Below are 64,866 nucleotides of genomic sequence, written 5' to 3'. Positions count from 1 at the left end.
CCCTGGCTCACATGCTTCCTTGATGCCCCCTCTCCCTTCCAGGTCCGGAGGGGCCTAAGTGCCGCCCACCTCCCTCCGAGCCTGGTGCCCACATCTCAGCCCTGAACCAGGAAGCTGCCCCCACCCAGCCATGGAGGGAGGCACCATGCAATGTCTTCCGGTCCCAAGCCTTTCAGCTCCCGGCCCCACAGGGGTTTGGGTGGCGGGCTGCGGCCCTGTCCTTCGCACCACCAGGGTGGACCAGGCCTGGGGCATTTCCCTCACGGCCCCCCACCCCACCTCATGCAGCTTTGGCCTTGCACACCAACTCTCCCTGTGTGAATGTAGCTTCCATCATCAGATTGCCACAGCTCGAGTGGTGAGGGAGGGCTGGAGGGATGCCCCCCATGGGCATGGCCTCGGGGGCCCTTCCGCAAAACCAGGCAGCTGGGACAGGGTTTTAGCTCTCTGGGACTTAGGGGGAGAGGGCTGAAATCTACTTTTTTAAAAAAACTGAATCTTAACCGATGAATGTAACTTGGGGGTGCTGGAGCTGGGGTAGTTGTGGGGGTGTTTTGATATTCACGGAGGGGACTGGAGGAACCGAGGCCTGGCCATCCCCCCGGGATGACCACACCCGGAGTCTCTGTACTGAACACTGATGTCCCCAAGCCAGGCAGGGGCCAGGCTTGCTCCCTCTTCTCACCCCTGCTGAGCTTGGAGAGAATGAGTGCTGATTCAAACCAAAGCTGCCTGTTCCGTGCCCAAGCCTCGGTTATGGGTACGGTGACCACATGTCCCAGATTGTCTTCAATTCTAAAATGACCACCCTGCTGTCCTTGCCAGGATGCATGTATTTGGGGGTCTAGAAAATACAGTCCCTGAAATAAAATGGCACCTTCCCCCTTTCAAGAGGGTGATTCTGGGGCTGACTCAGGGTTTAGGTGCCCCCTGGCGTGGCCTAAAGGTCCCGGGCTGGGCCTTCTTTTCCTGGAAGGGAAGGCCAGAGGTGGCCCAGTGCCTGGAGGGTTAGGGGTTCTGCCTGTGATGTGCATGAGGAGGCAGGAAAAGGCAGGTCTTACGTATGATTCTCAGCTTCTGGAAAAGTCCTCAAGGTCCTGTCAAACCCATCTCACTCCTTACCCCCGTTCCAGGGCTGAGTAGGAAGTTTACATTTGTTTCCCCCTTGTCCTCCGATGCCCACTGCAGTGGCGCCTGAGACACAGGTGGAGGCCAGGCAGAATTCCTCAGTTCTCCCACAGATCCAGTCCTGCCCGTGGCCTTCCCTCATGACCCTGGCTTGGGACAGAGGAGCTCTGGCTCCTTGACTCACAGGGCCAAGATGAGGGTCAAGCAACCTATGGATGAAAGCCACAAATGAATGGAGCCCCTCTCCCCAGGGATATCCACCCAGACTCAGCAAGGATTTCTGAACATCCCAGGGCCTTTGAGTTGCCTATTTCAGTCCCTGTGTTTCTGGGGCATCTTTGAAGAGGAATCATGGAGGAGAGGGCTTCTTGTTATCTGCACCACCCCTCAGGGCAAACTGGGGACTGAGACCCATTGATACCCTTTTGGGTGGCTGGATGTGGCTACAGTGGGGTCCTCAATATTGAGCTTCAGCTGGCACTGCCCAAGTGAGGGGGATGGGTGGAGTACCCCTCAGGCCAGTCCTCCTCCACCAGCAACCCCAAACTGGAGCAGGCGCAGAAAGGCGAGGGTTGGGTTTTGCATTATTGCTGCGATACCTTAAGGCACCCTCTGGTGGTGCACACGTACACACAAGCGGCGATGCATCTGGCACAAGCATTTCAATCCACATCTCTGTACAAGTGTGAATACCTCTGCACACATGAACATGTGTGTGTGCATGTGGGGGTGCCGTGGGGGTGTGGAGAACTTAAAATTTCCTGTGACCAGTCCACATGGGTCCCAGCTGTCTGCATCCTCCTGCCCTGACCCTGGCAGCACCCAGGGACAGTTGGAGGCTGCATTGGCCTGGGCCTGGAACTGGTTCCATATCGCATCCTGTAAATATGTCATCTGGGGCTTGGGATGGGGAGGCAGGGACAGAAACATCAATTAAAGATTATGTCTGGGGGCTCACATCAATCTGTGTCCTTGTTGTAAATGGCCATACTGTGACCAAGGGACCCTTCCCTGTTCTTCCTGGCCCTAAAAACAGCATGATGCTTTGTGATGATGGAGGTGGGGGGGTGGAAACAAGGCAGGAAGTGAACACCTAGGACTGGGCGCTGGGAGGCTAGGAGGCAGGGCGTAGTTTTCCACCCACAGCCAGGAAATAGACAGTGACAGGGTGAAGGGTTGGGCCCTTCCGCTTCCTCTGCTTGCCCAACAAACATAACTGCCCTCTGGTTTCAAAGTAGAGCAGAGGGGAAGTAAGTTGGAAAGCATCTTTCTAAAGGGCAGGGGACCCAACTTCCCTTTTATGGTTGAAGCCAGAGAGGCCTGGCCTCACCCCCCAAGAGATTCCAGAAAGGGGAATAAAATCACTAATCTGGTCTAAGGGCACGGTGCTCTTGGACCCAGAGAATTTTTTCTTTTCCCTCTTCTGCTTCTTCCTGCTGCACCTGGAGCAGGAAGGAGCAGAGCAAGGCTGAGAGCTCCCCCCACCCCCCCACTGGAGGCTCAGTTTGAGCCAGATAGGTATTATTCTTATCTTTTTCTCCAGACCACTTTGAGCCTGGAGGAATGTGACTCTGGGAGTCCTGCTAGTTCAGGAGAAAGATAAGTGAGGTGGGGACAGAGGATAGGAATGGAAGAATAGAGAGGAGATAGATACCGGGAGCAAGAAGTGGCAGTAGCGGCTGGCGCCTGGGGAGAAAGAAACTCCAGGATCACAGCCCCATTCCCCATGTCAGGACCATATTTCAACTGCTCAATAGCCACATGTGGCCAGTAGCTACCATTCTGAAGAGCATAGGTCTAGAGTAACTGATGCTATTAAGTAGCACTATCTAAACCCAGGAAACCGAATTAAGGCAGGACAGAAGAGAGGAAACAAACTATATAGCAAGAAAGACTTGTACCAGCTGCGGCAGACAAGACCTCATTAAAGGCAGAAAGAAATCTGTGTGTACCTTTCTAGAAGGCATGCCAGGAGCCAGGATGACTTTGGCAGGATTGGAGAATTATAACTTGACTTAGTGAGAGATTTAGATGTGTCCTGCCCTGAATGTGGCTTTGGGCCCCCAGGAACTTGCTGTAGATTTCTATCAACCTTTTCAGAAGGAAAATAGGAAAGGAAGCCCTGGCCTTGAGGCCCGCTGCTGAGAAAGCCTCTTCCTGCCAAAAGGACTTTGTGGGCTTGAGCTTCAACTTTTGGCCTTTGAAAGTATAAATTCATTCTCATTTTCTGAGAAACCACAGGTATAGTTAAGGGAGTAAGATCTGTATACTGCCTCACAGAGGTCCCTTAGGCTCTCCCACCAAACCCAAAAACCCCTTGGTGCCCCTGACCTTGGCTCTTGTCTTCATAAGGGTCTCTTTAGTCCAGCGGTTCTCAACCTGTGGGTTGCGACCCCGGCGGGAAATTTTCCGATGGCTTTAGGCGACCCGTGTTTTGGTCGTTCGACCCCCGCCTGGGTCACGACCCACAGGTTGAGAACCACTGCTTTAGTCCTTTTGGTGTTGAAAACAAAGGCGGAAAATAAACATTGGTTAGTGCTGTGACTCACGCTATTGCTATTGTGTCCTTTAAGAGTGCTAAGATACTACAATCTGGAGATCATCCTTAGAGACAAGTCCAGAAACATGCACTGGCAGCCCTTGCAAAAGGTGAAAGTGTTCAGGACACGGTTGCCTGCGCCTCTGGGAGAGAAGTGTCTTCGTGCTTCATGAGGTCAACGAGGCCATGAAACCAGGGGTAATAACATCCTCCACCCCCAGGCAAGCACTGCATTCCAGGTTAGCTATTCATGAGGGGGCAGATAGGTTTGCAGTTGTGAGTAGATGAAATAGAGTTTATCCTTGCATTATTATTGCATTATTTTCCATATGAACAACTGTAAACCTACTTTTGCTCCACGCTGTAAGAAGGGGTCAGTCCCACCCCCCAGAATGCTGACATTAACACCCCTAATGTTTGACTTCTCTTTGCTCTTGCACAAAGCTCTTCATGTGGCCCATCTGACCGTGAATGGAGACCAGCCCGACCCACCCCCTGGGTGAAGGGGCAAGGCCGGCAGTGTCCGGTGTGCTGTCGCGGGGACAGCCCAGGCCGCCCGGCTGTCCCGGAGCCCCCGCTGCTTGCTCAGGCAATGCTTCAGTGGGCTCTGACGTCTTTACTGCCCCACCCCACCCCGACCCCTCATGCACAGTCCTGGCCTCCAGCCACCTGAACCCCGGCCCACTTGGCAGCCTGCAGGCTTCCTGACAAGCGTCTGACCAGCTGCCAATCTCTATTCTCCTCAAGAACCGTCTGCTTCTCCCTGGCAGCTGTAGTGCCCACTTGGGTTTAAAAATAAACTCACTGTCTGCCTTTTTCCAGCCTGACCCCCGTAACTCCCTTCAGCTTGAGCCTGACCCTGGCTGCCTCCGAAATAAGATGCCACCATCAATCCAGAGGCCACTGCAAGGAATATATTCTAGCGTCTCCACTGGGGTCAGTGGAACCTTTGCTGTCACTTCTGCCATCTGAGGGTCATTCCTGGTTTGCGGATTTGAGCACAGAAGTCGGGTGGTGGGAGGCAGGGCTGATCTTATGCGGAGAAAGACTCCAAGGGTTGCCCAGACTGACATCATTACTAAACTGTAGTCTCCAATCTTAATTGGGTGCTCACGGCCACCGTGCAGGTGCACCTGCATTTACCTGCTGGGTATGCCTCCCTCTCCAGCCATTTAAACTCTCTACACAACTCACCCTATGCCACCCCTCCTCAGCCAGACAACCTCCCCTCCTACTTCATACTCACTCTGAAACCACACTCTTAAGGCCATGCCAGATCCCCACTTGCATGCTTACCAGTGCTCCTGCATCCTCCAAGGGTCAGTCCTTCCCCTTTACATTGAACGCCAACCCCTCCTACCTTCTGAGGACATTTTCCTGCCACTTACCAATCCTCTTACCTTTTAGCTTCTTCTCTCCATAACCCAAGACCTTTCCAGTCTTACAAACAAAAACAAACACCACCCTCTGGCCACCAGCCCCACATCTTCACAGCCATTTTTTGGTTTTGGTGACAGAGAAAGAGAATCAGAAATAGGTTCTGATTCTCAGGCAGGAATGGAGAGAGATGAGAAGCATCAATTCTTCGTTGCGGCTCCTTTAGTTCTTCATTGGCTGCTTTTTCATGTGTGCCTTGACCGGGAGGCTACAGCAGAGCGAGTGACCCCTTGCCCAAGCCAGCAACCTTGGGCTTCAAGCCAGCAACCTTTGGGCTCAAGCCAGCAACTCCATGCTCAAGCTGGTGAGCCTGTGCTCAAACCAGCGACCTCAAGGTTTTGAACCTGAGTCCTCTGCATCCCAGTCCAACGCTCTATCCACTGTGCCACCGCCTGGTTAGGCCACAGCCACATTTCTTGACAGAACTGCCTCCTCCCACCATCACATTTCCTCATTGCTCATCCAGTCCTCGGAACAAACACTTGAGGTTGTCACCTCCAAGTTCATCTCCTTTCCATCCCATCATCTGCAAGTCAGCTCCGCTCTCCTGGCTGTGGCTCTGTAGTCCCTCCTTAGCCCTGCAGTTCTGACTCACTTGTATGTCCCCTACTTGCCTCTCCAGCTCATTTCGGGCCCATTTCCCCCTTTTGGTTCCAACCTTTGGAATGTTCAGTTCCTTGAAGGTTCTCGCCCTCGGTCCTTCTCCCCACTTACGACTTCACCTCCACTTTATCTGGCAAACATCCTCTAGGTCTCAATTTATGCCGCCTGCTTTAGAAAGCCAGCCTGCATTGGGGGTCTCCCCCATGGAGCACTCAGCACACACTGCTGCGTGGGAGCCTCTCCACCCCCTACAGGCAGCATGAGTGCCATGGGGGCAGGGGCGGCCTAGTACAGTGTCATATTCCCAGCAAGTAATCTGGTGCCTGCAACATTCACGGTGCTTAATAAAAAATAGCAGTGCCATCCAAAAGCTAAAAGCAGGCTGGACTAGTGGGAAAAAAAGGAAACATGTAATTGGACCTGAAAATCCAGACTGGCATACAACTCTTCTGTTTATTTAGAATTGAATCTGGAATTTGAGTGATCTTTGGGGTGTGGAAGCCCGTTTCATTTGAGACATACTCCATGGCCTGTGCTCACTGTGGAAATTTCCTTCCCGCTGCACAACAAAAAAGATAACTGATACTTCTGTAAAGAAAGAAATGGGATTATATTCCCAGTCCCACCCATCCCGTTCAACCTTTCCTTTTAGCCTTTCTAGATGTATCAGTGGAAACATCTCTCTTCCAGCACCAGACACCCCCATCTATGATGCCTTAGAACTCACAGCCACTAGTGACAGCAGCTTCCTGTGGGCTGGGCACTGACACAGCATTGCGGTGATCCTCACGCTCACTAAATGTGCCAGGGCTGTTACTAGTCCCACTTTATAGATAAGGAAACAGTCTGTGTCCCCTTGAACAATGTTGCTTCTAACACTCATCTGACACTTTCAGGTGGAGGTCTTATTTTCTGCTACTATATAACACCCAGAGTCCTGTTTTCTACCTCTGCATCTTCCACAGCCTTTACACAGGACCTTCACATGGAACCACCTAACACATCCTTATTGGTGAGGACGCTATTGCAGGGCCATTCCTGCGGCCCGGAGTGGAGCCAGCAGAGCTCTGAGGCAGAACAGGCCTGCTGCTCCAACACAAGAGCCAACCACCCCTTCAAAGGACTTTTATGGGTTCTTTCCTTTTCTCAGTATTTCATAAATGTCAAAAATTTATAGTGTTTACTTACTAAAATAATTGCCCAGAATCTCCAGGCAAACAAGAGGTAAAGAAAAAGTCCTAATAATCAGTGTTGTTGAAAAGGGGATAGAGACCAGACCCTGTTTATCCAGACAGAACTGCAGAATCTGGAGAGGGTCCTAAGACAGTATCAACTTCTCAACTCCCCCTACTCCGCCTTTGTGTAAATGCCCACAATGAAGGGAAACACACCACCTCAAAAAGCAACAGATTCTTTTCTTTTCTTTTTTTTTTTTTTTTAAAACAGCAGATTCTTGCCTGACCAGGTGGTGGTGCAGTGGATAGAGCACTGGCCTGGGACACAGAGGACCCAGGTTCGAAACCCTGAGGCTGCTGACTTGAGCACAGGCTCACCAGCTTGAGCACAGGGTTGCTGGCTTGAGCATGGGATCATAGACATGACCCCATGGTTGCTGGCTTGAGCAAAGGGTCACTGGCTCAGTTGGAGACCCCCAGTCAAGGCACATAGGAAAAAGCAATCAATGAACAACTAAGGTGCCACAAAGAAGAATTGATGCTTCCTCTCTCCCTTTCTGTCTGTCTGTCCCTATCTGTCCCTCTAGCTGTCTCGATATATATATATATATATAAGGTCTACCGGAAAGTTCTGTCCATTTTTGGAATAGAACAAAATACAAATTTTTCTTACTGTCAATAAACTTTATTATATAATTGCCATTATTATTAATGATTTCTTGCCAGCGTGAGGGCAATTTGTATATCCCATTTTTGAAAAATGTTTTATCTTTTGATGCGAAAAATTGAACCAGTGCTTGTTTGATATCTTCTTCATTTTTTAATTTTTTGCCCTTCAAAAAAATTTTTAAGGACAAAAACAAGTGATAGTCAGAGGGTGCTAAGTCCGTGGAATATGGTGGATGCAACAGACATGCTTCTGTAGCATTTCTTCCTTGTTGAAATTTGTAAAAATTACAGTGGCGTAAATGAACTTTATCAGTAGCCATGGGTACACTATTGCTTCACACATAAGACTAACGCGAATCAACTTTGTTTTAGTTAATTTGCTACATCAGTATGTATACATTAAGTGATAAAAATAGGCACACATGCGCCAAATAAACATGTGCTACATGTCGAAACTTGTGATAGAAACGGACAGAACTTTCTGGTAGACCATAAATATATATATATATATTTAAAAGGCAACAGATTCTTGCCCTGGCCAGTTAGCTTGGTTAGTTAGACTAGAGCATCGTCCCAAAATGCATGTTCAATCCCCAGGTGGGGCACAATCAGGAAGCAACCAATGAATGCACAACCAAGTAGAACAAATAGATACTTCCAAATTCAATAAAATCAAAATCAAAAAGCACAATAGTTTATCAGAAAACTTAAATTGTAACCAAGCTCTGCCTCCCAACAATTCTTAGGACAGTCCTCTAAGTACGTGAGACTGCTGCTGTTCCCCAGTTCGTCTTCTCTCCTCAGGCTGCAGGGCCTTTCAGGTTCCTCCAGAGCTCGGCACACGCCATGGACCCAGGCCTGGTCACCCCTCTGATGCATCCCAGCCTACCCACATTCCTCCTACAGCATGACACCCAGGAACAAGGAGAATGCCCCAGTGTGCTGTGCCCTGCAGAGCCAGAGCCCAGCAGGCCATTACGCTCTCTGATGAGGAAACCTTATTTCTATGGAAGCAATAACTGCTCTGCTCAGAACATATCAGGAATGTGTATTTACAGGTCTTCATCTTACCATGGTTTGGCCTAAATCTGCAGATGTTAAATCTGAGAAATTTATTTTAAAACTAGATTTAACATAGTTTTTAGCTCTTAGGGACATGCCAAAAAGCACGTGTCAATCCTTGTCCAGAGAACTTATTAAAAGAAGACACTATATATCACCACCTTGGAGACAGCAAGAGATCCATCCACCTTTTGGCAAGTGGGGCAAGTTCACATCTGTGAAGCGAGCTCTCCTGTCCTCTTGAGAACATGGGGCCATGGCGAGGCCATCATGTTAGTAGTAGCCAGAAGCATGACAGAAAGTGCCCATAGTTGTGCCATCAAGTACACATTTGGTCGTTAAAATAGAGAAGTGTGCCCTGGCTGGGTAGCTCAGTTGGTTAGAATGTCGTCTTGATATGCCAGAGTTGTGGGTTCAACACCTGGTCAGCGCATATACAGGAATCAAGCAGTGAATGCAGAAGCGGAACAACGAATTGATGTCACTCTCTCTCTCGCTCCCTTCCTCTCTAAAACTGATAAAAACTGAAGGAAAAAAAGTAGTCTTAAAGAGCACTCTAAGGTGTAGTAAGTGAAAGACAAGATGTAAACGTGTTTATAGAGCCTTATTTACATGCCAATATTCATATAAAAAAAATCTATGATAGAATTCAAAAAATGGACCAGCTTTTACTCTTGGAGAAACTGTTGGAAAGGGATATTAAGTGAGAGGAGGGGAGATAGAGACAGACTCCACAGGCACCCTGACTAGGATCCACCCAGCAACCCCCATCTGGGGCCAATGCTCAAATCAACCAAGCTATCCTCAGTGCCTGAGGCTAATGCTCAGATCAATCCAGCCACTGGCTGCAAGGGGGAGAGAAAGAAGGGAGAGAGGGGAGGGGAAGAAAAGCAGATGGTTGCTTTGCATGTGTGCCCTGACCACATGTGTGCCCTGACTGGGGATTGGACCCGGGACATCCGCACACAGGGCCAACACTCTACCCACTGAGTAAACCAGCCAGGGCCATGTTAGTTTTAATTTTTAAGACATGTGCATGTATATTATTTTTAAAATATCAACAAAGACTATCTGAGTGTGGAAGTTGTGGACCATTTTTATTTCCTACATACTTTTCTGTGTTTAAAGATGAATAAGGCCCTGGCCGGTTGGCTCAGCGGTAGAGCGTCGGCCTGGCGTGCGGGGGACCTGGGTTCGATTCCCGGCCAGGGCACATAGGAGAAGCGCCCATTTGCTTCTCCACCCCCTCCTCCTTCCTCTCTCTCTCTTCCCCTCCCGCAGCCAAGGCTCCATTGGAGCAAAGATGGCCCGGGTGCTGGGGATGGCTCCTTGGCCTCTGCTCCAGGCGCTAGAGTGGCTCTGGTCTCAGCAGAGCATCGTCCCCTGGTGGGCGTGCCGGGTGGATCCCGGTCGGGCGCACACGGGAGTCTGTCTGACTGTCTCTCCCCATTTCCAGCTTCAGAAAAATACAAAAAAAAAAAAAAAAATATGAATAAATGCACATATGCCTTTAACAAAAGACAATGGCACCGGACGGTGGCGCAGTGGATAGAGCATCAGACTGGGATGCTGAGGACCCATGTTTAAGACCCCGAGGTCGCCACTTGAGTGCGGGCTCATGTGGTTTGAGCAAAGCTCACCAGCTTGGACCCAAGATCGCTGGCTTAAGCAAGGGGTCTGCTCGAGCAGTCTGCTGCAGCCCCACGGTCAAGGCACATATGAGAAAGCAATCAATGAACAACTAAAGTGCCACAACGAAAAACTGATGATGCTTCTCATCTCTCTGCGTTCCTGTTTGTCTGTCCCTATCTATCCCTCTCTCTGACTCTGTAAAAAAAAAAAAAAAAAAAAAAAGACAATGGTAATAATGGCTTTCTAGGGACTGGGCAATTATTGATGTATTTTGTTTTCTCTTTATTTTCTGAATTGTCTAAGTTTTTTATAAGGAGCATGTAATAATACCTTTATAACCAGAAAACAGAAGAATAACAACAACAGCAACAAAAAAAACAAACCAACCTGTGGTGGCACAGTGGATAAAGTGTCAACCTGAAATGCTGAGGTCACTGGTTTGAAAACCAGGGCTTGCCCAGTCAAGGACCTTTCCCAAACCTCTCCAAAAAAAAAAAAAAAAAGTAGGCAATGGTAACTGTATTAAAAAAGACAGCAAAGACATTGAATTACACACTGAAAAAGGGCACATCTATTGCTGTAAACTATGCCCCTTAAAGTTAAGTTTAAGAACTTAGAAAAAGATCCACAGCCTTTTTTTTTTTTTTTTTTTTTTTTTTACAGTGACAGAATCAGAGAGCAGGATAGATAGGGACAGACAGACAGGAACAGAGAGAGATGAGAAGCATCAATCATTAGTTTTTCGTTATGACACCCTAGTTGTTCATTGATTGCTTTCTCATATGTGCCTTGACCATGAGGCTGCAGCAGACCAAGTAACCCCTTGCTCGAGCCAGCGACCTCAGGTCCAAGCTGGTGAGCTTTGCTCAAACCAGATGAGCCTGCGCTCAAGCTGGCGACCTCGGGGTCTCGAACCTGGGTCCTCTTCATCCCAGCCCGACGCTCTATCCACTGTGCCACTGCCCGCAAAAGATCAGGCAAAAGATCCACAGCTCTTACATTTCATTTTATGTAGCCTGTGTTATAGTGCATAAGCTGTAATGTTTATGGAAAGTTATTTCATGTGCATTAGCAGTAGACAGTCCTGTCAAATTTGTTCCTTTTCAAGAAAATTTAAATTCTCTATTTTTAATTTTGGATTTGGGGTCCTGTAGCCTGCTATTTCAATAGGTAATTGTAATTCTGTTAAGTAAATGCTTTGCTAAGCAAAGAACAGACATATACATATGCTTTGTATGTACATAAATGCTTCTGAAATGTTAAACAGTCATTACCCCCAGGAATGGAAATATGAGGACTTTCACTTTTTTATATCCTTTAGTATTAATCAAAAATCTTCTATTATTTTAGTAATTTTTTTTGTTTTTAAAGGTAGGGAGAGACAGAGACAGGAACATCAGCTGTCCCTATCTGGGCCCTGACGGGGATTAAAACTCCGTGCTTCAGGATGAAGGTCCAACTAAGCCAGGCTTAATTTTTTATTAATTTTTTTTTTTTTAAGAGAGACACGAGGAATGGAGAGTGAAGGGAGGCGGAAGGGAAGCATTCATTTGTTGTTTCACTTAGTTGTGCATTCATTGGTGGCTTCCTGTGTGTGCCCTGACTGGGGACTGAATCTGCAACCGTGGTGTTTCAGAACGACACTCTAACCGAGCTAGTCAGTTAGTGCCAATTTTTTTGGGAAACTGTGGTTAAAGAAAAAGATAAAATATATTCTCTTTTTTTAAAATTTAATTAAAAGGCCCTGGTCGGTTGGCTCAGTGGTAGAGCGTCGGCCTGGCGTGCGGGAGTCCAGGGTTCGATTCCCAGCCAGGGCACACAGAAGTGCCCATCTGCTTCTCCACCCCTCCCTCTCTCCTTCCTCTCTGTCTCTCTCTTCTTCCCCTCCCGCAGCCAGGGCTCCATTGGAGCAAAGTTGGCTCAGGTGCTGAGGATGGCTCCATGGCCTCTGCATCAGGTGCTAGAATGGCTCTGGTTGTGACAGAGCAACGCCCCAGATGGGCAGAGCATCGCCCCCTGGTGGGCATGCCGGGTGGATCCCGGTCGGGTGCATGCGGGAGGGAGTCTGATTGCCTCCCCGTTTCCAGCTTCAGAAAAATACAAAAGGCCCTGGCCAGTTGGCTCAGCGGTAGAGCGTCGGCCTAGCGTGCGGAGGACCCGGGTTCGATTCCCGGCCAGGGCACACAGGAGAAGCGCCCATTTGCTTCTCCACCCCTCCGCCGCGCTTTCCTCTCTGTCTCTCTCTTCCCCTCCCGCAGCCAAGGCTCCATTGGAGCAAAGATGGCCCGGGCGCTGGGGATGGCTCCTCGGCCTCTGCCCCAGGCGCTAGAGTGGCTCTGGTCGCAATATGGCGACGCCCAGGATGGGCAGAGCATCGCCCCCTGGTGGGCAGAGCGCCGCCCCATGGTGGGCGTGCCGGGTGGATCCCGGTCGGGCGCATGCGGGAGTCTGTCTGACTGTCTCTCCCTGTTTCCAGCTTCAGAAAAATGAAAAAAAAAAAAAAAAAGAAAAATACAAAAAAAATAAAAATTAAAATTTTTTTTTTTAATTATTCATTTTAGAGAGAGGATAGAGAAGGAAGGGGAGAGGAGTGGGAAGCTTCAATTTGTAGTTGCTTCCTGTGTGTGCCTTGACTAGGCAAGCCCAGTGTTTTGAACTGGTGGCCTCAGCATTCCAAGTCAACACATTCTCCACTGCATCACCATAGGTGAGGCCTCCTTTTTTTTTTTTTTTTTTTAAGATTTTATTTATTCATTTTAGAGAGGGTGTTGAGAGAAAGAAGGGAGTAGGAGCAAAAAGCACCAACTCCCTTATGTGCCTTGACCAGGCAATTCTGGGGTTTTAAACTGGCGACCTTAGCATTCCAGGTCAATACTTGATCCACTGAGCCACCACAGGCCAGGCCTCTTACTGATTTTTAAGTGTACAGTTCAATAATGTTAATTATCTACACATTATTGTGTAACAGATTTCTAGAACCTTTTCATCTTGCAAAACCTACACTCTACATCCATCAGCTCATTTCCCTAGCCCCCAGAAAGGCAATCAACATTTTGCCTTCTTTTTCTATGATTTTTGACTAATTTAAATATCCCATATAAGTGGAATTATACAGTCTTTGTCCTTTTTTAACTAGTTTATTTCACTTAGCATAATATCCTCAAGGCTCATCCATGTGACAGGATTTTCTTCTTAAAGCTGAATACCACCAGTCCATTATATGTATATATCCTATTTTCTTTATCTACTCACCTGCCCATGGACAAGCGAGCTGCTTCCACCTCTTGGCTATGGTGAATATTGTAATAAATATTGGTGTGTATGTAAGCATCTTTTTGAGATTCTGCTTTTGATTCTCTTGGATATAAATATACTCAGAAGTGGGACTGTTAGGTTACTACGTTTTTTAAAAAGCAGGTTGGCTGCTGGCCTGAGTTTGGGTTGACATGGCTATTAAATTGCTCATAAAATTATAGAACCAGAGAACAGGGAAGACCAAAAAGCATTCCTTCTTGAATGATTTCTTAACTCTTTCTGCATGAAGGGACTCAAAATCAGCATCTAGTTTATGCTCATAGTTTTTCTAATAGTTGACTATACAGCCTTTTCCATTCTGTGACCAGGCCTCAGAACACATGTCTGAGTTGAATCAACTGTTTATTTGCTTAAAACACCACCACCACCAGAAAAAAAAAACCAGTAGGGCTGCCAGTTTTAGCAAATAAAAATACAGGACACTCAGTTCAATCTGAATTTTGGATAAACAAAAATTTTTAAAGATTTTATTTATTGATTTTACAGAGAGAAAGGAGAGAGTAGGGCAGAAGGAGAAATATCAACTCACAGTTGCTTCACTTTAGTTGTTCATTGATTGCTGGTGGTATGTGCCTTGACCGGGCAAGCCCAGGGTTTCAAACCAGCGACCTCAGCATTCCAGGTCGATGCTCTATCCACTATCCCACCATAGGCCAGGCCATAAACAACAGATTTTTAAAATAGCAGTATGCTCCATGCAATATATAAAAATTATTCTCTGTTAATCTTAGATTCAAATTTAACCAGGTGTTCTGTATTTTATCTGGGTAACAGGCTTTCAGCCAGGACATCTACTGCAGTCCAACCTATGCTGACTGATTCACAACCTTCTCTGGCAGTGCCTAGTTGTGTTATGGCATCTCACATTTTCCCTAACCACACAGAACACCCTCCACCACCAACCTCCTCCTCCTCTTCTCTCTCTCTCTCACACACGCCCTTGGCTTGTAAGTATCCTTCCTTCTCCTAGCAGTTTCCTAGGATCTTAGCCCACTACTCTCCAGAGCTGGCTTGAATGGCCACTCTACCCAAGGGCACTAAGAATAAGCAAAAGTCCCCACCCCACACTGTCTTTTAAGTAAACAAGCCCCCAGAAGCAAACTGCTGGAACTAAACAGCATCATCACAACCTGTTCCAGTGTGGCAGATCCTTGTCCATGATCTTGTCCCTATCTGAATGTAAACAATCCACTGACAATTCACACTTACCCTGTGCCCAGGGCTTTTGCCATTAAAACCATCTTAAGGAGCCCAAATCCCTGTGCAGACCACTCTGCAGTTAGAGGCTGAGGCCCGTCAACTGCAGCTGGGTACCAATCTAACATGTCTCTGCCTGCTGGGCAAAAGCCACAGCTGCAATGTGCTCTCGAGAAAAAAGGGGGGTCAGGCCAAAGGAGCTCCCTGTCAGTGTTTTTCAGTGTTCCCAGTGCAAAGATAAAATTTCACTTCCACAGGACTACACAAACTAAAAATAAAATAAAATAAAGCCATCTAGTTCTGTATCATTTTCCCCGTGGTCAGGTCCCATTCAGGTCACTGGTTATGCACAGAAATTGGTTATGAACAGTTGCGTGGTTCCGCTCTGCCTGGAGTTGAAGGCCGTCAGCCAGCCCATGCCCTCTGTGATGCCCGAGAGCACCGCAGACAAAGATACTCACTTGTGGGAGGTTCGGCCGAGGGTAAAGAGGGAATCCGGTCAGCTTTTCCTTGAGGCATCAGCAGTGGCTTCCTTAGGTTTCCTTTCACAATCCCCGAATCTGGTTTAAAGTAGGCACAGCATGTCAAGGACAGGGCAAGGAAACGCTGTGCCGTTTCCTCAGGATTGAGAGGGCAGGAGAGAAAACCAATGAACAAATGCCTGTCACCATGTCATCATCTATTTTCCCAATTCTGAGTCACTTCCTATTTCTAATTCCTCAAAGATGCCATTAAATGTATGATGAAGAAATTCCTACATAATTACACCAACTCATTACACACAAGGTGTGATGGTTCCTTTCACATGGGCTGAGTCAGTCACCAACCAGAAGTCCTGAATCTGTATTGACAAGTCTGAATCTTCTACAAGTCCTCAGGACTCCAGGCAGCCATCAGTCATTCTGAGCTGGCAGATGAGATGACACCCGTGCGCTATGTCAGTTCTAAAGCTCCTTGAAATGAGACTCATGGACATGGACAAAAGTGAAATGGTTACCAGATGGAGGGGAGTGAGGAGAGGGGAGTGAGGAGGGACAAATACACAGTGATGGAAAATGATGACTCTGGGTGATGGGCACACAACGCAATCAATAGTTCAAATGCTATAGAGATGTTTATCTGAAACCTACGTATTCTTATTGACCAATGTCACCCCATGAAATTTAATTTCTAAATAAAAAAGAAATAAGTAAACTTTCTTGAAACAGAGGAAATCATTCAAGACAATACCACTCCCCCTTTCGTTCTGGCTCACACACTTCATGTGGTTCACAAACCTTAATATACTCAAGAGTTATCGAGGGAATTTTGGGGCGATGCAATTCTTCCCTATTTTCCAGTGATGGTTACTCAACTGGACACTAAAAGTGTGAATTTTACCCAATAAAAGGGTAAATTTTAAATTATTTTATTTTTAGAGAGAACAAAGGGATAGGGAGAGGAAGGGAGAGAGGGAGGGAGGGAGAGGAAGAGAGGGAAGGAGAAGAAGGAAGACAGGGAGGGAGAGGAAGAAAGAGAGGGAGGGAGAGGAAGGGAGGGAGGGAAGGAGAGAAACACCAATTTGTTGTTCCACTTATTTATGCATTCATTGGTTGATTCTTGTGTGTGCCCTGATCAGGGCTTGAACTTTGGAGTATCAGGATGACACCCTAACCAACTGAGCTACCCAGCCAGTGCCTTAATTTAAAAAAATTTAAATCACCTAGAGAATTTATTAGTTCTGGTTAAGTAGGCCCGAGATGGGTCCAAGAAACCATCTACAACCATTACATTTTAATCAGCATTCCCTGTTACTTCTTACACAGGTGGTCCAATGGTCACATTCAGAAAAAAATGTTGTGTGCACAGCAAGGTCCATCACACCCTCCATCAGAAGTCCCACCAACAACAGCGGCTTCTGCACACCTAGCTAGGAGAAGAGCAAAGGATGCTGGACTGAGCCACTGGGCAGTCGCTATGCAGACCTGGATTCTCTGCCTCAACTTCTCTTCTTTTTCTTTTTTTAACAGTCTGTAAATGGTTTTACTCAAAACTGCTTTGAGTAGTGGTGGACATGTCTGCACCTTGGCAGAGATGCCAGCTGAACTCCAGCACTGGGGTCTGGGAACCCAGACTTCCACATCAAGTTGTAGTGGAGTGATGTGGATTGAGGAACATCTACTGTGAGAAATAGGCCATCACACAGAGACACCTATTAGAACATCATTTCCATTCCTATTCCCCATTTGCCCTGTGCTCAGTTGCAGAGACTTTTATAATAAGACCCAGAAAGCCTGACCAGGTGGTGGCGCAGTGGATACAGCGTTGGGACTGGGATGCAGAGGACCCAGGTTTGAGACCCCAAGGTCGCCAGCTTGAGCATGGGCTCATCTGGTTGAGCAAAGTCACTGGCTTGAGCAAGGGGTTACTTGGTCTGCTGTAGCCCCCCGGTCAAGGCACATATGAGAAAGCAACCATTGAACAACTGCAGGGGTCTCAAACGCGGGCCGCGAGTTTGAGACCCCTGAACTAAGGTGTCGCAACAAAAAACTGATGATTCATGTTTCTCATCTCTCTCCGTTCCTGTCTGTCTGTTCCTATCTATCCCTCTCTCTGACTCTCTCAGTTTAAAAAAAAAAAAAGACCCAGAAAAAGCAGGTTCCTGTAGTTCTCCAACATCGTGTCCTGGCCAAGGCCCTTTGAGCAGGGTCCAGGCATTCCTAATTTTCCTGACAGAATTCAATTCCCACATTCCTATAAGTCAACAGCACTTGAGAAAGAGCCAATTCTGCATCCTCTTTCTTTTCTCTTCCTCAAGGATCCTTTGTCAGGTAAAATCAGTCTTGGTAAGTCCATCCTGAGCGTGTCTGATGTTCAACCTCCCAATTTTTCATGCCCTTGTGTAACATGCTTTCATTTCAATCTGAGATAACTAAAAGGGGCGAACCCTAAAAGTACTGTGTATTACTATAACCCCTTAAAGCTTAGAAACAGTGTTTTAAATTCTACAAAACAAAACATTTTTATCTTTGATGACACCTTTTTCATGTACTAGTCTCCGTTCTGATGGCAAATCTAAGGAAAAAAAAATGCACTTTTAAAACTAGCAGTGACTTAAACTGCTCCAACGGCTTTCAAGCAGCTCAGAAGTTTATTACCAAATATGGTTGGCTAACCAGTTTACAATCTATGCTGCCGAGGGTGGGCTGTGTGTGACCTCCAGTCAGCTATTCTGTGTCTTGGGGAACACAGGACATTGTTGCAATAAATGCGGCCTTCTTCCATACCCCTCTTCTCTCAGAAGGTGATTAGAATTAACAAGACTGTCAGGAGCACCCCTCTCAGAAAGCACTCCTCTTGAAGAAAAGGCCTTGAAAACCAAAGGGAGCCAGAGACAAGGTGTATTCCCAGTTTCTGGGCTTAGACTTCAGTCTCTACCTCCCCCCACACATGGCCACCTACCCTCCCCAGATTATGAAGCCACAAATACACTGACCCATTTGGCCACGGCAATCCCAGAGGAGTTCTAACCCAGCTGTGGAAAAAGGCATCTCTTGAGCTCAAACCTCTGCTTGGAAATCTTCCTGTTCACGCATTCCCACTGAGATCAACTTACAGGTGAATGTACAAGAACAGATTTTTGTATCAGGTTTTCTGTGTAAACCATTAAGCTCCTGGGTACTATTTTATACAGCCTCAATATGACATTTCCTGGCAGCTGAGTTTTTAAGTTTGGGAAAAGATGCACAAACCACAAATGAATCTTCTAAACTGTATTTGAAAGTGACAAAACATTTGGAACTGAAATCTCTCTAGAGACAAGGCCCTGATCAGAGTCTGTCCCCAACCATAAAGTTGTACATTAATTGTACACTCAGAACAGCAACAAGTGATCTTTGGCACTAGAATGGGTAATCTTTAGCTGTTCACACAATATCCAAACTGCATACCACAAAACATTAAATTGATAATTAACAGTTGAATTTTATATTGAAATCATCTTAAAAAGTTGGAAGGCCCTAATTAAGTTTTTCAGTATCAATATCCTAAACATACCGAACACTTAATGCCTGAGGTAGAGACTTGTGTAACAAGAGATTTATTAAACACAATTGAAAGTACAATAAAGAAAAAGATTTCCAATCTTGGAAGCATATAAACAAATGTTTTTGTTGATTCAACAAGCCAACCCTGAAATGCAGAACTTTTTTAAAATTTCTGCAGAGATTATGCATGGGAGTAGGACTTGCTTTTGTTTGAACTTCTGCATTTTAGAATACTATGGATTGCTTCTTTAAAAAGTAGGATTATTCACATGACCCAAATTGCCTTAACATCATTATTCAAAAACACAAAAATGCAATAGCAACAACATATAAAATCTTTTAAACTCGGCATGATGTGTGGCCAGAATGAATAACAAGTATGCAATTCAGCCTAATGATTCTAACATTTGACAGTGGCTATGGATTAGTACAGATTTATGATATATAGATGAGTTGCAACTCTGTTCCTAAACTCTGCACTATAGAGGTGCAGAGCTTTATTATTTTCAGGTGGTAAGACTCTTCATGAGATTACATGATTTTATAAAGATAAAATTAACCTAACACCTGGATCCTTCCTATTAAAATGACCAGCAACTGTGTATCTTTGACTTCAGGTACTTTCTTTCAGTCAGGAAAGATCCTTCCTTTACAAAAAGGCATTTCTTGAAGTAGGTCCAAATAGAACACATTTGCCTTTTATTGAAAGCTTGCTAGCCAAGAATGTATCATAAACTATAGATGTTATTTTTAGAAGTATACTGTCTCTTAAATAAAACAATGTATAAAGATGGACATTCATAAACGAGGAAAAGCATGAGTATAACAGGAATAACATTTACTCCTGTTCTTGGTATGAATTGCGTAGAGAAAGTAAGTGTTTTAAACCATCACTGATTCCCGTGATAAGAGCAGGAAGCACATCTTACTACCATCACAGTTCTTTCAACTTCTTTTTTTTTTTTTTGGAAGCTCCAAGTTCTGACAAATGACCAATAATTGATAGTTGGTCTTCTAATACCTTTACCGTGGGTTCGGTCTAACTACTTCATAACACTGCTGAGAGGTAAGCGGCTATTGAAACTTGGGAAAGTAAACTGCCGAATTTCATACTAAGAAAAAAATGACAGACTTAAGGTACCTAATGATGACTTTTCTCTTTAGAAATATAGGTGTCCTTCTAAAAGACATGTGGGAATCCTAGCCTTCAGAAACATATTAGTTGGCAAAGTTCATTTTAATCAAAGTAATTCTACAGACATTAGGTATTAGACAAGGAAAATCCCCAGAAAAAACTGACTTTGAATGAAAGAACACTTGTGGTTTTAAACGAAATATCGAAAGAGGCAAAACTAAGTCATCGAGCAAACTCAAAGCCACAAAATGAACATTAACATTTCTTTAGGGGAAAATGTTATCTGATTCCCCCTTCAAATTTGAACTAAGAAAAAAGCCTGTTCATTTTTAAATCTCTCTGAATAGATTTTTTTTTTTTGTATTTTTCCGAAGCTGGAAACGGGGAGACAGTCAGACAGACTCCCGCATGTGCCCGACCGGGATCCATCCGGCAGGCCCACCAGGGGCGATGCTCTGCCCATCCCGGGCGTCGCTCTGTCGCAACCAGAGCCACTCTAGCGCCTGGGGCAGAGGCCAAGGAGCCATCCCCAGCACCCGGGCCATCTTTTTGCTCCAATGGAGCCTCGGCTGCGGGTGGGGAAGAGAGAGACAGAGAGGAAGGAGAGGAGGAGGGGTGGAGAAGCAGGTGGGTGCCTCTCCTGTGTGCCCTGGCCGGGAATCGAACCCGGGACTTCCCCACGCCAGGCCGACGCTCTACCACTGAGCCAACCGGCCAGGGCCTCTGACTAGATTTTAAAAGGCGAAATATTTATGCGATCTGAAGAGAAACCTGAGTATCTCTCTGAATAGATTTTAAGGAAGATGAGCAAAGGACATACCACATCTAAATAAATCCAACAGTATGCTAAGGTATATAAACATGATGATCATATCCTGATTGTAGTATATGAAGAAGTATATGAAGAACTAAACAGTCAACTTCCATTCAGAGAAGCAAATATCATGACAGATCATGTCCTATATGTCAATTCAAAGAAATATGATTTTAACAGGAAAAAAATGCTGACAGGCTTTTTATACAAATACCCACAAGTTCCAGGACACTAGCCAGACTACTTTTATAGATTCAATGTAGACGCAATCAGTGGGTTAAACTAGACACTGACACGGCCCTTTTCTTAAGGTAGGTTGACAAGTATCATTAGGAGAAATGGCTTTGGCAAAATCTCATGTTCAAAGGCCGAAAGCAATACACCGAGAAAGCAGTGAGAACTGAGCAACCCACATCATAATGAAAAGTTTACTGAGAGAATAAAAGTAGATTTTTAAATGTGTATGCACATGTGAAGTGACCCAGAATATCTTTATACCTAACTTTACGAAGGTGAAAAATTATCCAGACACAAAAGATAACATCATCAGCACTAGCCAAGGTGAAAAAAAACCAGGGGCCCTGTCTGCAGAAACTGAGTGGACGCTTCCGGGGCCGAATGTCTGCCTGGCATTTCTGCCTGACTCGTCCCTCTCCATCACGCTCAAATCCCCAGCCTTTCTGCTGGCAAAGCCATGCTGTTCTCCCTCAGGCTCTGAAGAGATGGATGTGAGTGTATGTATATTTTGCCCTTCAATTAAAAATCTGCTTGAAGCTCTAGTGACTTAAGAATTAATTGGTAGTTTTGTATCTTAGCTAGACTTAAGTATTTAAAATCTTGCTTGTTTTCTTATTAGAATATTTTAATTTCCTTAATTAAACATTTGGTTTGAAGAAACTGTGCATGTCTATTAAATATCCAGAATACACACATGTATAATTTTCTAAAATTTGCCCTTCAGTCTCACCTGAACTTACTTTTTGCTTAAGATATTTAGAGATCCTGAGGAACTTCCCTAGGTCAAAATTTATAAATTAAAAAAAAAAAAGCAAAATAAAGGTAATTGCATGGCTAGAAAATAAGCTTAAATTTTCTGAGTTTCTTTTGTTTTGGGGATGGGAGTAATGCAATGAAAAATAAAAGGAAAAAAGAAAGAAAAAGAACAGTATAAAGGTGCTGTTCTAGGATTCTCCTCAATAATGGAAACTGGCATTTTAAAATTAAGACATAAAAAAATAGTATTTTTGGAATTTCAAAGTCAGAGGTGGCTTGTGATAGCTTCCTTTTGGAAAAGAGGGAGACACCCGACATGAAATGCTCCCTGGTGAAGCCAAAGCCCCTTCCTTTAAACTTGTATCAAGCTCTTACTCAGCAGCTCATAAACTGTAAGACAAACGACATGAACGTGACTGCAGAGCAAGGCTCTCCAACATAATACAAGGTTGAAAATGGCAATGAAATACTGCAAAGTATTAATGTTACGAGAATATTAATGTCTGTCACTGACAAATAGATATGCCTAATATATTTATAGGGAATAAATACTGAAATTCTCTTTAGGTCTATTTGCAGATAAAATCCCTGGTCTGACTGGTCTTCCAGACAGAAATCTACATTGGCAGAAGTACGCGAATTACAAAAGCTCCACGGTAAATTATAAAAAATAAGGAACTTGGATTTAGGCTTTCTACCATATGCAGCACAATTAGCTTTGAGTATTCTTAGCTTACAAGGGGATTTCTGTATATCTAATGTTAACATATATAAAGAAACTATCCATTACTGGTTTCTTAAGAAATTAGAGGCTGGTTTCTGTATAGAGATTTAAGGCAAATTAAAAAGTCCACAACTAAACATCCTATTAGGGTTCATTTTTCAGGCGTGACTTTGCTTTGTGACAGAGGAATTTTAACAATAACTCTAGCCAATGACTCCACACTGCTACAGAACTAGGGAGGATCAGCCTTTTGAAGGACCTTAAATTATATACACACCATCAAAGCATATACTGGCAATGCTTGATAACTAAAGAAATCCTGAAGTGAATCCTTTCTCTTCTTTGAAAATACAAACAAGTATTTCAAAGACTAGATACAACTCTGGGCACATGAATGAGATGCAAAGATTTCTCAAGTAAAGAAGAAAAGATCTCAGCCTCTTTCTACTATGGAATTTCTAAGACTGAAAACTGCTTCTTCCTCCTCCTTACATATTTCAAATCCCTGCAACACGAGAGGCACTTTTATTAGGTGTAGCATCTATTAAAACTTTAAACCCAGGGTGGAATTTGCTGAACAAAGTAACAACACTAGCCTAGTAGGCATTATGTTAGGATTTTCCCCCTTTAATATAAAAGTGTAACTACAGTGGTCCAATGTGTACAAGTACAAAAAAGTTCTCATACTAAAAAAAAAAAAAAAAAAAGTACCATAATACTGTGTACATACAAAAACTGTTCAACAAAAATGATTTAAATATATCTGTTCTTTTCCAGATCTGGAAGACACAAATGTAAAGTTCTATAACTGTATTATTGCTGGAACATGTGCCCAGGAACACTGTTTCCCTTCTTTTCCCCGTCCCAGCCCTGCCTCGGAGTCCCCTGAGCTCGGATCACAAGCCAACAGCATCCCTGAAGATAACCAGAGCCAAATGTTTACTCAATGGAAGTCATTATTCAGTGAGCCGTTGCTTACCATAAACTCTGAAAAGCACAGGTTTTAAGCCCAGCCAAGATTAAATCCAGACGGAGGTCTTCCCATTCCCTGATTTGCTACTCGCACTGCTTTTGTTGGACCCAGCTTTAGACCCCACTTTGGCTTTTTTTTCCCGGGGAACATGAGAGTTGTTTTGGTGATTGTAGGCCTGGATTGCTAGATCCAAGCGTTCCTGAGCCATTCTAATCTCCCGCTGCAGAGTCTCCAGGTCAGCTGGGAGGTGCTCCTCATGGCTGCCGTACTGTTGTTCCTGGGCAATGTTGGCCTTGTTTTGCTTGTAGGCAATCTTAGCATTGGACAGTTCGGTGTACTGGATTTGATCTGGTTTGACGGCAATGTTATAGCCAGGGGGAGCAGATGGTGTATTCCAAGTGAAAGGATAATTATAAACACCCGGGTCTTCCAGTTCCCTTCTTTTACTGTTTAGTGAGTCTCGAATTGTCCCAAACCCTAAATGAAGCATCTCCCAAATGTTAAGCAATAGGCAAAGGCCTGTAACACCATACATTATCAGAAGGAAAATGGTCTTTTCAGTGGGTCTAGAAATAAAGCAGTCTATCTTATGAGGGCAAGGAACTCTACTGCACACATAAGACGCATGGACTTGGAAGCCATACAGAAAATACTGCCCTATCAGAAAACCCACCTCAAACATGGTCCTTGCCAGCAACTGCAGCACATAGATTTTCATGAGACCATCCTGCCGAATCCGCTGTCGACCATCATGCTTGGGTTTAGGCTGGTTCTGCTCTTTATTTTCTTTTTCACTTTCTAACTCCATTTCTGGATACATCATGGGATCCTCTTCATGGTCCTCTTCTGTTTCTTCCAGAGCCCGGTGCTGTTTCCAACGCATTGCATAGGGTTTGCTCCGAGCTGCCTTCTTGTCTACTTCACCATGCTCCATTTTGGCAATCTTATGAATGGCATAGCCCAGGTACATCACAGACGGGGTTGCCACCAGGATGATCTGGAACACCCAGAAGCGCACATGGGAGAGGGGTGCAAAGGCATCATAGCAGACATTCTCACAGCCTGGCTGCTCTGTGTTGCACACAAATTTGCTTTGCTCATCATAATAGATGGACTCTCCTCCTACAGCTGTAAGGACAATACGGAAGACAATCAGGACAGTGAGCCAGATCTTCCCCACAAATGTGGAGTGGTTGTGGATCTCCTCTAGCAGACGAGTCAGAAAGCTCCAGCTCATGGTGACTGAACTGCTTTGCCCTGATAAAAATGGAAAAATATCAAAGGAAAAATCAACAAATATTAAAATCTTAACAATTTAATTTTTTTACTGATATTTCTAGAAACTATTTTTCTGCATACTTGAAATCTAACTTCAAGGCTCATACGAGAATGACTGTTAAGATACATTGTGTCTCACTCGACTACCCTCTGGTAGGACAATTCACCTCAGTCTATGAACAGTTGTTTGGGCCACCAAACTTGAAAGTCTGGTTTGCTTTCATGTCTTCCCTAATTTAAAGGGTAAAATTGTAGCCATCATTTCAGATGTAGTTCTCAGACACAGTATACTGGATTCTTTACATACACTATTATTTCATAAGGCCTTCAGAACTTTGTGATATATAGATAAGAAATAAGAAACTATTTGGTCCAGTCATGATAAGACTAACACTGAGAATATAATGGAGACACTTAGGCTAGACTCCATTGTGAAGAAGTTCCTTATTAGGAAACCTAAATTGTAGACCTGGTGACAAAGTATTAAGAATAATTTAAAAGATGGTAAAGCTGCAAATAACTGCAATGATCAAGAACTAAAACAAAATCGAATGTCCAAATGATGTGGAGATGTTTTCTCTAAATCTATGTACTCTAGTTGACCAATGTCACCCTGTTAAAATTGTCTAAAAAAAAGAACTAAATAAAACAAGACAGAAAGGAACTAGGAAAATACTCCCTGGCCAGGCCGCACAGCATAGTAAACGCTAGGATTCTGTATTGTTTATGGTGAATGTTAAAAAATGTCTACAAATTGAATTGTGAGAACATTAAATCCACTCAATAGGCAAATCCATTTAAAACAGCATTAGAACTATGTCCAGAATCCTGGTAAAAACTATCTAAATAAGGTAATGTATATAAAATCCCGAATGCTCCCTCTGACACTAAGTACCCCTAGCATTTCTCCATCTCTTCTTTCCTCTCCCAGTTTATTTCTCCAGATTATGGTGATTATCAGCATCATCAGTTTAAATACACTTTACCTGTTATCCAGAACTGCTATCCAAAATTTTCTTAGAGTAATGATGTCTTGCTTACAATTTTTCCAGATTCCCTCTAGAAAGAAAGAAGAGAGAGAGAGAAGGTCATAGGCTTCCACAGAAAACAATGAATCACTAAAATGTCATTTTCAGAAAGAAAATTTTCTATGTACCACGGGAATCAACCAGCATGAGATGAAAAGAGGCTTGAATTTGAATATTACTGTTTTCTTCACCCACACAGTAGTGACCCAAAGAGTCTTAAGTCACTGTAGTTTAAGAAAATATGACAGGAAAATGAGTCACTCATGAAAATCTGAAGCAGATGAACTCAGGCACCTATAGGAAAAAGCCCAAGCAGAAAAATCTCAACAAATTTAAAGTGGGTCAGTAGAGGCCTTGTAGAAATCCTCACCCTGCATGCTCTATTCCTGCTCTATCCCTGGAGCAGCCACTACTTCTCACTAGGATTTCAGCAGCCAACTAGGAGCAAGCTGTTTAGTTAAAACACCCAACAGCTGGCTCTCAGTCACAGGGACACCCGTGTCCCACAAGAGGTGATTTACAGATTCAACTACTCACAGAAAGAAAACAGCTGCACCTGTATTACGCTTAAAAAAAAAAATCCAAGATAAATTACTGCTCATTACCAAGTTCTGCCAACTCTGAATAGCTATGGTCAAGATTCATCCATTAGGCGCCAACTTTGTTCATTTATTAATTTAATAAATGAAATTTAAACAATTCCTAAGTGTTATGTATGTGTTCATAGTAACTTAAAATTAGTTCTGGAGAGTAAGATACAGGAAAAGAAAAATAGAACAGTTTTTAAAAGACCAACGGAAAAAAAAGGTGCAGGCACCTAACTAACATGTAAGTATCAAGATTTACATACAGACCCTGGCTGGTTGGCTCAGTGGTAGAGTGTCGGCCTGACATGTGAATGTCCCAGGTTCGATTCTCAGTCAGGGCATGCAGGAGAAGCACCATCTGTCTCTCCACCCCTCTCCCACTCTCTTCTCTCTCTTCTCCTCCCCTCCTGCAGCTATGGCTTGATTGGAGTGGGTTGGCCCTGGGTGCTGAGGATGGCTCCATGACCTCTGCATCAGGCCCTAAAAAAATGGCTCCAGTAGCAACAAAACAAGCACCCCAGATGGGTAGAGCATAGCCCCCTGGTGGCCTTGAGGGGTGGATCCTGGTCGGGGCATATGCGGGAGTCTATCTCTACCTCCCTTCCTCTCACTAAGAAAAATAAAAAAAATAAAATAAAATAATAAAATAAAATATTTACATACAGAATCTGACCACATAAAGATCTCATCATATGATTTCAAGTACAACTAACATATTCAGCCCTGATGTCCAACTGAGCTCACCACTTCTTCAATCACTGAATACGCAAGTTATAAAACCACAAAACAAGAAGTAAATAATATGCAATCATTAAATGCTGATGTAAAGCAGGTTTCCAACACAAAGTGCCAAAATTATTCACAATCACAAGTTCAGACTCAAATTTTCCCCAAACTCCACATTCAAAGCTTTCCCAAGTCAGAAATTCTACTTGTTCCAATATATCAAGATGGTGAAAGTACGATTGTTACTTGCTTAGAAAACTTAACCTCTACACCTCCAGCCGTACCAAAGATATCTTTTCTCTTTTTTTAAAGATTTTATTTATTGATTTTACAGAGAGGAAAGAGAGATGAGGGGAACGAGACGTATCAATTCACAGCTGCTTCATTTTAGTTGTTCATTGATTGCTTGTATGTGCATTGAGGCCAGGCCAAAGATATGTTTTTTGTTTTTTAGTGAGAGAGACAGGAAGGGAGATGAGAAGCATCAACTCATAGTTGCAGCACCTTAGATGTTCATTGATTGCTTTCTCATATGTGTCTTGACTGGGGGATCCAGCCGAGCCAGTGACCTTGAGCTCAAGCCAGATGAGCCCACGCTCAAGCCTGCGACCCTGGGGTTTCGAACCTGGGTCCTCAGGCCGACACTCTAAGCCAGTGGTTCCCAATCCCCGGGTCGCAGACTGGTACCGGTCTGTGGGCCATTTGGTACCAGTCCACAGAGAAAGAATAAATAACTTACATTATTTCCATTTTATTTATATTTAAGTTTGAACCATGTTTTATTTTTTTTAAAATGACCAGATTCCCTCTGTTATAGCCGTCTAAGACTCACTCTTGACGCTTGTCTCAGTCACGTGATACATTTATCCATCCCACCCTAAAGGCTGGTCCGTGAAAATATTTTCTGACATTAAACCGGTCCATGGCCCAAAAAAGGTTGGGGATCACTGCTCTAAGCCACTACACCACCACAGGTCAGGCATTTTTTTTTTAATTAAAAAAATTTATTCTGACCAGGCGGTGGTGCAGTGGATAGTGTCAGACTGGGATGCTGAGGACCCAAGTTCGAGACCCTGAGGTCGCCAGCTTGAGCGCAGGCTCATCTGGTTTGAGCAAAAAAGCTCACCAGCTTGGACCCAAGGTCGCTGGCTCGAGCAAGGGGTTACTCAGTCTTCTGAAGGCCCGTGGTCAAGGCACATATGAGAAAACAATCAATGAACAACTAAGGTGTCGCAATGTGCAACGAAAGACTAATGATTGATGCTTCTCATCTCTCCATTCCTGTCTGTTCCTGTCTATCCCTCTCTCTGACTCTCTGTCTCTGTGAAAAAATAAAAATTAAATTAAAAATTATTGATTTTAGTGAGAGGGAGGGATAGAGACAGGAACATGGAGCTGCTCCTGTATGTGCCCTGACAGGGGAGTCAAAGCAGCAACCTCCACACTCCAGGATGATGCTCCAACCAACCAAGTTATCCAGTCAAAACTTAATTTTTATTGATTTTTAGAGAGAACAGAGGAAGGGCAAGAGAGGGGAAGGGGGAAGGGAAGTATTTGTTGTTCCACACAGTTGCATATTCTTTGGTTGCTTTCTGTGTGTGCCCTGACCAGGGATTGGGCCCACAGCCTTGTTGTTTCAGGACAAGGCTCTTGACAGACAGAGCTAACCAGCCAAAGCCTGTGGTTTTTTGTGTGTGTGTGTGTTTTTTTAGCAAGAGACAGAGAGAGGGACAGATAGACACAGACAGGAAGGGAGAGAGATGAGAAGTATCAATTCTTCATTGCTAGTTATTCATTGATTGCTTTCTCATATGTGCCTTGACTGGGATGGGGGAGTCTCCAGCCAAGCCAGTGACCCCTTGCTCAAGCCAGCGACCATGGGGTCATGTCAATGATCCCACACTCAAGCCGGCAACCTTAGGATTTTGAACCTGGGTCTTCTGCGTCCCAGGCCAATGCTCTATTCACTGTACCACTGCCTAGTCAGGCTGTATTTATTTATTTATTTATTTATTTTTTACAGAGGAGAGGGAGAGACAGAGAGAGAGAAGGGGGGAGGAGCTGGAAGCATCAACTCCCATATGTGCCTTGACCAGGCAAGCCCAGGGTTTTGAACCGGCGACCTCAGCATTTCCAGGTCGACGCTTTATCCACTGCGCCACCACAGGTCAGGCCTATTTTTATTTTTTTTAAGATTTTACTGGCCCTGGCCAGTTGCTCAGTGGTAGAGCATCAGTCTGGTATACGGATGTCCTGGGTTCAATTCCCGGTCAAGGCACAAAGGAGAAGCGCCTATCTGCTTCTCCATCCCTCCCTCTCTAGCTTCTCTCTTTCTCTCCTCCCCATCCTGCAGCCATGGCTCGATTGGAGCGAGTTGGTCCCAGGCACTGAGGATAGCTCCTTGGCCTCTACCTCAGGCACTAAGAAGAGCTCAGTTGCTGAGCAATGGAGCAATGCCTCAGATGCAATTCGTCGTTGCTTGTCATATAGGTCTTGACCTGGCAAGCCCATGCACCCTGACCAGGATCCACCCAGCAAACCCCATCTGGGGCAGATGCTCGAATCAACTGAGCTATCCTCAAAGCCTCAGGCTGATGCTTGGACCAACCAAGCTATCCTTGGCACCTAGGCCGATGCTCAAACCAACTGAGCTGCTGGCTGCGAGAGAGAGAGAGAGAGAGAGAGAGAGAGAGAGAGAGAGAGACAGAGACAGAGAGACAGAGAGAGACAGAGAGAAAGGGGAAAGGAAGAGGAAGAAAATCAGATGGTTACTTCTCATGTGTTCCCTGATCAGGGTTCAAACCCAAGACTTTTATATGCCAAGCCAATTCTCTATCCACTGAGCCAACAGGCCAGGCTACCCTAATACTTTATGACTAAAAAAAAAATCTCTACATAGATGGTTACCAATTGGAACACATTCCCAAAAGAACTAATATTCTTTTTCTTCCCTTCTATCCCCTAAGTTAGCCTCTTACATTACCACCATCAACAGCACTGATTTTTTTGAAGCAATCTTTATTTTCCCTATAAAACAGAACCACAAGCCTCACTGGACAGCTCAATTGGGTAGACCATCGTCCCAAAGTGCAGAAATTGCTGGTTTGATCCCTGGTCAGGGCACATATAGGATCATATTGATGTTCCTGTCCCTCTCTCTTCTCAATTCTCTCTTGCTTCCTCTCTCGATAAAATCAATCAATAAAAAAACCCCAGCCTGACCTGTGGTGGTGCAATAGATAAAGCATCAACCTGGAACACTGAGGTCGCCAGTTCAAAACCTTGGGCTTGCCTGGTCAAGGCACATATGGGAGTTGATACTTCCTGCTCCTCCCTCCTTCTCTCTCTCCCCTCTCTAAAATGAGAAATCTAAAAAAACCAAACAAACCACATACCCACAAACAAAACACAATGTAGAATTTAATAAACGTGCCAGGAACTATCAGTAAATCCTGTCAATTCTATCTTCAAAATATGTTCACTGTCCAACCACTTCTTACCACCTGCATTCCTACCATTCTGATCCGAGCCACCTTCATCTCTAACCAAGATTAACGTGTCTGCCCAGTGGTGGTGCAGTGGAGACTGTTGACCCAGAATGCTGAGGTTGCTGGTTTGAAACCCTGAGGCTGCTAGCAGGCTCCACAGCTTGAATGCTGGATCATCAATGCAATACCAAAGGTCAAGAGGTTACCAGTAGCTTGAGCACAAAGGTTGCAGGTTTGAGCAAGAGGTTACTAGCCATGCTTGAGCCTGCAGTGAGAGCCCCGGTCAAGGCATGTATGAGAAGCAATCAATGCTCAACTAAAGTGAACCAACTACAAGATGATGTGTCTCACTCTCTTCCTACCTCTCTCTCTCTCTAAAAAAAAAAAATTGATTAACGTAGCCCTGGCTGTATAGCTCAGTTGGCTAGTGCATCGTCCCGAAGTGCATAGGTTGCCAGTTCAATTCCAGATCAGGGCATGTACAGGAATAGCTTGATGTTCCTATCTCTCTCTCTCTCTCCCTTTCTGCCTTGCTGAAATGAATAAATTTTTTTAAATTTTAATATTTAAAAAAAATTAACATAAAATCAGTAATCTAACTGGTTCCCTAGATTATGCTCTTATCCCTCTCCACCAAAAAGCAAACTGTGTAAATCTTTTAAAAAGTAAGTCAGACCATGTCCCTCTTCTGCATAAAACTCTTGGAATAAAACCTAAAATCTTTCCCAGTCTGTAATGCCCTTTATCATATAGCCACCAATTCACTTTCTGGTCTCATGTCTTTCCATTCTCCCTCTTGCTCATTGTTTCAGGAATACCTGTATCCTCACTATGCCTTCGATCATTCCAAATATGCTAGGCTTTTGCCTCAAGACTTCTGCACTTGCAATTTTCACTGCTTTAAACACTAGTTTTCATATATGAGCAAGACTTGCTCTCTTTATTGTTCAAAAGTCACCTCCTTAATGAGACTTCTCCCCAAACCACTTCCCTCTAAATTAACATGGAAGAAAGCCACTAGTGGGAGGTGAATCCTCAAAGCAATGGAGCAAAAATTGACTTTTTAATTAATAGTGCTTTTGGGCAACAGGATAACCAGCTGGAAAAAAAGATAAAAGGAGAATTCATAGCTCACATTAGATACCTAGATAATCTCCATAAACTATTTAAATATAAAAATAAACACCATAAAATGTATCAGAACAAAACATAGTTAATATATTAACTCTGAAAATGGGGGGGGGGGGGAATGAATCTAAGTACAAAAAAAATGTCTTGCCTGACCGGTGGTGACACAGTGGACAGTGCAACACTGAGGTCCCAGGTTCAAAACCCCAGGGTCACTGGCTTAAGCATGGGCTCATCTGTCTGGAGCACAGGCTTGTCAGCTTGAGTGCGGGCTCACCAGCTTGAGTGTGGGATCCTCAGCATGATCCTATGGTTGCTGGCTTGAGCCCAAGGTCACTGGCTCAGCTAGAGCCCCCAATCAAGGTATGTATGAGAAGCAATCAATGAACAACTAAAGTGATACACTATGAGTTAATGCTGCGCATCTCTCTCCTTTCCTGTCTGCCCCACCTTCTAAAAAAAAGAAGTGTCCCCATGGTTAAAAATAAAACAAAAAATACACCATAAGCAATATTAAAAAATAATGAACTGGCCCTGGCCGGTTGGCTCAGCGGTAGAGCGTCGGCCTAGCGTGCGGAGGACCCGGGTTCGATTCCCGGCCAGGGCACATAGGAGAAGCGCCCATTTGCTTCTCCACCCCTCCTCCGCGCTTTCCTCTCTGTCTCTCTCTTCCCCTCCCGCAGCCAAGGCTCCATTGGAGCAAAGATGGCCCGGGCGCTGGGGATGGCTCTGTGGCCTCTGCCCCAGGCGCTAGAGTGGCTCTGGTCGCAATATGGCGACGCCCAGGATGGGCAGAGCATCGCCCCCTGGTGGGCAGAGCGTCGCCCCCTGGTGGGCGTGCCGGGTGGATCCCGGTCGGGCGCATGCGGGAGTCTGTCTGACTGTCTCTCCCTGTTTCCAGCTTCAGAAAAATGAAAAAAAAAAAAAAAAAAAAAAAAAAATGAACTGGAAGGAAAGTTTTTGATTAACTCTTTTATAGACAAAGAGCTAATATACCTAATATATATAGTTTCTAAAAAATAATAAAAACCTGCCTGAGCAGGCAGTGGCGCAGTGGATAGTGTTGGCTTAGGATGCTAAAGACCCTGGTTTGAAATCCCAAGGTCACCAGCTTGAGCACAGGCTCACCTGGATTGAGCACAGGCTCACCTGGATTGAGCATGGGGTCGCCAGCTTGAGTGTGGGACCACAGACATGACCTCATGGTCACTGGCATGAGCCCAAAGGTTGCTGGCTTGAGCAAGGAGTCACTGGCTCAGTGGGAGCCCCCCAGCCAGGGCACATATGACAAATTAATCAATGAACAACTAAAGTTCTACAACTATGAGTTGATGCTTCTCATCTTTCTCCCTTCCTGTCTCTCTCCCTCTTGCTAAAAAAAAAGAAAAAGAAAGAAAAAATCTGGCCCTGGCCAGTGGCTCAGTGGCTAGAGCATCGGCCCGGCATAAAAACATCCCGGGTTCAATTCCTAGTCAGGACACACAGGAGAAGTGACTATCTGCTTCTCTCCCCACTCCTTCTCTCCCTTTCCCCTTCTGCAACCAGTGTCTCAATTGGTTCAAGCATGGCTCCAGGCACTGAGGATAGCTCTGCTGGTCCAAGTGCATCAGCCTCAGCCACTAAAAATAACTCAGTACTGGAGCACTGGCCCCAGGTAGGGATGCCAGGTGGATCCTAGTTGGGACACATGCAGGAGTCTGCCTTACTATCTCCCCTCCTCTCACCTTAAAAAAATAAAAATCCAACAGAAAATTGGAAAGGGATACATAGGTAATACACAGAAAAAAAAGCACAAATTTCCCTTAAAAAAGATTCACAACATGGACAAACTTGAAAACACAATACTAAACAAAAAAAAAAGTCAGACACAAAAAAGCTATATATTGTATCATTCAATTTATACATATGAGCCTGACTGGTGGTGGCGCAGCTGATAGAGCGTTGACCCGGGATGCTAAGGTCCCAGGTTCAAAACTCCAAGGTCGCTGGCATGAGCGCAGGGTCACTGGCTTGAGCAAGGAGTCAGTACCTCGGCTGGAGCCTCCCCTCCCCTGTCAAGGCACATATGAGAAGCAGGCAATAAACACTAAAGTGACACAACTACGAGTTGATGCTTCTCATCTCTCTCCCTTCCTGTCTTTCTCTATCTGTCTCTCTCTTGATAAAAAATAAAACAAAATAGCCTGACCAGGAGGTGGCGCAGTGGATAGAGAGTCGGACTGGGATGTGGAAGGACCCAGGTTCGAGACCCCGAGGTCGCCAGCTTGAGTGCAGACTCATCTGGTTTGAGCAAAGCTCACCAGCTTGGACCCAAGGTCGCTGGCTAAAGCAAGGGTTTACTCGGTCTGCTGAAGGCCCACGGTCAGGGCACATATGAGAAAGCAATCAATGAACTAAGGTGTTGCAACGCGCAATGAAAAACTAATGATTGATGCTTCTCATCTCTCTCCGTTCCTGTCTGTCTGTCCCTGTCTATCCCTCTCTCTGACTTACTGTCTCTGTAAAAAATAAATAAATAAATAAAAATTTAAAAAAAATAAAAATAAAAATAAAACAAAATAAATGTATACATATGAGACATCAAGACTAGATAAATCCATAGAGACAGAAAGTAGATTAGTGATTGTCAGGGGCTATGGGACGTGACTGTATTTTTGGGATGATAAAAATGTTCTAAAATTAGGCAGTGGTGATCGTTGCACAACCTTGTGAATATAGTAACTACCACTGAATTGTACACTTTAAAAGAATAAATTTTTAAACATGTGAATTATATCTCCATAATAAAACAAACTACTTTGAGATATATATATCTCCTATCCCACTGGCAAAAATCTAAAAGTTGTGGGGGCTGTGGAGAAACACTCTCATACAATGCTGATGGGAGAGGTACAACCTCTGACAGCAATTTGGCAATAGCTAACAAAATTACAAATGCATCTATCCTCTGACCCAGTAATCTCACTTTTGGGAATAATCACACTATAGCACTGTTTCTATTAAAAACTCAAATGCCCCCTGTCAAGGGAATGGTGAAATGCAATATAGTCCACTTACAAACAGAATACCATGTGGCTGTCAAAAATAATGAGGAGCCGCCTGACCTGTGGTGGCACAGTGGATAAAGCGTCGACCTGGAAATGCTGAGGTCACTGGTTCGAAACCCTGGGTTTGCCTGGTCAAGGCACATATGGGAGTTGATGCTTCCAGCTCCTCCCCCCTTCTCTCTCTCTGTCTCTCTCTCTCTCCTCTCTAAAAATGAATAAATACAATAAAAAAATAATAATAATGAGGAGCCTGGCCCTGGCCGGTTCGCTCAGTGGTGGAACGTCGGCCAGGCATGCAGGAGTCCCGGGTTCGATTCCTGGCCAGGGCACACAGGAGAAGCGCCCATCTGCTTCTCCACCTCTCCTCCTCTCCTTCCTCTCTGTCTCTCTCTTCCTCTCCCACTGCCAAGGCTCCATTGGAGCAGGGTTGGCCTAGGAGCTGAGGATGGCTCTGGGGCCTCTGCCTCAGGCGCTAGAATGTCCCTAGTGGTGACAGAACTATGCCCCTGGTGGGCAGAGCATCGCCCCCTGGTGGGCATGCCGGGTGGATCCTGGTCGGGCGCATGCGGGAGTCTGTCTGCCTGCCTCCCGTTTCCAGCTTCAGAAAAATACCCCCCCAAAAAAATTAAATTATAAATAAATAAATAAATAAAAATAATGAGGGGCCTGACCTGTGGTGGTGCAGTGGATCAAGTGTCGACCTGGAAACGCTAAGGTTGCCAGTTCAAAAAAACCCTGGGCTTGCCTGGTCAAGGTACATATGGGAGTTGATGCTTTTTGCTCCTCCCCTCTTTTCTCTCTCTCTCTCTCTCCCCTCTCTATAATGAATAAATAAAATCTTAAAAAAAAATTTTTTTTTCAGATTTAAAAAATATTTTGATTTTTCAGAGAGAAGGAAAGAGAGCGAGAAAGGGGGGCAGGGGAGGAGTGGGAAATATCAACTCTATGTAGTTGCTTCTCATCTGTGCCTTGACCAGGCAAGCCTGGGGTTTCAAACCAACAAACTTAGCATTCCAGGTCAATGCTTTATGCACTATGCCACCATAGGTCAGGCAGCATGCTTCAAAATTTTAAGCATCATACGTATATCAATTTATACTATACATTTCACATATGCAATGTTGTCTGCCTCCATTAAACCCACTTTTCTTGCACATCCTCGTGGTTTGCTCCCACACTTCATTTATGCTTCACTTTAGATGTCACCTCTTGTTAGTGAGACCTTCCCTGACCATCAACCTGCAATCATACACCTCCATCACTCTCTACACCAGGGGTCCCCAAATTTTTTACACAGGGGGCCAGTTCACTGTCCCTCAGACCATTGGAGGGCCGGACTATAAAAAAAACTATGAACAAATCCCTATGCACACTGCACATATCCTATTTTAAAGTAAAAAAACAAAATGAGAACAAATACAATATTTAAAATAAAGAACAAGAAAATTTAAATCAACAAACTGACCAGTATTTCAATGGGAACTATGGGCCTGCTTTTGGCTAATGAGATGGTGGTGCTCCTTCCAGAAGTGCAGCGGGGCCGGATAAATGGCCTCAGGGGGCCACATGCGTAGTTTGGGGACCCCTACTCTACACCCTTACCCTGCCTATTTCCTTCAGAGCGCTTAACATTACCTAACACATTCTTTATTTGTTAATGTGTTCATTATTGGTCACCCCAACAGAATTTAAGCAAGGACTTTGTTCTTGTATCCCTGGCAGAGCAACTATTCACTGAGTGATTTAATACATTTGAATCTCTGCTCATTGATTTTTTCCTACTTTAAATCATCTTTCCACTACTTCCTGCCTGGAAGAACTTTCATCCTTTAACTCCTCAATTAATCTCCTTCACTTCTCAATTAGTCTCCTCCCCAGAAAGCTTGTAATAATTTTTCATTCCACCAATATCAGGACTTCCTCTATCAAATCAAGGTTATCAGTATTGGCTTCTTCTGCTGGAATAAGAATTCCTTGAGGAGAAAGTACATGTTTTTAAGATTCTCTAAGTCCCTACTACCTAGTATGCTTCCCAGGACACACAAAAAAAGCACTCAATGAATATGCACCATATTAAACAGAAAATCTGAATGAATCTGTAGAAAGTAGAAAATATACAACATGTTCACTAATACAGTCATACTTCAGAACAGAACACAATGAATGCAATAAAAGTACAAAATGTGGCTCTGGCCGGTTGGCTCAGTGGTAGAGCGTCGGCCTGGCGTGTAGAAGTACCGGGTTCGATTCCCAGCCAGGGCACACAGGAGAAGTGCCCATCTGCTTCTCCACCCCTCCCCCTCTCCTTCCTCTCTGTCTCTCTCTTCCCCTACCGCAGCCAAGGCTCCATTGGAGCAAAGATGGCCTGGGTGCTGAGGATGGCTCCGTGGCCTCTGCCTCAGGCGCTAGAGTGGCTCTGGTCACAACAGAGCGACGCCCCAGATGGGCAGAGCATTGCCCCCTGGTGGGCGTGCTGGGTGGATCCCGGTTGGGCGCATGCAGGAGTCTGTCTGACTGCCTCCCCATTTCCAGCTTCAGAAAAATACAAAAATAAAAATAAAAAAAATAAGGCAAGAAAAATTAAAAAAAAAAAAAAAGAAGAAAAAGTACAGACCCTGGCCAGTTGGCTCAGCGGTAGAGCGTCGGCCTGGCGTGCAGGGAACCTGGGTTCGATTCCCGGCCAGGGCACATAGGAGAAGCGCTCATTTGCTTCTCCACCCCCACCCCCTCCTTCCTCTCCCGCAGCCAAGGCTCCATTGGAGCAAAGATGGCCCGGGAGCTGGGGATGGCTCCTTGGCCTCTGCCCCAGGCGCTAGAGTGGCTCTGGTCGCAGAAGAGCGACGCCCCAGAGGGGCAGAGCATCGCCCCTGGTGGGCGTGCCGGGTGGATCCCGGTCGGGCGCATGCGGGAGTCTGTCTGACTGTCTCTCCCCGTTTCCAGCTTCAGAAAAATACAAAAAAAAAAAAAAAGAAAAAGAAAAAGTACAAAATCTGAAAAGTACTCAGAGAAGGGAAAGAGACTAATTCCTATGAATTAAAAAGTATAGCCTTGGCCAGATAGCTAAGTTGGTGAAGCATCATCCTGAAACACAGAGGTTGCCAGTTCAATCCCTGGTCAGGGCACATAAGAAACAGATGCTCCTGTCTCTCTCCTGCTCTCTCCCTTCCTCTCTCTAAAATCAATAAATAAAAATTAAGAAAGTAAAAATAAAAAACAGTTGGTTTAAAAAAAAAGTATAAGCTGTCAATTATACCTCCATAAAGCTGAGAAAAAAATTTACTGCAGAAGACCAGCAGGTCTTGGATGGATGGGTATGGTTTCACTAGGCAGAGCTGGAGAAAGTAGTGTGAGTAAAAAGTTGCATAAGAAGGCTCTTAGACTGGACCATAACGGAGGGTGTTTGGGAAGTAGTTGTAGAGAAGACTGAACAGGGAAGTCAACAACCAGTTTGCAGAGAGCCTTAGCACACCATGGAACCTGAAATTAAAGCATGTATAAGTAAAAAAAAAAAAAAAGCATGTATAAGTAATGATGAATAAATGTTCCTCAAATGTGGTCCATAGACCACCTTCATCAAAATTATCCAGAATGCAAGTCAAATGCCAATTTTCAGGTTCTACTTACCCAACTCCTATGCCCAGGGCCATTGAATAAACCACCTAAGGCTAAACACTTCAGTAGTTTACAATGATGTGCTAGAATACTTATAACTTTACACATATCCCAATACAGATTTAGGATAAATTTCTAAAAGAACTGCTGGGCAGTTGTAATGAACTATGAAAAAAGATTTTATGTGTATTAAGAAAAGGTTGGCCCTGGCCAGTTGGAGCAGTGGTTGAGCTTTGGCCTGGCATGTGTATGTCTTGGGTTTGAATCTCTGTCAGGGCATAGAGAAGAAGTGACCATCTGCTTCTCCACCCCTCTCTCCTCCTCTCTCTCTTCCCCTCCCTCATCCATGGCTCAATTGGTTTGAGCACATTGGCCACAGGTGCTGAGGAAGGCTTCATGGAGCCTCCACCTCAGGTGCTAAAAATAGCTCAGTTGTAAGCATGGCCCCAGCTGGACAGAGCATCAGTCCTAGACCAGGGTTGCAGGATGGGTCTCAGTCAGGGTGCATGTGGGAGCCTATCTCCCCTCCTCTCACTTGGAGAAAAAAAGACAAACATAGACTTGGGTTAATCTGAATTTAAAATAGAAGAAGGTTTTGCCTGACCTTTGGTGGCACAGCAGGTAAAGCATCAACCTGAAATGCTGAAGTCAGTGTTTCAAAACTCCACGGTTGCCCCATCAAGGCACGTATGAGAGGCAACGATGAATTGATGCTTCCCACTCCTTCCCCCCAATTTCTCTCTCTCTCCTCTCCAAAATCAATAAATAAAATCTTTTTTAAAAAACTATAAAAAGGTTTAGACTATCATTAATCATTAAGGAAATACAAACCGCCCCCCCCCCCCACATTAATATTTAAAAAAGAAAGAAAATGTTGACAAAACTCTAGAAACATTGGAATCCTTGCTGTGCAATGCTGGTGGAAATGTAAAATGGTGCAGTCACTGTAGAAAACACTATTGTTACAAGTTCCTCAAAATATTAACTATAGAATTACCATATGACCCAGTAATTCTACTTCAGAATATATACTCAAACAAAAGCAGAGACACCAACATACATTTATACATCCATGTGCAGAGCAGCATTATTTGTAATAGCCAAAAGGTTGAAGCAACCCAAATATCCAGTGACAGGCAGATAAATGAAATATGGTATACACACATAATGGATTATCATTCAGCTATATAAGGAAAGAAACCCCTGACCAGGGGGTGGCGCAGTGGATAGAGCGTCGGACTAGGACATGGAGGTCCCGGGTTCGAGGTCCTGAGGTCACCATCTTGAGCGAGGTTCATCTGGTTTGAGCAAAGCTCACCGGTTTCCAGACCCCCCCCCATCAAGGCACTTATGAGAAAGCAATCAACGAACAACTAAGTGCCACAACGAAGAATTGATGCTTCTTATCTCTCTCCTTTCCTGTCTGTCTGTCCCTATCTATCCTTCTCTCTTTCTGTCAAAAAAAAAAAAAGGAAAGAAATTCAAACTCATACTACCTCATGGATGAATCTGGAAGACATTATGCTAAGTGAAAGGTATTCACAAAAGGACAAATATATGATTCTACTTATATGCAGCTGGGAGGCAGGGGGAGTGAGTGTTTAATGGATACAATTTCACCTGGGAAGATAAAAAAGTTCTGGAGATGAATAGTGGTGATGTTTGCACAACAATCTAAATATACTTACTTAATGACAAAAAAACTATGTACTTAAAAATGGTGAGCCCTGGCCGGTTGGCTCAGTGGTAGAGCGTCGGCCTGGCGTGCAGGAGTCCCGGGTTCAATTCCCAGTCAGGGCACACAGGAGAGGCGCCCATCTGCTTCTCCACCCCTCCCCCTCTCCTTCCTCTCTGTCTCTCTCTTCCCCTACCGCAGCCGAGGCTCCATTGGAGCAAAGATGGCCTGGGTGCTGAGGATGGCTCTGTGGCCTCCGCCTCAGGCACTAGAATGGCTCTGATTGCGGCAGAGCGACGCCCCAAGATGGGCAGAGCATCGCCCCTGGTGGGCGTGCCAGGTGGATCCCGGTGGGGCGCAGGTGGGAGTCTGTCTGACTGCCTCCCCGTTTCTGGCTTCGGAAAAATACAAAAAAAAAAAAAAAAATGGTGAGCATCTAACCTGTGATTGTGCAGTGGATAAAGCATCAACCTGGAATGTTGAGGTCACTGGTTCGAAACCCCAGGCTTGCCTGGTCAAGGCACATACAAGAAGTGACTACTACGAGTTGATGCTTCCCACTGCTCCCTCCAACTTCTCTCTCTAAAATCAATAAATTAAGAAGCCCGGACCAGGTAGCCCAGTTGGTTAAAGACTGTCCCCAAAGTGCAGAGATTGCAGTTTGATTTTTGGTCAGGGCACATACCGGAACAGATCAATGTTCCTCTCTTCCCCTTCATCTCTCTCTAAAATCAATAAAATAAAATTTTTTGATAAAAGAAAGTCTTATAAAAAAATTAAAATCTTTTTAAAAAATAGTAAAAATGACAAATTTTGTTATGTATATTTTACCATTATAAAAAAGTAAAAAGAAGTTTGACTAAAATTCATTCATGCAATTAGTATATAACTACCATTTAGAAGCTTGCAATATAACAGTTTATTGAAAATTTACAAATATTTTCTAAAAACTACAGTTGTTTTCAAGAGGTATTTAATGTACAATTATAGATGCTATGCAACAGAAGACTAGAAAGGTAACTAAAATCATCTGTTAAGTTTAAACATTTTATTTATTTATTTATTTTAGAGAGCAGAGGGAGAAAAGAGAGAGAGGGAAGGGAGGGAGGAACAGGAAGCATCAACTCCCATATGTGCCTTGACCGGGCAAGCCCAGGGCTTTGAACTGGTAATCTTGGCATTCCAGGTCAACGTTTTATCCACTGCACCACCACAGGCCAGGTAATCATATGTTAACGTTTAAACATATTTTATAGCATAGTAACTCTACAGGGAAATGCTTTACTTTCCAGTTTATCTGATTTATTTTTTCTGATCCAAAAACATTGTTTTCATATATGTTTGGAAAAGTCTAATAGACTCGTGTTAAAACAAAACAAAACAAAACAAAACAAAAACCACCACCCAAGGGTTTCAGTTCAACAACTAAAAAAAACCACTAACTTATCACTTATCCATTTTTAAGGCTCACTAAACTATAACAATTAGGAAATTAAAAACTTCAAAATAAGTAGTGCTATTCTAAATGTTTTGCAAATGCAACAAGTCAAATGGGCCACAGCCAAGTTTTAACTCCCTTCTAATTAAAAACAACAACAAAAATAAACTAAAACCTACAATAGGTAGACCATATTTTAAAATCTTAATTTCATTTTTTCTTTTTTAAAAGGATTTTATTTACTGATTTTTACAGGAAGCAAGAAATATCAATTCATAGTTGCTTTACTTGATTTGCTTATTGATGGCTGTCATATGTGCCTTGACCTGCTGGCCCAGGATTTCGAACTAGAGACCTCAGCATTCCAGGTCAATGCTTTATCTATTGCGCCACCACAGGTCAGGCTTACTTTCTTTTTTATTTTTTTATTTTCCGAAGTTAAAAGCAGGGAGGCAGTCAGACTTCCTCATGCACCCAACCAGTATCCACCTGGCATGCTCGCCAGGGGATGATGCTCTACCCCTCTGGGGCGTTGATCCGTTGCAGCCAGAGCCACTCTAGCGCCTGAGGCAGATGCCATGGAGCCATCCTCAGTGCCCAGGCCAACTTTGCTCCAATGGAGCCTTGGCTGCAGGAGGGGAAGAAAGAGACAGAGAGGAAGGAGAGGGGGAGGGGTGGAGAGGCAGATGGGCGCCTCTCTTGTGTGCCCTGGCCAGGAATTGAACCCGGGACTCCTGCACGCCAGGCCGACGCTCTACCACTGAGCCAACTGGCCAGGGCCACTTTCTTTTCTAAACAAAAACAAAATTCGCCTGACCTGTGGTGGCACAGTGGGATAAAGTGTTGACCTGGAACACTGAGGTCGTAACCCTGGGCTTGCCTGGTCAAGACACATGTGGAAGTTGATGCTTCCTGCTCCTCACCCTTCTCTCTCTCTCTCTCCGCTTCCCTCTCTCTCTCTCTCTCTCCTCTCTGAAAATTAAATAAAGTCTTTAAAAAAAATCCAAGATGAACTAAAATTAATAGTCTAAAAAAGTAATTCCTAACCTTTAATTTTGTGAAACAACCAGAGCAAGCACTGAACTAGAAGCTAAAAAATTCTAAACAAGTGCTTCAGGAGTAAATATTTTCATTTTTCTTTTATGAAATAAGTGGAGACTATCAGATTAGATGATTCCTAAGGTCCTTTCTATTAACATTTAATGAAAATCACTCCAGGCACAGGAAAATTCATAAAACAACCAATAAATTATGTGGAAACAAGCAAAGTAATGGCAGTAAAATTAAACAACAGTAAGGTGTCAAATTTTCAAGGAAGCATTTCCCAAACAGTCATCCCAGAAAATATGTGGTTGAACTAAAAAGTCTCAATATTGACTCACCATGATTCTAAAGTATTAACTCTCTGGGCCTCCCAGATCATGAGCTGAGCAATCCACTAAGAATGGTGCTAGTGACTCACACTTCTGAATGAGACTGCTTTATGTGCAGAGACAAGGCATCAATTAAAGGATTTACAATGAAGTTTTGTTTAACTGGAACATTTTAAGTGGAAGTTAATTCTGCATGAGCAGTAATAGATGTTTAATAACTAGTTTGTGATCATTTCTAAGCAAAAGCATTACAGCAGCTAACTAGCAAACTGTAATTTGTTGTCACAAACATGAAAACAACTTGTTTTCAAAAGAGCTCTTGGCTACGGGCAATATTTGAGAAACACAAAATATACTTCATTGTGAATCAAATTATAAAACCTAATGGAAAGAAAGCAGTTTGAAATCTTGGCTCTATTAACCAGTTAAGGAAACAGAATACACTATTGTGAGTTGAAGTGTCAATTTGTGCTGGCAAAAAGCCACTCTATTTGAATGTAAGAACCATCAGGAACCAGCTGGAGAAGTACGGGGACCTGGGATAATGCATTCCCTCATAATGCATCATAAGTGGTACTTTCTTTATATAAAAAAGAACAGTACTGGCACACTTGTCAAACCTAAGCTTCGGTCAAACCAACCGTCTGAACAATGATCCATTTAGGAAAACAAAAATATCTAAGACAAAATAAAAATAAATGTACAATAATTCCATTATAACTAGGTTCACAGTATAAAATTTGCAAAAAACACTGTCATACACTGATGACAAGGGCTGTCTGGTACAATCTTTTGGAAGACACTGTGGTGTTAGTTATCAGGACTTTAGAATGTTTATTTCCTTTGATTCCATGTCTAGTAACTTATCCTAAATAAATGCCCAATAGCCTGACCTGTGGTGGCACAGTGGATAAACCGTCAACCTGGAATGCTGGGATCACCTGTCCAAAACCCTGGGCTTCTTGGTCAAGGCACATGAGAAGCAAATACTACAAGTTGATGCTTCCCATTGCCCCACCCCCAAAATCAATAAATAAAATCTTAAAAAAAAAAAATAGCCTGACCTGTAGTAGCACAGTGAGTAAAGTCTTGACCTGGAATGCTGAGGTTGCTGGTTTGAAAACCTGGGCTTGCTGGTCAAGGCACATACAACAAGCAATAATGAACTAAAGCAGGGGTCGGGAACTTATGGCTCGCAAGCCAGATGTGGCTCTTTTGATGGCTGCATCTGGCTCGCAGACAAATCTTTAATAAAAAAAAAAAATAGCGTTAAAAATATAAAACATTCTCATGTATTACAATCCATTCATTTCCTACCGCTCATGTTCATGGCTGCAGGTGGCTGGAGCCAATCACAGTTGTCCTCTGGGACAACACCAAATTTTTATTGGATAATGCGTATTGTACATGGGTTGTTGTATGGCTCTCACAGAATTACATTTTATCTTTTTTTCCTTTTTTTTTCTCTATTTTTCTGAAGTTGGAAATGAGGAGGCAGTCAGACAGACTCCCGCATGTGCCCAATCGGGATCCACCCGGCACTCCCACCAGGGGGCAATGCTCTGCCCATCTGGGGCATTGCTCTATTGCAACCAGAGCCATTCTAGCACCTGAGGCAGAGGCCACAGAGCCAACCTCAGCACCTGGGCCAACTTTGCTCCAATGGAGCCTTGGCTGCGGGAGGGGAAGAGAGAGACAGAGAGGAAGGAGAGGGGGAGGGGTGGAGAAGCAGATGGGCACTTCTCCTGTGTGCCCTGGCCGGGAATCGAACCTGGGACTCCTGCACGCCAGGCCGACGCTCTACCACTGAGCCAACTGGCCAGGGCCCAGAATTACATTTTAAAATATGTGGCGTTCATGGCTCTCTCAGCCAAAAAGTTTCCCGACCCCTGAACTAAAGGGAAGCAACTATGAGTTGAAAGTGATACTTCTTGTTCTCCCTCCTCCTCCTTTCTCTGTAAAACTCAAGATATAAAATCTTTTTAAAAAAATAAAAATAAATGCCAAATAAAAGGACTGTACATAACTTATGATATAACCCATATGACAAAATTCTGTACAACCATTATATTTCTTGTTTTAGAACAGAGAACTCACAGCCTGACCAGGCAGTGGCACAGTGGACAGAGAATCAGACTAGGACGCAGAGGATCCAGTTTTGAAACCTCGAGGTTGCTGGCTTGAGCGTGGGGTCGCTGGCATGAGCATGGAATCACAGACATGACCCCATGGTCGCTAGCTTGAGCCCAAGGTAGCTGGCTTGAACAAGGTGTCACTCGCTCTGCTGTAGCCCCTGGTCAAGGCACATATGAAAAAGCCATCAGCCTGACCTGTGGTGGCGCAGTGGATAAAGCGTCGACCTGGAAATGCTGAGGTTGCCAGTTCAAAACCCTGGGCTTGCCTGGTCAAGGCACATATGGGAGTTGATGCTTCCAGCTCCTCCCCCCTTCTCTCTCTGTCTCTCCTCTCTCTCTGTCTCTCCCTCTCCTGTCTAAAATGAATAAATAAAAATAAATAAATAAAGCCATCAATGAACAATTTAGGTGCCACAATATAGAATTGACACTTCTCATTTCTCTCCCTGCCTGTCCGTCTGTCCCTATCTGTCCCTCTCTCGGACTCTGTCAAAACAAAAAACAAAACAAAACAAAAAGAAACAGAGCGAGAGCACAAAATTTTAATGTCTGTAACTATATAGACAAAAAGTAGATTAGTGGTTGCCTAGGGATGGAGGTGAATAGGGAATGACTGCTAAGATGTATTAAACCCCTTTTGGGGGGAACAAAAATACTCTAAAATTAGACTATAGTGATGGCTACACAACCCTGTGGATATACTAAAAACACTTAATTTGTATACTTTAAATAGGTGAACTGTAGTGTATGAATTATATCTCAATAAAACTGTTTAAATGTCTTGATACCAGGTGATACAAGTAATTGAAACAGGAAAACTAGGCTTCTTAGACTTAGAGAACACAAACACCAACTCAAGGGGGGGGGGGGGGTCCTACTGCTTATTGGCTACAGCTGTGGAAATTACCAAACTGTCAGAGCTTTCAAAGAAGTCTTCAGCCCTGGCAGGAAGGATAGCTCAGTGTCGTCTTGAGATACCCGTATTGCAAGTTCAATGCCCAGTCAGGGCACATACAAGAATCAACCAATGAATGCATAAATGAGTAAAACAACAGATTGATGTTTCTCTCTCTCTCAAATCAATAAATTTAAAAAATTTTTAAAGTCTTCAACCTGGATTTTAATGGGTCTGATTTTTGGTAAAAAAAAAAAAAAAATTAAACAAGAGTGAGAGACAGGGAGACATTAGAAGCATCAACTCATAGTTGTGGCACTTCAGTTGTTCACTGATTGCTTCCCATACATGTCTTACCTAGGGGGGCTCCAGCCAAGCCACTGACCCCTTACTTAAGACAGCAATCTTGGGCTCAAGTCAGTGACCATGGGGTCATGTCAATGATCCCATGCTCGAGTTAGTGACACCTGTGCTCAAGTGGGCAACCCTGGGGTTGTGACCCCACAACTCAAGCTGATGAACATTTGCTCAAGCCCACAACTTAGGGTTTCGAACCTGGGACCTCTCTCAGGTTGACGCTCTACCCACTGTGCCACCACTGGTCAGGCCAGGCTGGTAAATTTTTTTATCAAAGTCTAAAATAACCTACAGTACTGGCGCTGGCCAGGTAGCCCAGTTGGTTAGAGCATTGTCCCGACATGCTGAGGTTGTAGGTTCAATTCCCGGTCAGGATACATACAAGAATTAACCAATGACCACATGAAATAAGTGGAACAACAAATCAATGCTCCTCTCCTTCTCTTTCCCCTCTTCTCCTCTCTCTAAAAATCAATAAAAATGAAAAAACTTACAGAAATATGCACAAATATAAGTGTACAGCTCAATGAATTTTTTTATTATTTTTATTTATTCATTTTTAGAGAGGAGCGAGACAGAGAATGAGAGGAGAGAGGAGCTGGAGGAGCTGGAAGTATCAACTCCCATATGTGCCTTGACCAGGCAAGCCCAGGGCTTCGAACCGGCGACCTCAGCATTTCCAGGTTGACGCTTTATCCACTGCGCCACCACAGGTCAGGTTCAACGAATTTTTAAAAACCGAACAGACCCATGTAACCAGCACTGAAATAAAGTATTACTAGCCACTCAGAGCCACAATCATGCCCTTTCATACCCAAGAAAAATCACTATCCTCACATTTTTTAAAAGATATCTTTGTCTTTTAAAGGTTTTACTTATTGATTTCAGAGAGAGGTAAGAGAAAGAGAGAGAAAGGGGGAAAGGAGCAGGACCCATCAACTCGTTTTCTTCCCGTATGTGCTTTGACTGGGCAAACCTGGAGTTTCGAACCAGCAATCTCAGCGTTCTAGGTCGATGTTTTATCCACTGCACCACCACAGGTCAGGCACCCTCACTTCTTTGTGTGTGTGTGTGTGTAAGAGAGAGAGAGAGAAAGAAAGAAAGAGAGAGAGAGAGAGAAAGTGAGAGAGGGACAGACAGGAAGGGAGAGAGAGGAGAAGCATCAATTCTTCAACTGCGGCTCCTTAGTTGTTCACAGATTGCTTTCTCCTATGTGCCTTGAGGGGAAGGGGCTCCAGCCGAGCCAGTGACCCCTTGTTCATGCCAGCAACCATGGGTTCAAGCCAGTGACCTTGGGGTCATGTCTATGATCCCACGCTCCAGCCAACACCCTGTGCTCAAGCTGGTGAGCCCACATTCAAGCTGGATGAGCCAGCATTCAAACCAATGAGCCCGTGCTCAAGCCAGCAACCTCGGGGTTTCAAAACTGAGTCCTCAGTATCCCAGGCCAACTCTACCCACTGCGCACCACACAGTCAGGCCAGGCACCCTCACTTCTAATAGTAGAAATTAGTTTAGCCCAGGGCCAACTTTGGTACTATTGACATTCTGGATAATTCTTCGTTGTGGGAAACTGTTTTAATGTTCCATAGGATGTTTTGCATCTCTGCCTCCTCCAATTTTGACAACCAGTGATGTCTTTAGACAGTGCCAAGTGCCCCTTGGGGAACAGTATCACACCACACTGAGACATTAGTCTAACCTGTTCTTGAACTTTATAGAAACAGAATCATACAGAATAGACTCTTATACTGGAATCATAAAGAGTATACTGATTTGTGATGGCACTGGATAAAGCAGCGACCTGGAATGTTGAGGTTGTTGGTTGGAAACCCGGGGCTTGCCCCGGCAACGCATATATGGGAGTTGATGCTTCCTGCTCCTCCCCTCTTCTCTTTCTCCTAAAATGAATAAATGAAGTCTTAAAAAAAATTTTTTTTTAAAGAGTATATATACTCTTTTGTACCTGACCTCTTTTGCTGAACATCTGTTGAAAGTCATCAATCCTGTTATATTTAGTTCTAGTCTGTTCATTTGCTTTATTATTTTGCCATTCCGTGAATGTATCACAATTTATCCATTCACTGCTGAATGATATTAAAGCAGTTTCCAGTTTGGGGCAATTATGATGCTACTACAAATATTCTACTTACATCTTCTGGTGAACATATATATGCACTGCGTACCCAGAAGCAAAATTGCTAGTCACAGGGTACGTATATGTCAGCTTTAGAAGATCAGTACTTTTCCAAAGGGAGTTATATCAACTTACACTCCTACCTATCTCCTTTATTTTTCAAGTTGACAACTAATAGGAAAAACTATTTAAATAATATTGAGCTAGAGATCTTACCAGCTGAATAAACCCTGCCAACTTGTGACCTGTTTTAAAAGAATCATTCATTATGTGGGAAAATGCTCACATGCAGTAAAAAGAAAAAAACAAGCAAACAGAAAAACCTCAATAAAATATATGTAATATGCCTCAGCAGAAATACACCAACATTAACAATGGCTTACGGACAATTTCTCTTCTATTTGCTTTTCAGTATTCTATTCTACAATGAACATGTTAATAGTCGAGTTGGCAAAGATTACTATGCAGCAAAAGCCCCAAGAGAAATTTAAAAGTAGGCCAGGGTACAAATTTTAATAATATTTGTATACATTCATAAAGACCTAGTTAAGTAACATATATTTCACAGAAAAGCGTTAACTATCTCAAACCTGGGTCCTCAGCATCCCAAGCCAACACTCTATCCACTGTGCCACTGCCTGATCAGCATTAACTATTTCATAGAACCTTTGGTACAGTTATTACACCACCTTGTACAAGGGGGTCCAAGACAAAGCTTACACAAAATTCCACTTCAAATTAAAATATAAATAGTGAGTCCAGAGGGTAATTCTTTTTTTTTTTTTAATTTATTGATTTTTAGAGAGAGGGGGGAGAGAGGGAGGGAGAGAGAGAGAGAGAGAGAGAGAGAAAGGGGAGGAGCAGGAAGCATCAACTCCCATATGTGCCTTGACCAGGCAAGCCCAAGGTTTTGAACTGGCAACCTCAGTGTTCCAGGTCGACGCTTTATCCCACTGCGCCACCACAGGTCAGGCCAGAGGGTAATTCTTAATTTATAAGAATATATCAAAAGATAGTAGTACTCTGACTTAATGTCTTACATAGCAGCTTAATATAATGCTACTTTTCTCATCTCTTTAGGGATTCACTATAAAATGGTTTAAAAGCAACAGAAAATTAATATACCCAATATTTTCTTAAAATATATAATTGTTCCCTTTTCTATCTGCTGGTTATTGAGTGTCTAATATTCAGTATTTTGGAAGGAGTTGCCTTTATTCAAAAAATTGGTTATTAAAACAGCCACCAAGCCTGACCAGGCGGTGGCACAGTGGATAGAGCATTGGACTGGGATGCGGAAGGACCCAGGTTCGAGACCCCAAGGTCGCCAGCTTAAGTGCAGGCTTATCTGGTTTGAGCAAAAAGCTCACCAGCTTGGACCCAAGGTCGCTGACTCAAGCAAGGGGTTACTCGGTCTGCTGAAGACCCGCGGTCAAGGCACATATGAGAAAGCAATCAATGAACAACTAAGTGTCGCAGTGCGCAACAAAAAACTAATGATTGATGCTTCTCATATCTCAATTCCTGTCTGTCTGTCCCTGTCTATCCCTCTCTCTGACTGTCTCTCTCTGTCTCTGAAAAAAAAAAAAGCCACCAAAAACTTAATCATTCTCCACTACAAGTGAGTTCTAATAAATGTTTACTTGACATGTGAAAATGTTACAGAACTTCTATTTCCTGTCCTAATCACTCCACTTCATTTTCTCTCCTTCATATCATGGATTCTTCTGTTGGGATAAGAATATGTAAGTTGCTTAAAATTTCTCATAGTGGCCTTGGCTGGTTGGCTCTGGGGTAAGAGCGCCAGCCCGGTGTGTGGATGTCCTGGGTTCGATTCCCAGTCAGGGAACACAGGAGAAGTGCCCATCTGTTTCTCTACCTTTCCCCTTTCTTGCTCCTCTCTCTCTCTCTTTCCCTCCTCAGCCATGGCTGGACTGGAGTGAGTTGGTCCCAGGCACTAAGGACGGCTCTGTGGCCATGCCTCGGGTACTAAGAGCTCAGTTGCTCAGCAACTGAGCATTGCCCCCTAGTGGGCTTGCAGGGTGGATCATGGTTGGGGTTCATGTGGGAGTCTTTCTATCTCCCCTCTTAATTAAAAATAAAAAAGAGATTTGGTATCACTTGTAATGGAGATTTACAATTAAAAATACACGAACATAATACTTTTCATTTATCCAATTCAAAACGATTTAAAAACTGGTAACAGATCAGACAAGGAAGGTTGTACAGAAAAGAGGCATTCTACCCCGGCTGAATGTTCAGCTGGTTACAGCATCATCTCAAAATCCAAAGGATGCCTGACCTGTGGTGGCGCAGTGGATAAAGCGTCGACCTGGAAACGCTGAGGTTGCCAGTTCAAAACCCTGGGCTTGCCTAGTCAAGGCACATATGGGAGTTGATGCTTCCTGCTCCTCCCCCTTCTTTCTCTCTCTCTCCTCTCTACAATGAATAAATAAAATCTTTAAAAAAAGAAAAAATCCAAAGGTTACCGGTTCAACCCCCAGTCAGGGCACATACAGGAACAAGGAAGAACTCAATGTTCCTGTCTCTCTCTCTCTCTCTCCCCCCCTTCCTCTTTTGCTGAATAAAATAAATGTCTATAAAGTCATTAAAAAAAAGAGGCATTCTTTCTGCTTTACTGGAAGTGGTGGAGTAAACTGGTATAGTTTCTGTAAGAGACAACATGGAAATATCGATGAAAATTGCAAATAAACACACCTTTTGACCTAGCAATTTTGAGTCTCAATATTTATCTAATAAATATGCTCAGAGACATACAAAATAAATAGTCTCTGCAGAACTGTTAAATAATGGACTGGAAACAACTTAAAAGTCTACCACTACAGGATCGGGTAAACAAACTACAGTACATTTACTAGTCAAAAAGGATGAGATAGCTCTATCTGTAATGATATGAAACAAACCAAGCTGTATTAGTGAAAATGCAGGCTGTAGAACAGTGTGTACAGTGTGCTACCATTTATGTATATAAGTGGGAGAATACTGAATGTATAGTTAACTCTAGAAGAATTCACCAAAAAAGGTAAACAGTAATTGCTTCGGCAGGAAAAAAACATGTGACTGAACACAAAGAGGAATAATGGAAGACTTTTCACTATATTTAAACCTTTAGGATTTTGTACTATGTACACAGTACATTATCTATCCCAAAACACAATTTTTATTTTATTTTTTTGAAGATTTTATTTATTCATTTTAGAGAGGGGAGAAAGAGAGAAGGGGGAAGGGGTAAGAGCAGGAAGCATCAACTCCCATATGTGCCTTGACCAGACAAGCCCAGGGTTTTGTTTGTTTGTTTTTTGTATTTTTCTGAAGTTGGAAACGGGGAGGCAGTCAAGACAGACTCCCGCATTCGCCCGACCGGGATCCACCCGGCACGCCCATCAGGGGCCGATGCTCTGTTGCAACCAGAGCCATTCCAGCGCCCAAGGCAGAGGCCACGGAGCCATCCTCAGCGCCCCGGCCAACTTTGCTCCAATGGAGCCTTGGCTACGGGAGGGGAAGAGAGAGACAGAGAGGAAGGAGAAGGGGAGGGGTAGAGAAGCAGATGGGTGCTTCTCCTGTGTGCCCTGGCTGGGAATCAAACCCGGGACTCCTGCACGCCAAGCCGATGCTCTACCACTGAGCCAACCGGTCAGGGCCAAGCCCAGGGTTTTGAACCGGCGACCTCAGTGTTCCAGGTCAACACTTGATCCACTGCGCCACCACAGGTCAGGCCCAAAACGTAATTTTTTAAAAGTCAGTGAAGTAGTCAAGTGCAAAACAATCAATGTCAGCTTTAATGTATAACTGTAAAATATGAACAGTTTCTTGTGACATATTATACTACTAGCCCATGGCCCAGCAAATGGGAAGAAATTAAAATTAGAACTAGGTACTGCCCTGACCAGATAGCTTGGTTGGTTAGAGCACTGTCCGGATGCACAAAGGTTACAGGTTTGATCCCCAGTCAGGGAACACACAGGAGCAGATGGATGTACCTGTGTGTCTGTCTCCTCCTCTCTCAAAACAAAAAATTAGTTAAGTATGTCAAAGAAAATCTAATCTTCAATTTCTTTATTCTGTTTAAACCTAGCCGTGATTATCTTTCAGTGTGGCAAGAATCCCCACTGTGTATACCATACCATACCATACCATACCATAGGTCAGGCATGGCCAACAGTTTTTGCCCCCGGGGCCAGATTAGAAAGAAAACTTTTTTCATGGGCAGGATGAAATATTAAAATTAAAAAATGTTAAATACAAAACCGATTCATTTAAGTAAACAAAATTTTATTATGTAATTTGTTTAAGAATAAATATAAGTAATTTAGTACAACAAATTAACAAAAAAACTGTGATGTGTTGAGGCGCTTCACATCGCCTATTATTTTTAAATATCTGATTCTATACTTGTAGTGGCTATTCTTTTTTTTTTTTTCAGAGACAGAGAGAGAGTCAGAGAGAAGGATAGATAGAGACAGACAGGAACAGAGAGAGATGAGAAGTATCAACCATCATTTTTTCGTTGCGACACCTTAGTTGTTCAATGCTTTCTCATATGTACCTTGACCGGGGGGCTACAGCAGACTGAGTAACCCCTTGCTCAAGCCAGTGACCCTGGGTCCAAGCTGGTGACCTTTGCTCAAAGCAGATGAGCCTGCACTCAAGCTGGTGACCTCGGGGTCTCAAACCTGGGTCCTCCGCATCCCAGTCCGACGCTCTATCCACTGCGCCACCGCCTGGTCAGGCTGTAGTAGCTATTCTTTTTTTTTATTTTTATTTTTATTTATTTTTTTTATAGTGACAGAGAGAGAGTCAGAGAGAGGGATAGATAGGGACAGACAGACAGGAACGGAGAGAGATGAGAAGCATCAATCACCAGCCTTTCGTTGCGACACCCTAGCTGTTCATTGATTGCTTTCTCATATGTGCCTTGACTGTGGGGCTACAGCAGACCGAATAACCCCTTGCTTGAGCCAGCGACCTTGGGTCCAAGCTGGTAAGCTTTTTTGCTCAAGCCAGATGAGCCCGTGCTCAAGCTGGCAACCTCGGGGTCTCGAACCTGGGTCCTCTGCATCTCAATCCGATGCTCTATCCACTGCGCCACCGCCTGGTCAGGCAATGTAGTAGCTATTCTTAACACAGCCTCCAAATGTAAATCATTCGGTCTTGATCTTGTATTTTTATTTAGATTCATTAAAGAAAAAGTTTGTTCACAAATATAAGTTGAGCTGAAGATTACTAAATATTCCTTGGCAATTTTTTTTTTTTTCATTTTTCTGAAGCTGGAAACAGGGAGAGACAGTCAGACAGACTCCCGCATGCACCCGACCGGGATCCACCCGGCACGCCCACCAGGGGCGATGCTCTGCCCACCAGGGGGTGATGCTCTGCCCATCCTGGGCGTCGCCATGTTGCGACCAGAGCCACTCTAGCGCCTGAGGCAGAGGCCACAGAGCCATCCCCAGCGCCCAGGCCATCTTTGCTCCAATGGAGCCTTGGCTGCGGGAGGGGAAGAGAGAGACAGAGAGGAAAGCGCGGCGGAGGGGTGGAGAAGCAAATGGGCGCTTCTCCTGTGTGCCCTGGCCGGGAATCAAACCCAGGTCCTCCGCACACTAGGCCGACGCTCTACCGCTGAGCCAACCGGCCAGGGCAGTTTTTTTTTTTTTAATTTCCATATTTTCCATTTTTCAGTTGCTTATAAAAATTGCACAGACAAGTACAAAAGTTGTAGATCTTCATAATGAATTTTTTTTAAAAAATAAGGAAGTATCGCGAATCCATTTGACTAATTATTGAACGTTAACCCTAGATTAGTCACATGCAAAATTCTTTTCTGCGTATCACTATCTTCTTAAATATCTCAATTTTCAATAATCAAAGACACTTCTGCTTCTGAGTAGCTGAGATTTTAACTTTCATTGTTGTACAATGGTTTGATATCGTAGTTTGTGTATAATGATTTAAAAGTACCACTTATTTCATTTCCACAGTGCATCGTGTGGAGAATATTAAAAATTTAACCACAGGCCGCATAAACCCATTACGCGGACCGGATGCTGCCCACGGGCCATATGTTGGCCATGCCTGCCATAGGTAATCGCTGTATTTTTTAGTCTGTTAAAACTCCCAAAGATTGATTAAGCCATTGCTATAAGTTTACATCAGTAAGTATTTTTTAAAATTCATTTATTGATTTCAGCAAGAGAGGAGGGTAGAGTGAGTGAGAGAGACTGGAACATCAAGCTGTTCTTTTACATGCCCTGACCGGGGATTGAACCAGCAACCTCTGCACCTCTGGACAAGGCTGAAGTGTAACCAATCGAGCTATCGGCTGGTTACGTTCCTAAGGACCTAATATTGCAATGGCATTCAAAACCAATAATACAAAAAACAACACACTAAGTAATGAGGCTCCTAGTTAAAACAAAAGCTTTGTCAGAAGTTACTACAATACAATCAACAACTATAAATAAAAAAAGAAATTTTAGTAGCACTCATATAGTTGTTGACTATATAATGAACAATGAGCTGGTGCTGGGGACACTGGCCTACCCGAGAAAGACATTAATCTTGACTTTACAGAATATACAGTTCAGCCTAATGGTGAAACAGACATTATACAAATAATTAATTAAAATTGTGATAAATCCTATAAAACAGAAGTGCAGGGTGCTATAAAAGTGTATTTATACGGGTTCCTAACCTAATCTAGAAGGATCAGAGGTTTTCTCTGCAGAGGTGCTAGTTAAGCACATTATGAAGAATGAGGAGCTGCCTTCCAGGCAGTGGGATTAGCTATACAGCATGTTCAAAGACCCTTGGGTGAGCTCTGAACCTTCAATGGGGGGCGGGCGGCAATCAGTATGGCTAGACCATACATAACAAAAAAGTAAGTACAAACAAATGATGCTAGAGAAGTAGGCAAGGCAAATCACAACTTGTTAAAATGATGATTGAAAGCTTTAAAAGAAACAACAGTTTTCAGATAAATGACTTCATTAAATTTGTTTTATATAAAGACAATTCTGCCTGACCAGGAGGTGGCGCAGTGGATAGAGCACTGGACTGGGATGCCAAGGACCCAGGTTCGAGACCCCAAGGTCGCCAGCTTGAGCACGGGCTCATCTGGTTTGAGCAAAAAGCTCACCAGCTTGAACCCAAGGTCGCTGGCTCAAGCAAGGGGTTACTCAGTCTGCTGAAGGCCCACGGTCAAGGCACATATGAGAAAGCAATCAATGAACAACTAAGGTGTCGCAATGTGCAACAAAAAACAAATGATTGATGCTTCTCATCTCTCCGTTTCTGTCGCTATCTGACTCTCTGTCTTTGTAAAAAAAAAAAAAGACAATTCTCTGCTGAGAGAAGAGCAGATGAGGGTACAGCAGGTCCTTGAATAACATTTGTTTTGTTACACTGATGAGGGAAAAAAGGAATCCATTCCCAACAAGGACCACTGTCTGTGGAGTTGAGTTTGTATCCCCCCCTAAAACATCTGTGTGGGTTTTTCTTCAGGTAATCTGGTTTCCTCCCACAACCCAAAAATGTGAAGTGAGTTAAAATGGGCATGTCTAAATTGCCTCAACCTGAGTGAGTGTGGGCGTGCCCTGTGATAAAAGGTCCTCCAATCCAGGGTGGGACCAGCCCTGAGCTTTGGGGATAGGCTCAGGCCACTGTCAACCCTGAACTAGAATAAGTAGGTTGGAAAATGAAAATAATTATCTTACTTGTTTTTAATAATCTTTCTTATATGTTGTATAGCTCATATTTATTCCAATGTTTAATATTAGAAGTGTTTTGGGTCTTTATTTAGAATTTTGGTGATGTTTTTGTCACCAAAAATATGCTGTAGGAACTTAATTTTTTGTTGATATTTTTTAGACTATTCATTTTAGAAAGGAGAGAGAGAGAGAGAGAGAGAGAGAGAGAGAGAGAGAATGGGGAAGGAGCAGGAAGCATCAACTCCCATATGTGCCAGGCAAGCCCAGGGTTTCAAACCAGTGACCACAGAGTTCCAGGTCAACACTTTATCTACTGCACCACCACAGGTCATGCTAATTCTTGTTTATATCAATTAGCCTATGGTAAAATTGGTTTCATTATACATTGTTTTGCTTAAAGTTGCAGTTTCCAAGAACCTATCAATGATATTAAGTTAATACTAAGTGAGAATTTACTGTATATGGCTTGAGGTATAAATATAATAGTAAAAGTATAAAGAAATGCAAGGGAATAAGAAATTCAAGTTGGCAATGACGTCTAGATAAAAAAAAGCCTACAATGGAGGTGGCTGAAAGCATGCAATCAGGTAGGAAAACACAGAAGACTTCAAACGATACTGGTAATGTTTTCTTTCAGAAGCTGCAAGATAGGTATTTATTGTAGTATTATTACTTTTTCTGTCTTAATTATTTTATATTAATTTCTCTTTTTATGAGAGAACAAGGAAAACATTTAGAATTGACTGAAACAGACATAGGAAAAGGTGGCCTAGACAAGACTGGGGAGAACAGAGGTGGAGAGAAATGGCATGAATCTGGCCTCAGTAGGTTGTTGATAGAGCCACTTAATAAAACAGGGTACAGCCTGAACATGGGGTGGCACAGTGGACAGAGCATCAGACTGGCACAAAGAACCAAGTTCGAAACCTCAAGGTCGCCAGCTGGCTTGAGCACACACTCATGAGTCTGAACGCAGAGTCGCTGGCTTGAGCCTGGGATTACAGACATGACCCCATGGTCGCCGGCATGAGCCCAAGGTCGCTGCCTTGAGCAAGGGGTCACTCGCTCTGCTGTAGCCCTGGTCAAGGCACATATAAAAAAGCAATCAATTGTGAAGGGGATTATTCTTTTGAGTTCATTCTCAAATTTAAAAAGCAATCAATGAACAACTAAGGTGCCGCAACATAGAATTGACGCTTCTCATTTCTCTCCCTTACCGTCTATCTGTCCCTGTCCCTGTCCCTCTCTCATCTCTCTCTCTGTCACAAAAACAAACAAACAAACAAACAGCCCTGGCCGGTTGGCTCAGCGGTAGAGCGTCGGCCTAGCGTGCGGAGGACCCGGGTTCGATTCCCGGCCAGGGCACACAGGAGAAGCGCCCATTTGCTTCTCCACCCCTCCGCCGCGCTTTCCTCTCTGTCTCTCTCTTCCCCTCCCGCAGCCAAGGCTCCATTGGAGCAAGGATGGCCCGGGCGCTGGGGATGGCTCCTTGGCCTCTGCCCCAGGCGCTAGAGTGGCTCTGGTCGCAGCATGGCGACGCCCAGGATGGGCAGAGCATCGCCCCCTGGTGGGCAGAGCGTCGCCCCTGGTGGGCGTGCCGGGTGGATCCCGGTCGGGCGCATGCGGGAGTCTGTCTGACTGTCTCTCCCTGTTTCCAGCTTCAGAAAAATGAAAAAAAAAAAAAAAAAAAAAAAAACAAAAAAAAAAAACAACCAGGGTAGAGTGATCAAGGGCCAATTCAAAAAACTGAGGATCTAAGTGGAGATGTTCAACAGACACTGTGATCAGAAAAAGGATCTGAGCTACACATAAAATTGGAGAGTATTCAAAATACATGTGGTAACTGAAGCCACAGAATAGATTAGAGTGGAAAGACTAAAAACAGAGACTTGAGAAAGAACAACTAAAGATTTGATAAAGAGTAGGGGGGAAGTGTGAAGAAACACCCAGAGAGCAAGAAGGGAAAACTAGAACCAAACAGAACAGAGTATTTCTGAAAGAAATTTTCTTTATCTTTTTTTTAAATGTTTATTTTATTGATTTTAGAAAGAAGAAGGGAGACCCAGGCCAGTTGGATCAGTGGATAGAGCGTTGGCCCAGCATGCAGACATCCTGGGTTTGATCCTCAGTCAGGGTACACATAAGAAGCTACTATCTGCTATCTGCTTCTCTTTCCCTCCTTCTCCCCCTTCTCTCTCTCTTCCCCTCTAGCAACCAGTGGCTTGACTGGTTCAAGCACCAAGCATCCAAGCATCTGTTCCAGGCACTGAGGAAAGTTCATTTGATTTGAGCATCAGACCCAGATGGGGGCAGTTGGGACACATACTGGAGTCTCTCTTTCCTCCTCTCACTTAAAGAAGGAAAGCAAGGAAGGAAGAAGGGAAGGAGGGAAGGAGGGAAGGAGGGGAAGGGGGAAGGATGGGAGGGGAGGGGAGAGGAGAGGAATGGAGGGGAAGGAGGGAGGGAGGGGGGAGGGAGGGAGAAAGGAGAGACAGGAACTTTTGATCTGTTTCTGTATGTGCCGTGACCAAGGATCAAACCAGCAAATTCTGTGCTTCAAGTGGATGCTATAACCAAGTAAGCTATCCAGCCAAGGCAGGAAGGAAATTTTTACATCTAAATAAACTTCCACTTTGGATAGGAAATTAGGAAACCAAGGGCCAAGAATAAGTCAAAGAGAATTCCCTAAAAATAGACAAGAGTCCAGATCTACTTTGCTCTGAATATTCCCAAAAGAAATATATAACTTGGCCTGACCTGTGGTGGCACAGTGGATCAAGCATCGATCTGGAATGCTGAGGTAGCTGGTTCAAAACCCTGGGCTTGCCTGACCAGGCAGTGGCGCAGTGGATAGAGTGTCAGACTGGGATACGGAGGACCCAGGTTTGAGACCCCGAGGTCGCCAGCTTGAGTGCAGGCTCATATGGTTAGAGCAAAAGCTCACCAGCTTGGACCCAAGGTCGATGGCTCGAGCAAGGGGTTACTCGGTCTGCTGAAGGCCCGCCATCAAGGCACAAATGAGAAAGCAGTCAATGAACTAAGGTGTCGCAATGCGCAATGAAAAACTAAAGATTGATGCTTCTCATCTCTCTCCGTTCATCCCTGTCTATCCCTCTCTCTGACTCTCTGTCTCTGTAAAAACAAAAAAACAAAAAACAAAAAAACAAAACCCTGGGCTTGCCCAGTCAAGGCACATACAGGAAGTAACTACTATGAATTGATGCTTCCTGCTTCTGCTCTCTCTTTCTCTTTCCCCCCTCAATCAATAAATTAATTTTAAAACGAAATGTATAACTCAGTTAGGTAACAATAAATTCAACCTGACCTATGGTGACACAGTGGATAAGGTGTCAACCTGGAATGCTGAGGTCACTGGTTCAAAAGCCGGGGCTCACCCAGTCAAGGTACATAGGAGAAGCAACTATGAGTTGATGCTTTGAAGCTCCTCCCTGCCCCTGCCTGCCTGACTTCCCCTCTCTCTCCTTTTCTAAAAAAATCAATAAATAAAAAAATTTTTTTTTAAGTTCCAATATGTCTGACCTCTGGCAGTGCAGTGTATAAAGCATCAACCTAGAACACTGAGGTTGCTGGTTCGAGTTTCCGGGCTTACCTGGTCAAGGCACATACGAGAAGCAACTATGAATTGCTTCCTGCTCCTTTCCCCTGCTTTCCCCTCTCTCTAAAAATCAATAAATAAAATCTTTTTTTAAAAAAAACAATAAGTTAGTCAAAATTGATAAATCTTCCCTGGTTGGTTAGCTCAATTTGTTAGAGCATTATCCCTTATACAACAAGGTTACAGGTTTGATCCCCAGTCAGGGCACATACACGAATCAACCAATGAATGCATGAATAAGTGGAATAACACATTGATGTTTCTCTCTCTCCCTTCCTCTCTCTCTCTAAAATCAGTAATAATGATTTTAAAAACCTGATAAACTCTACAAAGATGTAGATAAAAATAATCTTTTAACCATAGACTTAAATACGGTTTAGAGATTAGAGAAGAACAGGAATGTGTAAACTTTATTCCATTTTATAGAGACAAAACATCAAAACTTACACATTTATTTCAAACGTTTTAGATTATTTCCAGATTGTTAAACCTTTTTATTAGCATGTTAAACTACAAGCATTTTTAAAGCAAAAATCACATAGTATTCATCACAAAGTTCATTGCCTAACACAGTACTTGACTGAAAAAGATAAAAGTTCACTGAATGAATGTGTGGGCACCCGAACACCTCTGTCCAAATTGTGCTGGTGGTACAGCAATATAGCCTCAAGGAACAAGCTTTAAATGAGGCCTCCACTCATTCCACAGAGCACTTCATTTCTTTAGAAATAGAATACTATGTGCAAAAAGATCTCATCCTTGTCTTAGGGGGGGAAAATCTTTGGGCAACACATTCCACAGGTCTGAACGATAAACCCAAGTGCTGTCAGCCAGTGCAGTATCTGCAAAACTCAAGGATGTACTCCAGTAAGCCAGCCAATAATGACTGGTCATTCATTCTTGAGAGCTTAGAAAACAGTAAAGGTCAGACTTAACAGAGTAAGAGAATAGGTCCTTCTACACAAACTAAATCAACAGTTGCAGCAGTATGTTTGAGAAACAATTGTTGGCACTTAGCTGATATTAACAGTTCAAAACTGTTTTCTATGTATAAGTTTCAGGTTAGCCTGGCCAGGTGGTGGTGCAGTGGATACAGTGTCGGACTGAGATTTGGAGGACCCAGGTTCGAGACCCCGAGGTCGCCAGCTTGAGCGCGGGCTCATTTGGCTTAAGCAAGGCTCACCAGCTGGACCCAAGGTCGCTGGCTCGAGCAAGGGGTCACTTATTCTGCTGTAGCCCCCCAATCAAGGCACATTGAGAAAGCAATCAATGAACAACTAAGGTGTCACAATGAAGAGTTGATGCTTCTCGTCTCTCTCCCTTCTTGTCTGTCTGTCTCTATCTGTCCCTCTCTCTGACTCACTGTCTGTCACACACACAAAAAAGGTTATCAGCTAAAATCGATCTTCTCATACATATTCTCAAAATAATGGTCTACAAAAGCAAAAAATAAAAGTAATTCCATCCTTTCTTTGACTAACTTTTTTTAAAAAATGTTTATTTTATTTATTTTAGAAAGAGGAAGGGAAAGAGAGAGACAGGAACACTGATGTGCTCCTTTATGCACCCTGACTGGGGATCCAACCAGCAACCTCTGCGCTTTGCGACAAACCGAGCTATCCGGCCCTGGCTTGACTACCTTCCTATCAGATATTTTGGACAGGAGTCACACGTGTTTCTATGCTACAAGAAAAGTAGGAGTTCAGAAAAAAGAATTACACGCCCAGTTGCCCTTTACTGTCCAGATTAATAACAATAATAATGATGAAAAGAACACATCTCATTTATTTTGAATTGTGAGTAAATCTCAAAAAACAGGTTGGTACTTACCACTTTGCACTGATTTAGGCATGGAACAAACTATGTAATTATTAAGAGAATGACACTCAATTTCAATTATGTATTTTGTATTCTAGGACCTCAATTACTGAATTGACAGGTGAGCATTGGGGCGGGGGTCTCATCAGAGACAGAGCCTGTATCCCTTCATTTGGCTAATTTACACAAATAAGAAATAAGAATAAAAATTATTAAGATTGTTATGTTTAAAATATGTTAACTTCTTAATGGGTTAAAAGCTAAAACTCAATTCCATCTTCGTAAACTGAACAGAAAATTATTTTGCTTCCTTTTAAAAAAACTGCTAGCTACCTAACACAAGGAGAAAACCAATTCTAAAGTCACACAGCCTAAAAAGAAGCTAAAAGCGTTGGCTTTTAGGAAGAATGTATGAAATGCTTTGAAAAAGTGCACAACAGTTTAAGACAATTAGTAAATAATAAACCATTACAAATCATGACAAAGAATAAAGAGCAACTTCCATATAACTTGCACGCATTCTCTTCAAAATGTCCTTTGCCTAAAGCACTGATCACAAAAACCTGGCGAACATTAAGACAGGATTTGTTTACCAGAGCTCTTTACCTTGTACCCAGAACAGTGCCATCACATAGCACTTAAGAAATCCAAAGCAACCACAATATACAACTCTATGCTAAAGTCAAAAAAATAAAACCAGAAAACCCTGGCAAATGTAAACACAATTCAAAATGTTTTTAGTAAGGAGCCCTGTAATCGTTTATTCTTCTCCATTCTTATTCTGAATAGTAATACCTAAGCGCTTTGTTGGGGGGGGAGGGTTAAAGGATTTGACCCCTAAGTTACATTATTAATCCCTTTTTCTACAGATATTATTGTACTCAAGATATGCTGTTATCCGTTTACCAGGAAATTAAAATCTTTCATTTGTAGTTTGATTTTTATACCACTTTCTTACGTACTCACTTGAACGTATACACAACACAAACGTATGACAATTTTAGACCTATCAGGCGTACTAGGTAACGCTTACCCAGAGCTTATTCTTAGTTATCCGATTCCTTCCACAAACTATCGTCTTGATTCCAACAAAATAAAGCGTGAGCACAAAGAAATCTGTACCGCTGCCACTTCTCAATGAACAAAATTTCCTGCAAACTCACTCATTTGGTAAAGAAAAGGAAATCCCATTCTTAGAAACAATCGCAAAAAAAAAAAAAAAAGAAGAAAAAAATTCTAAGCCACACATTCACGTAAATCTTTTCAATTCAAAGCTCCAAACGCTGCGGCCAACCACACAACTGTCCACAATTACAGCGTTAGCGCCTTCTCTTCAATTTTGAATCCGGAGACGGAAAGGAAAAAAACAAAACAGTCGTCCAAACTTTCACTAAGTAGGAAGAAATCATTCGAAGTTAAGAAAACGTGTTAATCAAGAGACAACTATCCCATTTCCCAGCACCCTCTTCCCCCTTTCAGCCCCCGCGCCAAATCTTCTCTAAAACATTTGCGACCGGCAGGAGCCCTGGCGCCGAGATGGCAGAGGAAAGAGTCCAACAAACCCAAGCCGCCGGGAGAAACGTCAAGGGGCTCGGCGTCGGAGACAAAGAGCAGCCCGCGGAGCGCCCGGTGCGGCCCTGCGCCCCTAACCGCCCGGCGGAGTGGGCAGCAGCGCCGGGGCGCCGCCGAAGTGCGCGCCCTGGGGCTCCCCGGCCTCCCTCCCGCCGCAGCGGCCCGGGCCCACCCCCGAGCGTTTCCCTCCCAATTTGGAAACCGCGCGCCTGGGGACAAAGCAGGAGGGCGCGCCGGGGGCGGTGGCGGGTCGCGGGCGGCTACGCCTCTCCCGCTCGGCGGGAAGCCCTCGGCGGCTCCCCCGTCCCTCCCACCAAGCCCCCTCTCTCCCGGCCCCCGGCCCTCCGCGGCCCCTCTCCGGCCTCCCACAAGTTCTCCCATAGCCCTCCCCAGCCGGGCCCGCCCCTTGCCCGCTCCTCAGCCGGCCCAGCCGTCGCCCCTCACCGGGCGGCGGGGTCCCCCGGAGCCGCCTCCTCCGCCGGGCCTCGGCCCGTCCCGCCGGCCGCCGCCTCATGTGCCCCGCGTCGCCGTCGCCATCGCCACCACCCTCTTTCTCCTCCTAGTTTTTGGCCGCCGCCACCGCCTTCGCCTCAGTCTCCAGCGGAGGCTGAAGCCGCTCCCGCCACCTCCCGGACCTGCGGGGAGGCGCCTGCGCACAACGCACCACGATGGGGGCGGGGGCGTCCCGCCGCGGCCTGGGAAGGGGTGGCGTACGGCACGTGGCGCTCGGGTGGGAGGGGGCATCCCAGAGCCCGCGGGCAGTGGCGTGAGCGTCTAACTTTCCGTGGTCCGGATCGTGTGCATCCCCAGGCGGTCCGGGATGCGACGGAAGCGGGGCGCGTGGAGGACACACTCGCGTGAAGTCTGCACCCGGGGTGGACTTAGACTTCTTTGGTTCAGTGCATTCCTCCAGCTTGATTCCCGGGATGGGAGTGCTCCGCCCGCAGGGCTTCACTTGGAGCGGGTCACTAACGGCGCGGTGAAGACACGCCCTTACCTGGATGTTCTCGGTGGGTCCAGTCAGTCCCGGAGTTGTCCTCAGTGCACTCGGCCAAGGCCTTGGTCCAGTGTAACGCAGGATGCTGATTCCCCTTTTTAGGTTCTGCTCTACTGTTACTCGAGGATCGTAAGAGTCCTCGGTCGGCTAACCATCCTAGCTCCTTTCATTGTAGTGACTTTTAGTTGCCTATCTAGATACATTTGAATTCCTGAATTTCTCGGATTAACGAGACCCTAATATGCTATTTCCTCTTAACCCCTTGCCTCCCAGCAGTCTAAAGACTTCCTAAAAATTTATATGCATAGGAATCTCCAGTCTTAAACTGCCTGGTAGACAGTTTAAGTAGCGTGAATCAGCGAGCAGCAACGGAAGACATACTAAGAAAATGGGAAGGTACTCCATATAGTGTTTGACAACTCCCGTACTCCTAAATTATCTCATTTGACTATCACCATACAAAAGGATAGGCTTTCATTTTACCCTTTTAACCAGAGGATATTAAGCTCTAACAAGTGAGCTAACTTGCTACACAGGTCAACCCCCCTACCTCCACCCAGAAAGCGGGATCCTGTCCATAACAACTAGTCCAGAGGTTGAATACTTGAGAGCTAGGCATCTGGCCTACTGACAAAGTTGCCACATTTTAAAAACTTGTATTTCCTCCTGACCTGTGGTGGCACAGTGGATAAAGTGTCGACCTGGAACGCTGAGGTCGCCGGCTCAAAACCCCGGGGTTGCCTGGTCAAGGCACATATGGGAGTTGATGCTTCCTGCTCCTTCCTCCTTCTCTCTCTCCTCTCTCTCTAAAAAT

The 64,866-nt window shown here is 44.1% G+C and overlaps 2 protein-coding genes across 8 annotated transcripts in view; one reads left to right on the top strand and one right to left on the bottom strand.

The window, feature by feature from the left end:
* The window catches only part of ADAM11 (ADAM metallopeptidase domain 11), an 18,672-nt gene extending 18,197 nt beyond the window's left edge, over positions 1-475 (top strand). For 3 of the 4 annotated variants that reach the window (XM_066363950.1, XM_066363948.1, XM_066363951.1), the window contains one exon: positions 1-475. This exon is cut by the window's left edge and continues 511 nt beyond it. Coding sequence is in view for 1 of the 4 variants with exons in the window: in XM_066363949.1 (XP_066220046.1) it covers positions 43-58 (16 nt within the window). In the remaining 3 variants the exon portion in view is untranslated. The other variant, XM_066363949.1, reaches the window with a different exon arrangement.
* Positions 476-14,660: 14,185 nt separating this feature from the next.
* GJC1 (gap junction protein gamma 1) lies at positions 14,661-63,700 on the bottom strand. Of its 4 annotated transcripts, none has more exons than XM_066363947.1 (4): positions 63,500-63,700; positions 25,686-25,758; positions 24,095-24,678; positions 14,661-15,317 (listed from the first exon to the last, which is right to left on the bottom strand). In XM_066363947.1, the coding sequence occupies exons 3-4, from the start codon at positions 24,656-24,658 to the stop codon at positions 15,303-15,305; spliced, it is 579 nt and encodes a 192-aa protein (XP_066220044.1). In that variant the 5' UTR covers positions 24,659-24,678; positions 25,686-25,758; positions 63,500-63,700; the 3' UTR covers positions 14,661-15,302. The 4 variants fall into 4 exon arrangements, with proteins under 4 accessions (XP_066220044.1, XP_066220042.1, XP_066220041.1 ...); XM_066363945.1 differs by having other exon boundaries at positions 14,671-15,317; positions 23,428-24,678; XM_066363944.1 differs by lacking the exon at positions 14,661-15,317 and having other exon boundaries at positions 20,342-24,678.
* Between the last annotated feature and the right edge of the window lie 1,166 nt (positions 63,701-64,866).

This window comes from Saccopteryx leptura, chromosome 2, assembly GCF_036850995.1.
Source record: "Saccopteryx leptura isolate mSacLep1 chromosome 2, mSacLep1_pri_phased_curated, whole genome shotgun sequence".
In the NCBI taxonomy this organism is placed as follows: Eukaryota; Metazoa; Chordata; class Mammalia; order Chiroptera; family Emballonuridae; genus Saccopteryx; species Saccopteryx leptura.
The sequence above is the reverse complement of the archived record's forward strand: the minus strand, read 5'-3'. Positions and strand labels throughout refer to the sequence as shown.

Excerpts from the sequence above, each read along its gene's own strand:
- GJC1 (XM_066363945.1), bottom strand. The coding sequence starts at position 24,658 with ATGAGCTGGAGCTTTCTGACTCGTCTGCTAGAGGAGATCCACAACCAC.